This window comes from Papaver somniferum, chromosome 6 (assembly GCF_003573695.1).
Source record: "Papaver somniferum cultivar HN1 chromosome 6, ASM357369v1, whole genome shotgun sequence".
Classification (NCBI taxonomy): domain Eukaryota; kingdom Viridiplantae; phylum Streptophyta; class Magnoliopsida; order Ranunculales; family Papaveraceae; genus Papaver; species Papaver somniferum.
In genome coordinates this window covers 62,541,563-62,613,651 of record NC_039363.1, presented here as the reverse complement: position 1 = coordinate 62,613,651, position 72,089 = coordinate 62,541,563, and the positions used below count along the sequence as shown (strand labels likewise).

At 37.5% G+C, this 72,089-nt stretch overlaps 5 protein-coding genes across 5 annotated transcripts; 3 read left to right on the top strand and 2 right to left on the bottom strand.

Moving 5' to 3' along the window:
* The first annotated feature begins 22,100 nt into the window (after nucleotides 1-22,100).
* On the top strand, nucleotides 22,101-23,507 carry LOC113290855. The gene has a single exon (XM_026540443.1). The coding sequence runs from the start codon at nucleotides 22,101-22,103 to the stop codon at nucleotides 23,505-23,507; it is 1,407 nt and encodes a 468-aa protein (XP_026396228.1).
* Nucleotides 23,508-24,722: 1,215 nt separating this feature from the next.
* LOC113287760 (dynein light chain 2, cytoplasmic-like) lies at nucleotides 24,723-36,682 on the top strand. The gene is made up of 3 exons (XM_026536594.1): nucleotides 24,723-25,001; nucleotides 25,096-25,277; nucleotides 35,641-36,682. Exons 1-3 carry the CDS (start codon nucleotides 24,864-24,866, stop codon nucleotides 35,669-35,671), a joined length of 351 nt encoding a protein of 116 aa, XP_026392379.1. The 5' UTR covers nucleotides 24,723-24,863; the 3' UTR covers nucleotides 35,672-36,682.
* Nucleotides 25,417-29,407, bottom strand: LOC113287759 (protein TRANSPORT INHIBITOR RESPONSE 1-like). Its single transcript, XM_026536593.1, has 4 exons — nucleotides 28,415-29,407; nucleotides 26,638-27,130; nucleotides 25,678-26,453; nucleotides 25,417-25,486 (listed from the first exon to the last, which is right to left on the bottom strand). The coding sequence occupies exons 1-3, from the start codon at nucleotides 28,924-28,926 to the stop codon at nucleotides 25,695-25,697; spliced, it is 1,764 nt and encodes a 587-aa protein (XP_026392378.1). The 5' UTR covers nucleotides 28,927-29,407; the 3' UTR covers nucleotides 25,417-25,486; nucleotides 25,678-25,694.
* Nucleotides 36,683-37,253: 571 nt separating the features above from the next.
* Nucleotides 37,254-41,259, top strand: LOC113290854. Its single transcript, XM_026540442.1, has 7 exons — nucleotides 37,254-38,087; nucleotides 38,639-38,837; nucleotides 39,013-39,193; nucleotides 39,257-40,328; nucleotides 40,398-40,535; nucleotides 40,957-41,064; nucleotides 41,185-41,259. Exons 1-7 carry the CDS (start codon nucleotides 37,254-37,256, stop codon nucleotides 41,257-41,259), a joined length of 2,607 nt encoding a protein of 868 aa, XP_026396227.1.
* Nucleotides 41,260-69,411: 28,152 nt separating this feature from the next.
* On the bottom strand, nucleotides 69,412-70,796 carry LOC113290851. Its single transcript, XM_026540441.1, has 2 exons — nucleotides 70,072-70,796; nucleotides 69,412-69,952 (listed from the first exon to the last, which is right to left on the bottom strand). Exons 1-2 carry the CDS (start codon nucleotides 70,794-70,796, stop codon nucleotides 69,412-69,414), a joined length of 1,266 nt encoding a protein of 421 aa, XP_026396226.1.
* Nucleotides 70,797-72,089: the final 1,293 nt, after the last annotated feature.

Genomic DNA, 72,089 nt, shown 5'->3' with positions numbered 1-72,089 from the left:
TAATTTTTCTATTTATTTGCAATATTATTATTTAATTATTTGCATGAATTGAATTTGAATTATTAGTTTTTATTGAATAATTGTGAATTAACCTGATGAAGCATGCTGGGTTTTAATAACTTTTGATGTTTTATACTTTTTGATTACAATTATTACTTCAAAAACATATTTGAAGCAAATATTAGAATTGATTTTAAAGATAGAATTGCATAAAAACTATTTATAGTTTACTATTTATTTGGTCGATGTTGGAATCCTAGTCTTGGTAATTTTCTCTAAACTTGAATTATTTTATTTATTTTCCTTTTTAAATTAAATCTAAAAAAAATTGTTTTCTTCACAAGTCTGAAAAGACCCTTTTTACCATTACTACAATCACTATTTGAAATCCATCATTCACCAAATGATTGTATCACACAAACCATGTGGGATGTTACTCGGCAATTTTCATATGATCTTATTCGGACTTTCGTCACGAATGTAAGATGAATTTGGCCGAAGCGAAAGCTTGCCAACACATATTTCGAGAAATATAAGCGAGTTAAACTCAGCTCGAAATCTCAAATGTGTATAATAGAAAGCTATATCGTAACACGACTTGTATCTCAATATATGAGATAGAGTAGAAATAGACTTTCCAAGTGATAGATGAGTTTCAGTCTCCGCACACTTTTTGTCGATGAAGTTCCACAAGCTCCTCTTAGTAGTTCTTCGTCTTCAAATGATGAACGTTGTGAAGTCTAAAACTCAACTACAATCTATGTCCTAGTCCGAGATATCTAAATAGGCTAGAAATCAAGACTTATAGTTTTGATCATTAACATTGACAAACATGCTTGAGATAGCAACGCATGCGAGTTCGACCAAGCAATGCTCTAACAATCTCTCCCTCTGTCAGTTTTAGTGACAAAACTATCAACACATATGGATTACAAAATAAATAAAAAATTTGTAGCTTCTTATCCAAATGCTTGATATCCTTGGCATCTTCAACACAACTCGAAAACTTCATCACTTCCAAGTACTCCATCATTCTAAACGTGTTCAGCATCATATTTTTTGAAGATCCGTAGCGATAACAATGAGAAAACAAGTGCTCTGAATCATTGTTATAAAGCGTCATAGTATTATTACATAACATCAAAGTTCAATTGTATCACAACTTTGACGACAATACTATGGTGATATGTATCACTCCCCCTTAGTTAATAAATCATCTCAATATAAGAACCATTCCCCTTTACATGATGATCCGTAAACCATATGTATTTGTATTATGAAACTACACATTCATTCTCTCCCTTTTTGTCAATAAAAATTTGCAAATGTACGAAAACTAGTGAGATCCTCATGAAATTTCCATAGAGATTCTTCATGACCAAAAGAGAATAACATACCAACAAATTTAGATGCAATCATAAAGCCGGAGCTAAATGAATTCATCAAGGAGTTTATAAAGATGCAAGATAACCCCTATAATATTCCACAGGCGCACTCCCCACAAAGATATGGCGATTAAGCACAAGTTCAAAAATGAACTCTCCCCCAAAAAATGTCATTCCCGAGAGAACAACAAAGGCGACCTTTCTTTTACAAGAAAAGAAGGATTTATTTGGATATAGCCAAATCACATGAAAACATGAATTTGTATCCAAAAATCTCAATTGAATCAACCACCAAAAATGACCAATTCAATTGCACATGCTCGACATAAGAAAACTTACGGAGCAACACAGTAAATACACAAAGACGTGGATCTGGGAAGATCAATACTGCGGAATAAACAAGAATTCATTCTATTTTCCATCACTATTTGCACAATGACATATAATAGACATAATTCTTGTAAACAAAAGTTCATCCTTTCTTCCATCAATATTTGCATAATGACATAAAAGGCTTAACTTTTGTTTTGTCAAAAGTTCATTATATCTTTTATCAATACTTTCATACCGACATATAATAGAGATAACTTTTGAAAAAGTATGGGACAGTCAAGGTTCACGGACGTAAACAACATATCCCATAACAATTTTCAATATATAAAACCATAAAGATCAAAAATTGCAAATATCATCTTCCAGATAGCTTAGAATTTAAATATATAAATCTAAAAACATTGAAGATGAAGGTCATTGGAAATAGCTATGTGAAATCACAATAATTGTATTTCCAAACTCTAGTAATCATTCTCAAAAACAAGAATAAATTCTCATAAGAAGTTTCCTAGGCATCAAGACAAACTCGTAATGCACATATAAGATGATTTGTCCTTAGAGGGTAGAATCGATCTTTTTCGCCCGGATTTACACCAAGAATAGCCTCCAAAGGCATATAAAAATATTTTCTTGACAAATAAGAACATACAAAGTCATTAACGACCATGCACCATAGTTCACATAAAATGATTGTGAACATTCAAGAATACCATAGTAATGCATACTACTACCCTTTCTTGAAATTCCTTATTTGTTGTTCACCATAAACATTCTTTTAAAATCTACAAATGAGCTGAGAAGAATATTACTCCAAGAATCCAAGTGCCCAAGTCCAAGAAAAGTGGAACAAGTGCTACGAAACGGAGCAAAACACTCAAAAGCATGAGACAGGACAAATACTAATCTTAACTCATCCAAATTCAAGTATTCTCATCTCCATTTCTAAGAGAATTCAAAAAGGAAGATAATGCAGAAATAATGAGGTCATTCCGAGTTCGGACGAAGAAGATACGGGTAAAACAAGTTTATCGAATATCGACGTCCACAGACAAGTATGCATACGGGTTTGCAAACGAATTTTCATGATATGGGGCAGTATGCAAACGGGTATGCGTACAAAACTCCCTGGATTTTGATTCTAAATGATGGTATGCATTTTGATTCTATGATGAAGTCCAAACATCCCGAACTACTATTTTCAAGCCTAACATTTAAGAACCTTAAACACAGATCAAGTTAGGTAGAAATGAACGATAAGCAAGGTACATGGATCATTATAAGTACTCTAAGCAAATAAAAACACAAATATTTCTCAAGTTTATAGACATACCTTTTTACAATAATCCAATTGAATTCTATAGCCTTACCGAACATAATCTGTGCGCCCCAATTCTTGTGCTTCCCTCACCGTATACATAGCAGGGCATTTCTTGGTGAGGATGCACTTAAAACACACTCAAGTTGTGTTGAGTTGAAAAATTTCTTTCTCACCATAAGTGACTTTTAGATTATCATGAAAGAGATCGCTTTTAGAACCTTTCACATCCAAATCCATCTTTCCAAAGAACTTATTAAGTTCCAACATCATGGATACTGCTTTCTCCATAGTCATGGAATTTTCTGGGAGATCATTTCTTTTCACACTCAAAACATCATTGACTTTATTTGGTATCCACTTCTGAGTGCATTTAGGAACAACTGTAACCTTCTTCCTATTGCTCTTTTCTAGAATTCTTGGAAGAGAATTGGATTGACTATTCTTTTGCAAGTTAGTTTTTCTCCAATTGAGAGCATCAAATCTTGTCTTTGTCTTAACGAACTTATCCTTTTGATAACCATTACGATTGTGAAAAGGATTTGTATAACGTTTATAGGAAAATCTAGGTTTATCACAACACTGATTCCTTTGCCTAATGGTTGGACAGTTACAACCTGTAACGTTAAGGGGATTAGTCTTAACATACGATATTGGTTTCAAAATTTCTTGTGATGCCCAAACAAGAACATCATGAAGTTTCTCATTCCTTATACGGAAGCGACATCTCCTTTCCAGGTAACCTTTATTTTCGCAATAGTAGAAAACATAAGGAATGTTCTTACCTCGATCTGTGTGTGCTGACTTTGGAGGTTGATATACTTTGATATTTTGAACCTTAACTGTTGGTGAAGGTATTTCACTTTTGCCATCGGTGGAAATCTTTTGTTGAGAAGAATCACTAGCCTTGACAAATTTTACCTCTTTTCTAATACTCTGAGCATCTATTACCTTATAGCCCAATCCTCGTGTATCGCGATGATTTTTACTTGGTCCTAGCATAGTGGTTAACTTGATTGAACTAGTATTGAACTTTTTCAAGTCATCTTCCAACATCTTGATTTTATCAAGAGCAGCAGCTAAATCAGCCTCAAGAATTTTTTCTCGAGCAAAGCGTTTTCCATGTCATCAAAACTAACTTATTGAGAGTTAATCCTTGATTCAGATTCTACAAGTTTCTCTTCCAACGAAATGTACTTTTGATAAAGATTATCACATTCAAGTGACTTCATACGTAGGTTTTCCTCAGAATCCTTGAGGATAGATTCGTTAGAACGATTCGAAACATAAACACCTGCGTAACATCTTCTCAATTGCTTGTTTTTTCGACGGAGAGGAGTCAAAAGAGGTGTGACATGAAAAGTTGTCATCTTCTTATTTTCCAAAGAATTCAAAACTTTAACATACCCTGAGACTTCCTCATCAACCTCTCTATCAATATCTGAATCACCTTCATCAGAAAGTTCATCCAACTCTTCTTCTAGGAGTGTTTCCCAGTTATCAACAGTTTTTACATTAAGAGAATGTTTAGATATTGATATAGATGTGACAGTTCTCTCAGGTGAATCCAAGCTTTGAAAAATATATGGTAATTTATGACTTGGTACGTTATTAGAGATAGACTCGTCCATAATCATATCACTACAAACACAGACTTATAAGGTCTTTAATGTGTTTGCCTACTCTGATACCAATTGAAAATGCGGGGGTATAACAATTACACCCAAAAATTCGTTTGGAAATCTGAGAGGAATTACTCCAATATAATTTCTAGAGAATCAACTAGACAGTCAGACTCAATCTAGAGTAAAGTATATCAAAGAGTTGAATACCTCTAACTATTAATTCAATCTGGAATCAGCAAATAGAAATCTGCGAGCCCGATTGAATATAAGAGGAGTCACTTGAACGGTACCAAACACCAATGTTCAAGTGTCAATCAATTTAAATCAACAACCCAAGGTCGTATATTCTAATTGGTTGAAGTTAACGCACAACCTGTGATATTTCAATTATATAACAAAATATAATGCGTAAAAGAAATAACACAGACACCAGAAGTTTTATTAACGAGGAAACCGCAAATGCATAAAAACCCCGGGACCTAGTCCAGATTGAACACCACATTGATTTAAGACGCTACAGACACTAGACTACTACCAATGAACTTCGGACTGGACTGTAGTTTAAACCTAATCAATCTCACATTGATTCAAGGTACAGTTGCACTCCTTACATCTCTGTTCCCAGCATGATACTACACTTGATTCCCTTAGCTGATCTCTCCCACAACTAAGAGTTTCTACGACCCAAAGTCGAAGACTTGATAAACAAATCTGTCTCACACAGAAAAGTCTATAGGATTGAATAAATCTGTCTCCCACAGAAATACCCAAGAGTTTTTGTTCTGTCTTTTGATAAATCAAGGTGAACGTGAACCAATTGATAAACCAGACTTATATTCCCGAAGAACAACCTAGTATTATCAATCACCTCACAATAATCTAAATCGTATGATGACGAAACTAGACATTGTGGAATCACAAACGATGAGACGAAGATGTTTGTGATCAAGTTTTATCTTGCCTATCGGAGAAATTAATCTCGAGCAAATCTTAGATAAGATAGTACTCAAACGATAGAATCGGGAAAGATCAGAACACGCAACTGCAAGAGAAATAGTTGGGCCTGGCTTCACAATCCCAATGAAGTCTTTCAAGTCGTTAACCTACAGGGTCTCGATAGAAACCTAAGGTTAAAGGAGAATGACTCTAGTTTATGAAACTAGTAACACACAGGAGGTGTTGGGATTAGGTTTCCCAGTTGCTAGAGTTCTACTTTATATAGTTTTAAAATCCAGGTTTGCAATCCAAGTTACCTTGATAGCAAAGCATTCATTATTCATCGTTAGATGAAAAACCTGATTCAACCAATAATTGAGTATCCGGACTTGGGTTTGATTACGCCAGTACGTGTACGGGTGCGCATACTACTTACACTTCCAAACTCCAGCAGATTTTCACGGAGGTGAACTTTCAGCAAGTATGCGTACTGGTACGCATACTTTCCCATACATCAGCAAACGCCAGTACGCATATGGGTACGCATACTTCAGGCTCCCGATTTTGGACTAGCACACTAATGTGATTAACGCACTATGTTTATATTCAAACATGGTTACATGACTCTAAACTCTTTAATTCAATCATTGAAACTTTCTTAGAGGATGTTATATAGTTGTTATTCACAAACTATTTTTCATCAAAGCAATTTTCAAGTTATTGAAATTATCATAATGAAACATTCCAAGATTTCACCAAATGATTGTATCACATAAACCATGTGGGATGTTACTCGGAAATTTTCATGTGATCTTATTCGGACTTTTGTTACGAATGTAAGATGAATTTGGCCGAAGCGAAAGCTTTCCAACACATATTCCGAGAAATATATAAGCGAGTTAAACTCAGCTCGAAATCTCAAATGTGTATAATAGAAAACTATATCGTAACACTACTTATGTCTCAATATAGGAGATAGAGTAGAAATAGACTTTCCAAGTGATATATGAGTTTCAGTCTCCACATACCTTTTGTCGATGAAGTTCCACAAGCTCCCCTTAGTAGTTCTTCGTCTTCAAATGATGAACGTCGTGAAGTCTAAAGCTCAACTACACAATCTATGTCCTTGTCCGAGACATCTAAATAGGCTAGAAATCATGACTTATAGTTTTGATCACTAACATTGACTAACATGCTTGAGATAGCAATGCATGCGAGTCCGACCGAGCAATGCTCTAACAATTGGTATTTTGAAAATAATTCCATTTTATTATATTGTTTAACCATGACCCAATTTTGACCGTGATTTAGTTAATAGTTTCCCCTCCTCAAATCCATTATTTCCCTCATATTAACAAGAGTCTTATTTATCTTTTTTAATTCTTAAATTTGTTAAAAACTTGGAAATAAAAACCTTCAATACAGATCATGATAGATTAGTAAAAAATTTGGTTGGGTTAAAATGGATGGTGCCACATAATTTTTAAACATACAATTATAACCCTATTTATTTCTCTAACAAGACACTTTCTCTTCAAAAAAAAAAAAAATAATAATCACACTCCCCCATCGACAACATCATTAACACCATCTCCACCACCACAGACACTAGCACCACCATTGACATTATCATCTTCCTCCCAATATCTTTCCCTACCACCACAAACACCAACACCACCAGTATCATCGATAACATCATCTTCATGTACTATCTTTTTCCGCCATCACCACCATGTACAACATCATCTTCCTCTACTATATTTTCTACCATCGTCGACACCACCATCGCAGTCGATAGTGAATTTTTTCTTCTAATGCCCTAATTAAGATTTCTCAAATTCATTGAAACTAAGAGATTTAAGGTTTTATCTTCAATTAATTTCACTAAATGAGCAATGAAGAACATGGATTGACTCTTAATAACGCTAAAATCCATAAGTTTCCAAACCCTAATTATCTTTTAATTTTATTTTTAAAAGAACATGCATTGATCACTAAATTGAACATGAATTCGTCCTAGTCTAGATCTTGATGAACTTGTAACTGGATGAATTTGGTTTGGTTTCACATAAGTCTAGCGTCTGATGTAACTAGATGCAACTAGTCTACAATTAGTTGATTTTGTTTTCATGTATGTATATTCCCCGTTGTACCTTGATAATCTATTTTTTTCTTGAGCAATGAAGAACATGGACTGACTCTTAATAATCCTAAAATTCATAAGTTTACAAAGCCTAATTTTCTTTTGATTTTATTTTTAATATTACATGAATTGATCATTAAATTGGATAAGAATTCATCCTAGCTAGATCATGATGAACTTGTAACTGGATAAATTTGGTTTGGTTTCACATAAGTCCGGCATCTAATGTAACTAAATGCAACTAGTCTACAAATTGGTTGATTTTATTTTCATGTATGTATTGTACCTTGATAGTCTGTTTTTTTATTGTGCTAGTAGTTGATGTTTTAACCAATTACATCGATGAACCTAGGTTTGGTTTAGTTTACGATTTGTTGATTTTTTCGAACTAGGTTCGTGTTTTTTTAGATTTGGTTAAACATGATTTAGTTCAAGTTTAAACTAAGATAAAATTGTTTTCATCCAGTGATGTACATTGTTTAATCCAGGTTTAAACTAGGTTAAACCAGTTTCACCCAGGTTTAATTTGTGATGTATATTTTTTAGTCCAGGTTTTTTTAATGTATTTTTCTAATTTATGTATAAATTAGGATGAAACTAGTTTCATTCAGGTACAATCAATGATGTATATGGTTTCATCTAGGATTACAATACTCATTATGATTGAATTACTATTGAAGTTATTGTAGGAAACAAAAGTGGGAAGAAAATTATATTAAGTACAAAGCATAGGCATGATGTAAAGACTGTTAGTGAATTAAGAACGAAGCATATGCATGATTTGGAGCTGGATGGGAAAACGAGTGAAGAATTGGAATAAAAAAAAAGTTTGGAAATCACAATAAAACATGTAGAAAAATCAAAGAAGTTAAAATTTTGGAATTTGATTAATACGCTTAAAAAATGATAACTATGCAAGGAAGCACATAGTAGGTTAAGTACCGCCTAAAGCCTTACAATACAAAAAAAAAAAAATTATTGATCTAGTTTGTTTAAGTTTTATATTTATAAAAAAAAAATTTCATACATACATTTAATTTATGGAAAGTAAGTTGTGAATATGGATTCATTTATGAACGTGCATGTTAAGCAGGTCTCTTAATTGAAACTTAACCTAAATCGGTGCGGCTATGATATAGTCAGCCCATATACTTGAAGAGTGTGGCCTACCTTATGTTATTAACACATCTGGGTAACTATCTTTTTTTCCTCAGATTGTGGGCATGCTTCTCAGAGTTCATGAGAGAGGACTACGTTTTTAAAGAAACTAATTTTATGGTTTAAGTGAGAAAAAATAGGAAAATTTTTTACTTAGAACTAATTTATAATACATGGTGATAGGTGAATAGGGGTCACATGCTAAAAGTATATGGCTCGGCCACATCTTTGCCATGAGGAACTTAAATTAGCCTATATTTATTACCTTGCGGATAATTTCATATAATCTTATCAAAATATGCAGGATGACTAAAACCTGTTTTATTTGTAATAATATGTGGTATGGATTCAGTTTCATTCAGGCCTGATTTGTGATGTAGTATTATGTATAAAAGGTTGTTTAAATTTTTCAGAATATGCAGGATGAAAAACCACTTTATCCAGCCAAAACATGTTTTCTGTCAGAATATGCATCTTGGTTTGATTTGAGATGTGCCTGGCATCATTCAAGTTTAACTATATAAATTGAAGACCATTTACAATTGAAAAACCATAATACTACATAATTTATAAAATGCATATATTGCCCCCTACAAAATGTGGCAGTACCATACACATTACTATGTAGTTGTCTAGATTACAAAACTAAATGGAAGTCATCCTCTTCTGCTGCAAACTCTCTTTTAAGTAAACCAAAATGCCGATTATGAAAAACATAGCGGTAGTTGATACCCTATAAACACTTATTTATACATGAAGCGTCATAGTTCTCAATGAAACTCACATTATTTGCATATGAATCAAATGAAAAATTTCACACCTATCATATATTGGCATATTTTATAGATTTGATCATGATGGGAGAGAAAATGATATAACTTTTAAGATAATGGATACCATAGTCTGGTAGTGTATAAGCTCCCCTAATTATGGCGGGAATATTTTCATCTTATATATGAAAATAACTTTCTAGAATATTATCCGATTAAGACATATACTCACAATTATTTCTAGATTTTGTAATACCAGGTTGGACCGTAAATAATGACTTCAAAAACCATAAAAAGAAATTGTCCTAAAATAAATAAATGTAGTTTATTTGACATACAAATTTAACATCAACTATGGATTTTTTTGTTACAACCAACAACATATAAAGTATGCAAATAACTCTCAAAAAATAAGAAATTGTGACCTACGAGGCCAACGAGATAATGATTCAAAATGAAACTATAGACGCTTTATTTAACGAAAGAAATTTATCTCGGGATTGAAAGATTCATGCTAGAACCAAAATAAAAATTTCTCTATTTTTAGAAAGTTTCATGCTAGAACCAAAATCATCATTTTTAACCTCCAATTTTTATTTACTGCTAAAATTTTAAATTTCATGAGTCTTGATTATCTTGTTGTGTCTTATTTTTGACAATTTTTTAAGATTATTTCATGGAACTGTCAAGGGTTAAGTCCTAATCATATTAAAAAAAATATTTTGGCAAAACTTGTCACTTCCCATGGCCCTAACATTCGGTTCCTTTACGGGACAAAACAATTACAACACTTTGTTGTAAAAACTCTGAATAACCCCGTACAATAACTTTGTGTGTCAGGACCCTATAAGGAGTACTGGTGGTTTAGTTGTTGCTTGAGATAAGTCTATAAAGTTAAAGGTCCTCTATAAATATGACAACCAAATAAATTGTAGTGTATGAGATGAAATAACGAAAGCTGAGTGGAGTTTTACTTGTATATATGGAAGTCCATACAAGGATTATAAAAAAGATGACTCTTGGCATATGGTCAAGCAAATGGAAGAAACTATGAGTAAGTCTTGGTTAAATCTAGGTGGTCTTAATGTTAATAAAGATATTAATTTTTGGAACCGTCCAAGAACTCTGACGGCATAATTAAGTTCACGGACTTGTTTCCGTTTACATATTGATTGTGAGAGAAAGAGATATAAAATCTTAATATAACTCCTGATTGAGATTCATTAAGTTGTTACTCTCAGAATTGTATTTGGGTTTAGTACATATAGGTTGTCTAAGAAAAAATTGGTGGTGTATTTTGGTACCCCGTATTTTCATTGGGATGTGGCTCGATCAAGCTAATATTATTACCCCGCAGAATATGCGTAATTTAGATGGAGACTACGTAGTACTTATATATTTTAAGATAAGAATACACGTATATACACGATCAAATGTGGTTAAGATGGGGACAATATACTTATTATGTAGTTCGTACCCTAAACAAGCCAGTTAGATCGTTTGTATATCCTTTTAATTGGTATCAGGGGTTTGGCTTCTAAGAGATCAAGTGGTTATGGATGTCAAACCTCACGAGTACAAGTGCGCAAGGTGGAGTTAGTGTGTTCTCTTCCATTAAATCAGATGGATCCATATCATGACGGAAGTGGACTCATTGTGGAGTTAGTCGACCCTCTTTAACTCACATGAAACAAGCTCGAATATGACGTTCGACCCAGTTAACTCATACGGGGAACATCGGGCTCAAGGACACATAATGGACGTAACTAACTAGTTTGACACCAGCAGACGGACGATGGTGGTTGGTGAGATAGATCTAGCTCTATCCAAGGTAAATTGGCTTGACCAAGCCAACAATATTAATGACATATAAAATAAGTAGCAGTGTAGGTGTAATCTAATAAGTTGTGGAATCTTCTTACATAGTTTGGAGGCTTTTAAAAATAAAACCCTACACATGTGCCAAGAATAATTAAGGAGTGGACAACATCGATATTATGTTCTGTTACAACTAATTGGGTTAGTTAATAACCCTTGAATTTACCTTTTTGCATCTAGAAGTCAAGCAAACTAAAATATTTGTTTAATATCCAAAGATTCAAAAGATATTTTTCCAATTTCTGAATGTGGGCATATGTTACTGTAGTACAGTGGTAAAGTCATTGGGTGATGATACCAGTGACCTCTGAGATTGAAACTGGTTATCACCAAATTCTTTACCATTCAAAAAAAATCATATTTGGGTATTCTATCCAATAGTATTCAAAAAGTGTAATTTAACTGACAAATATGCCCCTAATAGAATTATATAAGTTAGTAATGGTTTCGACAGTTTTGAAACCTTAACATGAGCAATAAAAATATTAATATCAAACTGGCTTCTATTAAATTTAATCCAAACTTGAACATTTTGTCCATATCTCATATTCACGGGTATAAATTCATCACAATTTGATGTATTAACCAGCAGTCTAGGTTTTTGTTAATCCAATTTTTTTCACATCAATAACAACATAATTTTCATCGAAAACATTGAATTCAGGGTTTTTTCTTGTATCAAACTCAATAGCTAATAATGGAGATACCTTAGGGACTATGAATTTGAGAAAATCGTATTGACCAGAGATTGCATCTGTAGTGAACTTGAATTTGAGAGAACAAAAGCTAAACAAAAAAAGGATTTAATATATTTTGTGGAAGAATAGAAAATATGAAAGATACGAAAAATGATGAGGTTTGAGTATTCAGTATTGATATTAGTTCTACATCAACAACATTGGATTAACAAAAACCTAGACTGTTGGTTAATACATCAAATTGTGATGAATTTATACCTCTGGATATGAGTTTGAATTAAATTTAATGGAACCCAGTTTGATATTAATATTGTTATTGCTCAGTTTTAAAAGGATTTACAGACAGTCTAACTGGCTTTCTTAGGGTACGAACTATATAGTACCTGTACTGTCCCCATCTTAACCACATTTGGCCATGTATATACGTGGATTCTTATCTTAAAATATATCAGTACTACGTAGTCTCCATATGGATTCCGCATATTCTGCGGTCTAATAATATTGGCTTGATTGAGCCACATCCTTAATTAAAATGCATGGGTACCAAAATACACCACCAACTTTTTTATAAGGAAACCTGAATGGACTAAACTCAAATACAATTAGAATAAACGGAAACAATTCCGTGAACAATAAATCGTTCTTAACCAAAATCATCAATTTTTTAACGAATGTTCTTAAGCTTAGTCATTCATATTTCGAGAATAATTAAGAAGATAAACTTGTCTCAGAATTTCTGTTGTGCTTGTAAAAGTCCACTTAGTCATGCGACTTAGTATCATAGATAGGAATGTGAAAAATTGAGTAATAGGTTGGTTCAGTCTTCACTTACCTTTTGTCGATGAAGTTCTTTAAATGTCTTATGTTGATCTTCGCCTTCAAACGGTAGAACGCAATGACATCTGGTACTCAACTACACACTTATATCCTAATCCGAGACTTGACTAAAATGTAAACTAAAGTTTTGATCAACTAAATTCGACAACAAGCATGAGATATAAACTAGGGGTGTGCATAAAATCCGGAACCGCGGATTTCATCCGAAACCGTCCGTAAAATTGCGGATGAAAACCAATCCGCAAGAGTCTTTGGGCCGGACACGGTGAGTTTTCAAATCCGCAAGGTTTAGCGGTTTGGTTGCGATTGGTTTTGTAAATCCTCGGATTCACCCACACTGTAGGATAGTAAGGGAACTTAATAAAATTAGTAACGATAAAGCCCGGTTAAATAAAGCCCGGCAAAACAAAGCTTATGAGCCTCTAGCGGGTGCCATCACTGGTTATAAAAAGAGAAGGGATTTTTATAACTGAGAGAACTAATAAAGTAAGGCGTGGGATCTTGACTCCCAAATTAGTAACAAGTTTAAGTAGCTCGAGGATCTTTCTATTGACTGTAACCAGGCTATCAGGAGGTGATACCCTATACTCTTTGTTACTTATTTACTGAAATACACTTACTAGAACTTTTGACACTAAACTCATATGAAATGAGTACTGCATTTACACTGACTTCAGCACTTTTTGGCTTCTTCGTCATCATAACAGTGCAAATTTCTCATTTCATTATTATGCACGCAAGTTGTTTGATGAAATTTCTGGCATAGCATATCCAAAAATGCCCTCACCGGTTTTGTTTGTTTACCTTTTTTTTTCTTTGGACTAAATCTGCGATTAATCCGCATCCGATCCTTATTGTCCGTTGATCCGCGGATGTGAAATCCGCGGGTGATTGGGACGGTCACGGTTCAACTATTCAAATCCGAAACTTTGACGGTTTGGTTGCGGGTGACCCATAATCCGCAACCGTCCGTCCGTTGCACACCCCAAATATAAACACTTGTGAGTTCGACCGAGAAATTCTCTAACAGATATAGCGCTGATACGGATACGTCATCAATTTTGAAGTATATGTGCTTCATAAATCTCGCGACACCATCCTATAACATTTTGTCTAGAGTCAAATGTCTACACACAATAAACAAATCATTTATCAACACCACCATTATGAAACTATAAAATAATTACCTTATATGTAGTACAACGACGTCGATAGATTCTAGTTCCTCCACATTATATAAGTATGCGACATCTAAAACGACTTTATTCGCTTTTCCGCATCATAAATAACTCCTCCATCTAATCCAAGTTTTGAACAGTCGATTTATTTTTTGTGAAATATCTGCAATAGATTTTTTTTTCAATCAGCTCAGGTCGTTCTTTTCAGCGTGACCACGAAACACAATAGTTATCCAGAATGATCGTTTGTACAAGCTCATGTCCATCCAGTTGCGTCCTGCTTTACTTCAACATGGTTGGTTGAAACTGAAGTGCTAAGACACTACCTGGTTGTCTAGAAATAACTACCAGTACATCAGAATTAAAGAAAAATTAAAATACTAATTAAACATTTAATGTTGATCACTAACCTAAAAATATTGTTCACTAAACATGTGTTTTGGATGCATGAATGGAATCTTATTGTATTTTCAACTCATCTAACGTAGGAGTATTTTTTCCAAGATTTTCATTAATGGAATCTTCTAAAGTAGTTTATGAATTATTTTCCAGTTAATTCGTCTATGTCTCGACGAATTAAATAATAACATATAAAGGAATGTTACGTTTAGTTTGACTAATTATCGTTCAAATTATTCAACTTATTTCTCTCTCCTCTTCTAGACAACCAGTACATCAGAATTCAAGAAAAATTAAAATACTAATTAAACATTTAATGTTGATCACTAAATTAAAATTATTGTTCACTAAACATGTGTTTTGGATGCATGAATGGAATCTTGTTGTATCTTCAACTCATCTAACGTAGGAGTATTTTTTTCCAAGATTTTCATTAATGGAATCTTCTAAAGTAGTTTATGAATTATTTCCCATTAATTCGTCTATGTCTCGACGAATTAAATAATAACATATAAAGGAATGTTACATTTAGTTTGACTAATTATCATTCAAATTATTCAACTTCTTTCTCTCTCCTCTATGCGAATCGGGCGAATATGCAAGCCTAACTCAATATTTTTTCAAAACTGTTGATGTTGATTACACATTCTCATATCTAGTTTTTTTATTCTGCCTATGATCTTATAGTTAATCTTTACTAATGTCTTCTAATTAATAAGCATCTTGCATCATTTTACGTCATTTCTTTGATTACTTTCTTTTTATTTTATACCGTTCACTCGTCTTTGTTGTTTTTATTTTTATCATGTGTAACTAATTACTCACGTGCTTTCCAAGATGTGTTCACAGTTTACCGTCTTAACAATATCGTTTGCTACCTTTTATGTTGTGTTCATGGCGTTTGCCGAGTCTGTTAATCTTAATCGTTTGATTTCATGTTTATCCTGTGTTAGTATCAACTGCAATTGGTGGAGGAAGTTTCAAACCCGATTCAACTCAGTTTCCTACCCTAGTACCAAAGTCCGCCTTGATGTACGCTAAAAAAATTCAAATAAATCAGTTACCACGTCAACCGGAAATTCTGGCTAATCAGTCTTCTCTACATCCACGTTCACAGCTGCACCTTCCTTTGTAATCCTAAGTCAATACTCAATACCATTACTACGCATATTCAGGGAAAAGGAAACAATATAATCCTGAATAATTGCCAAAACGTTAAAGATTGCCATCTTAAACCCTATAAAATTCATTCTCTGAAAATCATTCAAGAAAGAACCGATACTTTGCGGCTGCTAAAAATGGAAGATCAAAACTTATCTCAAATTGGTCAATTGGTTAACAATTTCAAGTAAGCTACGTTAGATCTGAGAGATAGTAGTGAGATTGTTATAGTGCAACAAGAAGGTAACAACAAAGGGAAAGAAGTTGAAGAAGCCAACTGGGAAGCTAGCGCGATTGGAAAAGTTATCATTGAAGGAAGAATGAGTCATGATAGGTTCAAAAGTTTATTTTTCACTTGGCCTTTCATTACAGCTGAAAATCTCAAAATAGTGGAAATCGATCCGAATATTTTCATTTCCAAGTTCAGCAACTGGGATTTGCTTAACAAAGTCATAGACGAACGTCCTTGGAATATTAATAAGAAGTTGCTGGTGGATGATGACTACATACCACAGACGATCTACACTGAAAAATAATGGGGCTTTGAATTGTTCTGGATTCAGCTAAAATTCCTCTTACTGGAACACATGAATGTTTTTGTTGTTACAAAGTTTGGTGAAATCATGGGAGAAGTTGTTAAAATAGAACCATAAGATGGTATACCGGTGAATGGAGTACCGGTGAAGGTTTGTGTTAACATTGATCTTACTAGTCCTTTGAGAAGGGGTGTCGAAGCTTATCCAATGCAGGGATAACTCGATGGATTAAATTTTATTATGAACGTCAACCTCCAGGTATTTGCAATGAATGTTACATAATAAAACATTGCAATGTTTTATGCAAGGATACTTATGAATTCCTAGCTAAGGCTCATGAAAAGCCACATTTCTTTGGCAAAGTCTGCAACCTAAGGAAGACGATTTCTTCTTCAAAATCAGTTGAAGCACCAACCTCCAGAAAAAGTCAGAAGAATTTCGTTAAGAGCACTGTTTTTGTTCCACCTAAAGATGGTATTCCTGTTAACATGGACTTTCTTCTCAAGTAAAGCTCTTATGATGGTGATGAAGACACGAGATTAGGAAAACGACATCGAGCCAGCAACAACACTACCCTTTGTCTCACCAGTCCTGAAACTTCCTCTTCCAATGCTGATAATGATAAAAACATGGGAGAAAAAGCAGCTCATAGGGGCACAACTAACGAAGAAAAAACTGTTAATACATCTGAAGAAATCCAGGTAATTCTTACACTGACCATAATTCTTTGTTTTAAAATTTTTACACTTTTAATTAGGTTTCTTTACATCTCTCCAGTAGTCATTAATAATCAGGCTGAATTCTTTCTTAATCAGCATTTATTGTTTCTTCATGGATGCATAAAAACTCATAATAAGTTTTACGTACTCTTTCATCGTAAGACATATCACATAATTGTGTATACCCTCATTATTTTAATTTTCCTCTGTTGTTTTTATACCTCTCACAGTATGAAAATAATCTCCTGGAATGTTCAAGGTTTAAAAACCTCTTATACTAGAGATCATCTTAATGATTTAGTAAGATCCCATAACCCTGACATGATTTTTCTTTGTGAGACACAAATTTGTCAGAATAAAACCAAGCCTCTATTGAGAAATCTTCATTACCCAAATCAAGCTTACATTTAGTCAGTTGGTTTATCTGGAGGCCTTGTTCTGCTATGTAAAGATGGCTTCACATGTAACTTGCTAGATGTTAGTCATAATATGTTCAACCTTTCCATCCAATTTGATCCTAGTAAGACAGTTTACCACCTTACTTGTTTGTATGGTTACCCTGATTATACTAGGAAAAAAGATCAATGGGAATATCTTCTTGAAATCAGTAATAGTCATAGTAACCCTTGGATTCTCATTGGTGATCTTTATTTTCATCTCACAGGAGATAATCAAAAAGATTCCTCTTCTTCAGATGGTCTTGTTAAAAGTATGATTAACTCCTATGGTCTTGAGGATTTAGGTTTTGTTGGGAAAGACTACACTTGGACCAGGAATAATCTAAGAACAGGCTCTAGAAGATCTAGGATTGACATGGCTCTAGAAAATAGTGACTGTTGTTATTATTTTCCTTACTCTCAGTTAAGACATCTTACTCAGGTTGGAAGTGACCATAGTCCCATTATGTTTTCAACTAATATAAAAATACAAAAAAGTTGGAAGCCTTTTAAATTTTTCTAACCTGGTTAAATGATGAAAGTTGTAGTTCTATCATTAAAAATGCTTGGAAGATTGAGGTTGTAGGTTCTCCTGGTTTCCAACTTGTGAAGAGATTTCAGTCAACAAGGAAGGAATTATCCTTATGGAACAGAACTCATTTTGGAGATGTTAATACAAAGGTGGATAATCTGCAAAAGGACTTGGATTCTTTACAAGCTCAACCTCCTTTAGATGAAAATCACAACAAAATTCTTCAAATCAATGAGGAATTATCTATTTGGCATAAAAGGAAGACTGAACTGTATCAACAAAATTCTAGGTATCACCTCGTTCATGACATGGACAACAATAGCAAGTACTTACACAACAAAAAAAATAGAAGAAGAGAAAGAAACAATATAGACTCTCTACAAGATCATGGCAGCAACTGGCTTCATTCTAGAGAGGAAATTTCTCAACATATTACTTCTCATTTCAAAGATATAATTACTTCCGCAGGAGTTCACTTGGATGACAACTTATTCATGCTACTTCCTTCCATTATTTCTGAGTTAGATAATGTGCTTCTCTCTAAAGTACCATCACATCAAAATATTTTAACACATTGGAGAGTATGGAGAACTGGAGTGCACCAGGTCCTGAAGGCTTTCACGCTGGTTTCTATAAAAGCCAATGGAATATCATTGGTAAAGATGTTTTCCAAATGGTCATCAGATTTTTTGAAACCAAGAATATACTGAAGTAGATCAACAAGACCTACATTTCCTTCATTCCCAAGAAGAAGAAATCTGTTTGTGCAGCTGATTATATACCAATTGGTCTATGCAACACCTCCTATAAGATAATCTCAAAGATCATTTTTAACAGATTGAATCCATTAATGGAGAAGATAATATCCCCATATCAGGCAACATATGTTTCAGGGAGATTAATCAGTGACAGCACTGTAATGTCTCAAGAAATAATTCATTTAATAAAGAGGAAAAAAGGTCAAATTGGTTGGATGGCTCTTAAGTTAGACACGTCAAAAGCTTTTGACAGGCTAGAATGGGACTTCTTGATTAAAGTTCTAAAACACTTTGGTTTTGATAATGATTTCTGTGACCTATCAATGCATTAGCACAACAACTCTTTCAGTCATGCTTAATGGTACACCTTGTGAAGATTTTCACCCTACAAGAGGAATTACACAAGGTGATCCACTCTCACCTTATCTTTTTATTCTTGCCATGGAATTTCTCTCAAGACATCTTGTTTCGGCTCAACAAAATAACACCATTAAAGGTATTAAAGTGGCTGCCAATTCTCCAACCATTAATCATATGTTATTTGCAGATGACTGCTTGATTTTCACTCAAGCCAATGTTACTACAGTGGACAACCTACTAGAACTTCTTCATAATTTTAGTAATCAATCTGGTCAAGTTATAAACTTTGACAAATCTTCAGTGCATTTCAGCAAGTATACAAATCCAAAAGTTGCAGCTGATATTATTCAATTGTTAGGTGTTAAATCTATGAATTCTAAGGAAAGATATCTTGGCTCCACTCTATTGTTGGGGCATTCTAAACAAGAGGCTTTCAAAGCTGTTGAGGATAATTTCATTCATAAATACTCCACATGGTCTTCTACTTCTTTAACTCAAGCTGGCAGATCCACCATGATTAAACATGTACTTAATTCAATTCCTATTTATCAGATGGGAACCTTCAAGATACCAAACCAAACTATCAAGAAGCTTATTACAATTCAGAGAAGATTCTTTTGGGGTCACAGATCTAATAGAGGTAACAATCCAATTGCTTGGCAAAAAATTTGCAAGCCCAAAGATTTGGGTGGTTTAGCTTTTAGATATTTAGAAATGTTAAACTTAGGCCTCTTAACTAAGTTAGCATGGATATTGTGTACTGAATCAGGTGCATTATGAGTAGTAAATATTTCATCAATGGGGATATTCTACATCAAAATCTGAAAGCTGAGAATTGCTCATACACATGGAATGGTATCATCAAGGGTCTTCAGGTGGTTCAACAAAACTACTTTATGGAGGTGAATAATGGAAGGAAAGCAAAGATTTGTTTATATAGATGGATCCCAGGCTTAACAACTCCTCCTCTGCCCGTTAATGATCTTCACAGATTTTACCAAGAAGTTGAAGAACTGATTCTGCCAAATTCCAACAATTGGAATGTGGACTTGATCAATAAACTTTTTGATCATAATACCTCTCAAAAAATTCAGAGTATATATTTGGATACATCAAAAGAGGACATTATGGTGTGGATGCCAGCTAGAGATGGTAAGTTTACTGTCAAAAGTGCTTATAAGAAACTCACTATGAGTAACTCTGAAGTTTATATCAACTGAAGAGTAATTCAAGACAGAATCTGGAGAAGTCTTTGGAAGACTAGAACTGCACAGATAATAAAACCTTTTGTGTGGAAATGCATACATGAAGCTCATCGAACAAGATTTAAACTGAGTTTTCACAATGCCAGTATTGAAACACATTGTGCTATCTGCAATCACAGTGAAGAATCTATGGAGCAATCAGTTGCAGACATGCTTGCAAGATCTGGAGAATGTTTAATATAAACATTGAGGAAGTTCAAAGAAGGGGTATTAGTGTTTCTGAATGGATGGGAAGTTGGTTTACCAACAATAATGGTGTTATTGAGGAAAAGATGTTATACACCTTGATGACAAGTGCCTAGATTATATGGAAAGATAGATGTGATGTTGTGTTTCAAGGGGTATCTCTTAACTCTTTTACTTCCATGCATAAGATCCAATATCACTTGCAGTCTCATTTCCATGATAATAATGCATTCACTCGTAATATTAACACTAATAGAACCTCTCATTGGCAACCTCCTATGCGTGATATCTTAAAATTGAATGTAAATATTTTTTTTGGATTATGATACTAACCAAAGTGGCACTGGTATTGTTATACGTTCTCATACAGGAATATGTGAAGGAATCAAAAGAAGTTATGCATATGGAATTCTGGGCCCGGAGATAAGTGAATGCATGACAATACGTGAAGCGCTGGTGTGGGCTAAAGATAAACAGTTAGAAAGAATTCACATAAAAGCTGATGGAAAACTTATCATTCAGTCAATAACAGGCGATGGGAGAATAGAAACCTTCTTAAGGAAATCATTCATTTAAGTTCAAGTTTTTTGCAATGTTCTTTCTCTTATATTAGTAGAGATGACAATCAAGTAGCTGATGCAGTTGCTAAAACTGTTAGGAAAACAACTACTAATTTAGATCTTATTAATAATTTCCCTGAACCTCCTGGCAAGCGATACAACCTTGCCAACAATTAATTAAATTCTTTTTTTGCATAAAAAAAATAAAATAAAAAGAATGAGACAAACAAGAGTAATAATAGTCATGGTCAAATTGAACTTAAATTTTGGAGGTGGTGAATAAGAGTAAGCATATTTGAAATATCAAGCTGATTATTGTTGGCTGGTTCCTTCGAATTTACAGGAAATTAAAAGGCCAAATCAAGCACGGTTGCTAATGAGGGTGCCAGATCTAGTGGGGTGTACCAAACCAAAATAAAACTTATTTTATCTTATATAAAAACATGTTTTGTTTTATCTTAATTTTGATACACGCCCATTTAATCTGGCACCCCATTAGCAATCTTGAAATCAAGGAGATCCCAGATAATGACACCAGAGCAACACCAACTATGGTCCAATGACATCAGGTGAGCTGAGCATCCATATGTATATTTGAATATTGGAAAAAAATAGTGAACTTATTTGGACTCGGAAAATTAAGAACCTGGTGGGCTCCATCAAACAAAATCTGATCTAGCTAAGCTACGTGGATTATTGACTAATCGGAGCGTCTAAAATGGCTGTTTCCACCATCTAACAAAAAATTGAAACAATTAAACTTGTAACGTCTATATTTTCCTCCCAACGGTCGAAAAAATTAATAATACTCAAAACCGTAGAAATCCTGGATTTAGCATCATCTTCTTCAAGAAATCCTCACAGACAATACAAAAAAGCTTCAATTTTACAGATTTTCCTTCGAAGGTTTCTTCAACACAACACTAAAAAAATGGGTATTCTTCAATACCCAGAATCAATTAACACTTCAGATCTTCAGATATGGAACAATGTTGCCTTTGATGATGATGCAGAAACAGATGAATCAATCGCCATTAAAGATTCTTCTTCCTGGTATCCTCTTCAACCTATACTCATGAATCAATCTAAAACCCTAGAAGATTTTGATTCTTTAAAAGAAAACAGATCTCCTGTTTCTTTGATTTCTCCATCAGCTAAGGCAGTCGAGTCTAAAGGGAAACCATTAAAAGTTCTGTTTAAACAAGGTCTTCTTCCTCCTTCACTATATGTTTCAACGGATGATAAAAATCAAGGTAATCTTGATGGTGATAATGTTGATACAGAGATTGAAGAGATTGAATTGGAAATTAATCGGTTGTCATCTAAATTAGAAGCACTTCGACTTGAGAAATCAGAGCAAAATTTGAAAACAATTGAGAAACCAGAAAATTTTCAGAAAAAGATTGGAAAAAATTTGATATTAGCAAATCCTAATTCGACGATCCTGCGCAGGGGTGTTAGTTTAGGGCCGATAGAAATCATATCTAATGAGAAATCAAAGCGAAGACAGAAGACCATTGAGAATCCGGAGAATTTTCAGAAAAAAAATGGGGGAAATTCGATAGCAGCAAACCCTAACTCGAGGATTCAACAGCGTAGGGGCGTGAGTTTGGGGCCAACAGAAATCATGGCGAGCGTCAAATCTCGACCACCAATCAAGCCAGAAATAACCCCACAACAATCTCGTAGGAAATCTAGCGTCTTTAAGCTTCAAGAAATTAATGAAGAGAAGGTTACAACAGAAAGAGGAGGAAGAAGTTTAAGTCCGGTGTCCCGCCGTTCTGTTTCGAAACCTCAGCATCTGAAACAAGGGTTTGCTACTACTGGTGGATTAAAGAAACCAGTAAAGAAGGATGAGATGTTTATCTCAAGTATACAGCCAAAGAAGTTATTCAAAGAAGGTGAAAAATTTGTTAGTCCTAAGAAAAATGAAAGAGTTGTTGCGAGTCGGTATACTCAAATTCCTGGAACACAGTATATTGGAACTCAGAAACAGATTGAACAATGGAAGAAATTGTGGCCTGAAAGTGATAAGAAATGTGCTTCTTCTGTTGGGAAATCGCCAAAAGTTGTTGTGCCTGCTACAAGTGAAGGGCGAGTTAAAAGACGATGGGAAATTCCAAGTGTGGTCAGTCCTACATTTTCAATTTTGAAAAGGGCAGAATTACTTCCAAGGATTAACACGATTAGATGCAATGGTGTAGTTAGTCCACGGGATTCAGGAGCTGCAAAGAAAGTTGCAGATTTAGTAGGAAAGAAAACATTTTTTAGCGCAGAGTCATCAGTTGAGTTGGATAATTCAGTTTGTCAAGCTTTGGAGTTTGATGAAGTCTTATAGAGCATTAGCGGAAAAGACGTCGCATTGGTGTGAAATACAGATTGGAAGTGAGCAGCAGATGTTACTTTGTTATGTTGTTCTTTTCACTTTTCTTTGTCTTTCAAATTTAGTTTGGTTATCAATCCGCTGTTAATAAACTGGGAAAGCTTTCTCCTGCCTCCATACTGTAATTTGTTGATTTTATTTTTCAGTGGAAAATATATTACAATTCAAACTTTTGCATCATAACTTTCTACTAGTGTTTTCCTCTCAGCTTTAACTGTAGTTCCTGGCCCTTTTGAGTGGACCAAGTATCATTTGCTTGTTGGATCATAATACCATCTGTGGTTTAAAAATGTCATTTATCATTTGCACCTAATGTGTGAGTTGACGCACTTTAGGAGGAGAAATGCACCTAAACAAAAAGATTAGATTGACCTAAAACTTGGTTATAAGGTTGTAGACGTTTCGGGCATTATCATGATTCACGTATCTTTCTCGAAATCCAACTTTTGAACATTTTTACAAGGTTTTGCCACCACTTTCTAGAGGAGTTGATAGTGAGAGGAGCCAAAGTATATGTGCAAAAGAAGCCACCTCCACCGTCTCAAAATAAAAGAAAAGTTCAAAGTGTGCAGGAGCAAGAAAAAAGGAGAGTTTTATCCATCATTAGAGAAATATCAAACTTTTTTTTTTATCAGAAATAAAACAAGACCAAGAAAGTTCCTTTGTGCCGACCCCAGAGAAAGATTAACTACATGATAAATAAAACCAAGCAGAAATAGGTGTACAGTAATGAACGTTTACGTAATCCCCCACATAATACAAGTTTAATCTAATCTAAACCAATTAAGCTTAATCGACAATGAAAGCTAAGTTTACCAACAAAGACAAAATTTAGAACATTTCTCCATCCACCTTAGAACGATATGTGGCACGGTTACATCCAGAATAGAACCACAAGATAACATGTGCCCAGGATAAATCCAGGTCCCTTATTTTTGTCTTTTGTGCAGCCCTGTCTAATACTTCCAAAAGAGAAAATGTCAAGCTGTGCTGTTCCCATGGTATAGGTATTAGCCACAGTAGAGTTTACGGGTCCCATCCAGAAGGATGGGATTGCTACCTAAGACTTGTAGGCATCTGGTGCAAATTTCAGACCATGAGTTAAAGATGACCACAACGTATGGACCCCGACCACCTACACTTACGTGGGTGACCTGAACCCTTTCTTTCCAATTCAACCTCAATATAATCCTTACCAGCAGCCACCACTACAGACTCATCTCAACCAGCATCTGTTGGCTTCCTCTTTTCTTCACCACCACAACAACCAGTTAACTCAGCAGTCTAAAAGTCCATCCTCAAGCTCTCACCATGTTAGAAGGCAAGGCAGTCATCGGTGAGACGGACATGCTTCAAACCATGCAGCAGAACGCACTTAGCCTTGCTGGTAAGGCACTTGATACCTTTGATGTCACCGACTCCACTGAAATTGCTCGCTTTATCAAAAAGGTAATGCTCGATCCAGTCTTGCCTATACACAGTTCTCAATCCATCTGCTTCATGCAAAGCTTATATTGTTTCTAATTCCATGGCATCATTGCAGGAATTTGATGAATCGTATGGACCAGGGTGGCAATGCATCGTGGGGAGGGATTTTGGTTCCTTTGTAACCCATTGTCATGGTTGTTTCATCCACTTCTGTATAGGCAGCCTCGCTATCTTACTCTTCAGGGGAACAGCAGATCGTGAAATGGAAGTTAACCAGTTTGTCCCATTGGAGCCACTGTAAGGCCTGAACATTTTTTCCTGTCTCTACTTCGATTTACTTTCGGTAATATGCTTGTAAAAAGAGAAACAGCAATGCAAAGTCATTTCACGAGTTATAGTATCTCATTGCTCCGTCTTCCTGTTTTTTTCGTACTCCCTTGCAAGGGGAAGAATCTTTACTCCCGTTCAGATGTTAAAATTCATCTCATCGAGAGAACCTTTTCAGCCTGAAGAGATAAATGAAAAGTGAATAAACTAGTTAGTAACTGAGGAGACATGTGCTGCTACATGTGTTTACACTATTATGGCACATGCTTATGTATAAGGCCACTGTAAGCAACACTATCTTCATTATGCATGTCTCAATAAAGCGAGAGACAAGAGAGATAGGCATCGGGACGAATAGAAAGAGAAATACCTAGAGCAAGTTCATTTTCAGAGGGTGAGAACGAAAGATGGGGCATCTGTTCTTGGCCCAGCAACAGAACGGTAAACATAAACTTTCTCTGCTTGAAGTTCATCGCTCTCATCATGCTTAATCACCTCTACATTCAGCCTTGGCATCTTCCCGGCAAGAAGCCTACAACCATTCATTGTGACTTTGCAGGCTGACATCCAAAGGGACCTCATGGACTCACATTTCTCAAACCCTGACAGTAGTGCTTCATTCCCAAATGGACAATCTCGTATCTCTAACTTGCGCAGCTTAGGGCATCCTTCCAGAACACACTTCATACCCAAGTCACTGCTGCCTGCAAATGCAACAGAGAGAGTCTCCAAGTTCTTGGCATACTTTCCAATGTACTCGAATGTAAGATCTGTCAATAGGCCGGATATTGAAAGCCTCTGTAGCTTGGTGCAGGTCTTGACCACTGAACCAAAAGCCTCATCCATAGGTTCCCCAGTCAGGTACTCAGGCTCATGTGGAGTCATAATGCATAGGCGGAAGTGGGTGAGGCCTGGGCAATTTTGCACCACAGTAGCGACAGCAGCATTTGTCATCTGCCGGCAGAAGAAAAGGACGTAGTGGAGATTAGAGCAGCCACAGGAAACAGCAATTAAGCCCTTCTCTGTAACCCCAACGTGTTCCATATCGAAGGGATCAAGCTCAACTGGGAAGACACGGAGCTCCTCAAGTAAGGGACAACTTGAACCTACAACCTCCAGACCTTCGTCTTCAATTGAGTCTAAAACCTGTACCAATATCGGATAGAGTTAAAAGGCGCTTTCTGCTATTACATGAGTACCCAAACACAGCTACTCTACTTTTTTCTTTCGTGATATCACAGCCTATCTGGATGACTCCACTAGCGTAAATTTAAAAGCAGTTAATTCATATAGAAAAATAGAAAACATGACTCGAGAATAAGCTCCTTACCCAGAGTCGTCGAAGATTAGGGCAATTTGGGAGCAGCTTAGAGAGTTCTGTACTTTGCACACATGCCTCACTCAAATTCAAGTAAGTTAGACTGGTACAGGCAGGATACAGTGCTGGGAGGTGTAGAGAACTAACATCCCACAGACCAGAGAGCGTGTATAGTTTCTTGCAGTTGCTGAATGCAATTGCAAGTTCCTCACACCGCTGAGGAGCGAGCTCTTGCGAAAACGAGCCAGTCCCAAGCTCAGTAAGTCTAGAAGCTCGCGCAAGCAGCCTCTGTAGCTGTTCCAAGGTTACACCTCTATTAACCTTTAAGACCCTCAGTGCTTTGCACCTGACCACTAGCGCCTCCAGAGCATCAAAGTTAACTTCACTTTGGAGACTTGCAAAATTGAGTAGTTCTAGAGATGTGAAGCTTTCGGGAAAGCAGCTTAGCCACCTGCCTTCAGCATCATCAATGGCATTCTCTTGAATATCAAGCTCAGTCAAGTTTCTGAAAGTCAGAGAAATGCAATAGATGATAAATTAATCAATTAAATCTATATGTGAGACTAAATTATTTTCATGCATAAGCTGAACCGAAAATAGAAATTGAGGACTCAACTTTGCAAAAGATTAAAGCAAAAAGATAAGAGATTATCCCAGATAAATCATTAAGATTAGTTCTTTAGAAGAAATGAATCTTCTAGAAGTACAGCGAAACATAGAGCATCTAATTGGCTATAAAGCATCTATGTTTGTGCAAGAAGAACTGCGGTGTACCATAATTGCAAAAGGCAGATGGTTGAAAGAATAAATCGTACTGTTAAATCCAATATAAAACGATTATGCTTGATTCCCTGTTATAGATGGTAGCTACATTTTTTTAAACGGGATGCACCTAAAAGGCTCCAATAGCTTCCACTCACTAGATTCTCAGGCTGTAAAGGTTTCCAAAATTAAGAATAGTTCAAAAACAAAGTATACACAATAACGAGATAGAAAGCAATTTTGATAGGTTATCCTTAAACATTTTAGAATCAACCAAAAGATGATATTTATGCCGGTGTGGGCAATAACTTTCAGCTGTACTGTCGAGGTGATAAAGTTGTGCAGAATAAGTCCACCATCCCCTAATGATTGTCAGTAACTGGATCAAATGCGAAGGGAATATGCGTATTTGAATAAATAGCCCAACCAATCAACACATCAGTTTAAGTAATAAATGGTCTCAACTCTCAGCTAGTCCTAACTTTTCACAAGAGTCCCTGAGATAAGGTATTTAGAATCCCTTGACTCTTGAGGATAAGACAGAAAGATGGAACCAATGGCACCATCAAACTTTTAACAATCCAGAGAGATCATTCCACCATGGTTGCTCCTTTATAATGACTCTTTACAAGTTACCAGCATCATTCCCAATACAAAAATTGGCATCTACTCTGCATAAATCGTCACCATTACTACAACTATGTTGGGATGTAAGAATCGCCAACCATTCTGGCTATTAACAGCTACGAAACAAGGAGTATTTTGTCATCATTTCCACAAAATTTAGACTATACTGAAATGAAAAGGCAGTAAGTTACCATACCACAAGGACATGGGATCATTTGTGATGAGACATTATCAAGCAACACAAGTCCTATAATAGTTCAAACCTCACCTCCAGTGAGGACACTGAGAAGTGGACTGGACAATAAGAATTTTCATATCAAAGTAATGAACCTAATCCCACATTAGAGATGCTCACAAGATGAAAGTGATCAGTATAAACAAGAAAAATAAAGGAGCTTACTTGCAATGAGTAGCAATGGCAGCTAACCCATGAGTACTGAATCCATCACAGACTTGTAAAGAGAGGGCTTTAAAATGTAGAAATGATTGAGCTAAAAACTCCAAACTTTCATCACTTACTGTCATTCTCTTCAACTTAAGCTCTTCAAGTGAAGGATAAGCTGATGCAAAAACAAGTAACCATGAATGAATACTAGCACCCCAATCAAGTGGAACAAGACTGAAATCTGAGAATCTTGGCTTTCCTTTAATAGTCACACTTTTAATGTTGAGAAATCTTCTAATCAGTATTTCAGGTGAAACAGAATAACAATTTCCAATGAATACATGTGTTCTACTCCATCTTTCTGCACTATACCAATCTTTACAAACCAAAGAAACAGAACTTCTATCTTTGTGTGATTTCACAAATACCAGAACACGCTCTAAAATCTCATCAGGAAACGATGATACCACCCTATTATCCTCATCTTCTTCCTCTGGAGGATAATCCTTTTTTCTCTTTGAATCCATTACAAAAGCACTCAAAATCTATTCCTGGGATTTCATTTTTATATGAAATGAAGTAAAATAAAAACTGTATCTAAAAGATATTGTTTATCAAGTTAGAAAAACACATACTTGACTAAATACATCAAGAAAAGAAAAGAATCTCCAAACCGCACACAGTAGAAACAAAGATCTCTCCTTCCAGGGAAGTCACTCTCAAGGATTTTCGCTCTCTCCCTCTCAACAATAGAGACCCCTCAGAGATTTCAAAAAAGAAAAAGAAGTAGAAAAAAAGAAATTCAGAGAGATCACAGAAAGGAGTCCCTTTTCTCTGATTTTTTTTCAATGAATGGAAATGAAGAATCTCTATTTAATTAGCTCTTAATAATAATAACAATAATAATAATAAAGTAGAAACATTAAATAAACCTATTTCCTTTTCTTCTTCTAACATAATTCACCAAAAACACTCCATCAGATAAAATCACCACAAATAAAAACAAACCCATTTTTGGAAGATTCAATCGAACAAGCAACTAGAAAAGTAAATTAACCTCAAGGGAGTTGGGGAAGTTGGGTGTAGTTGTGTTTTTTCCCGTTAGTCGTGAGGGAGTTCGAGGGAATCTCTCAAAATCCCCATTAGTCGTGGGAGAGTTTTGAAGAATCTCCCAAACTCCCTAAAAAAACCCGTTAGTCGTGGGGGAGTTTGTTTTTTTTGGGAGTTTGGAATTTATAGTGTATTTTTGCCTCACTCCAAATCTCTCAAAAAAGTAGAGATTTTGGGAGAGTTTTTCAAACTCCCTACACTCAACACACCAAACTCTCTCAAACTCCCTATACTCTCTTACACTCCCTCAAAATCCCCAAGATTCAAAATACATTAAATTCCCTCCAACTCACTCGTGAACTAACCCCTGTAAATGTAGTAAAAATAAAAAAAGAAATTAAGATTTTTCAACCTCTTCTGTGTTTTCTCCAGTGGTCTTTATGACGGGCTAGAAATTTAAGCCCAATGCCAAAAGAATGGTTTATTGCTGTTAACTGTGCGTAGTGCGCACCGTGTTTAACCGACTGACACGTAATGCTTATGTGCTATATTAAATGGTCTTGAGATTTACGAGGAGGGTATGCGTACAGCAGAACAGGCGTAAAGTAAAAAGAAAGAATCTTTTCTTATTGCCAGATCATTGACGTAAATTTTTTGTTAATAGCAGTACGATATATACCTGAGGGGATTGATTTTTTTAAGACTACTTTTACTGATGTTGACACGATAGGTCTAAGGATGAAAACTGTACGATTTACAGTTTTTCACTCGTGATTATAAAAGGTTGTTACCCATTAAGTCATCTGTAAAGATGTGGATTAAAAACAAAAAACTAATAACGTTGCGGTGAAAGATCCAGTTTTGACTCAAGTGGATGGTTGGCCAATCCAGCGGCCGCTTGGTTGCATTCCTTGTATTTAAAATGGGTGGAGAAGAGTCGGTCGCATTAGCTGGTTGATTTTGTTGATCATGCAGGTACGGGTATAGAGCTGGCAACCGGGCGGGCCGGGCTGGCCCGTTACGGGTTCGGGTTAATACGGGTCGAAACCCGCGGGTGGATATTCTTCGCGGGTTAGCATTTCTTCAACCCGTACCCGTAACGGGCTGAACTTGCGGGCTCACGGGATAGCCCGCCCGTATGTCAGATCTGAATTGTCCGACAGAGTATTCACTGTTTTCTGGGCAAGACTGATGCAACCTAACATAACATTCACATAACTCATTTCATATTTAGATTCATTTCAAATTTTCAATCAACAACAGATTCACTAGTGACATTATCAAAATTTAAAAATCTAGTGAAACAAAATGATAAAATTGAAAATCTTAACAAGTAACAACTGTTTAATAGTAATACTAATACCATTATACCAGTTACACAGTCAGTCAGTCACAGTTACAATTACACAGTTCAACAAAGAAAAATACCCTTTGAGAATCGACACCGTAGTAACTAGTAATACCATTTTACCATACCATAGATCCTGCACAAAATATATATTGTGGTTAAACCAAAAACTGATAACTGTCCAAAAAAACATCTCCAATCTCTTTTCTATACAAAATTTGGAGACACTGTGATAACTGTCTGTCCAAAAAACAATTTGTCCAAAAAACATTCTCATTTTCCATGTCTATCTTTGAGTTGCTCCAACTAATCATTATTATGAATTTGTAATTCCAAGCAAAAATAAATCAAACAAAAGAAAAGAAACAAGTCAGAATTTGCATATTTACCCCGCTTTATATTGAAGAAGTATGCAACTACGCATACTAATTAGACGCATAAGAACTTACTTCGCCATCCTCCAATGCCTCATCCTCCAATACACCAAGTTCAAATCCTAATACATCTTCTCCAATAAGCCCATTTTCCTCATCCAAATCTTCTTTTCCTACATGGATAAAAACCATCGAAGTTAAATATGAAATTTAGATATTCAACTAAATGCAATATAGGCACTTACCAACTCCAAGGTCCCAATCACGAGTTGTTATCACCGGCTCAGCATTTTCAGGTAATAAGGAACTCCGAAATCGATCAATTACCCTTCCGCCAATACTAAATGCAGATTCTGAAGCGACGGTTGAAATAGGAATTGACAAGATGTCCCCAGCCATTCTTGAAAGAACTGGAAATCGTTGCTCCTGGCCTTTCCAATACATTAGGATGTCGAATGATGGATTCCGTTGACAAGGATGTTTCTCACTAAGATATAGATCTAACTCTGACAAGTCAGATTGCAGATCACCACCACCATTTTCCTGTGCTGCAGCGTATTCCTGCATAAAAAGAAAGAAGTTAGAAATGAGAGCAAAGTACTAGTTATCTTCTATGAGAACATAAAGTACAAGAACTTCACAAACACACACAGATAAAACACAAAATAATACAAGACCACATGTACGTAATAAATAAGCTTCAAAATTACCTCGTACCACTCACTTCCTTGATGGGCAGAATTCCCATCGGTTTGAGTACCCAAATTCTGAGTTCCAATTCCAGAAGCTCTTGAAAAGATGCAATACTCATTATAAAGTTTTTTCATTTCATCACGCACATCATTAACTTTTCTTTCTAGTACTCTTACATCAGGATACAACTTGGAGTAAGCAAAGTTCAGATAATGAAGTTTATATCTAGGATCTAACACAAGTGCAATAGCCAATATAGGACTCAAGTTCGTCCAATAACTGTTAAATTTTTCTTGCATCTCTTTTACCATCTCCCTAATGTAATCAATATCATTTGTACTTTCTTTTTTGAGTAACACCTGAACTCGACAAACTCCTTCAAAATAAAGATTGGAAGTAGGATACTTACTACCAGAAAATAAAGTCGTGAGATCATAAAATGTCTTGAGAAACTTTGTGACAACTTCAATTTTCTCCCATTCTTCATCAGTTGGACAGTCTTCATAGTCTGGATCCACCTCCTTTAAATGAGCAAAAACAACTCTATAAACAAGACAGCTGTCCAACATGAGATAAGTTGAATTCCACCTGTATAAAACAACACCAAGTGAGTATATAAACATTAATACAATCTCTAACTGTATAAGTATAACAAAATAACAGTAGAAACCCACCTTGTGCTCACGTCTTGACGAATACCCCTTCTTGTTCCAGACATTCCTAAAGCATCAACAATGTCCAAGAATTTTTGTTTTCTTACTTGAGACTTTTTAAGGGACTTCACAGACTTTCTTATCTTAAGCACAGCTGGATCAATCTTCATAAGTCTATCTTTTACGATAAGAGCTAAGATGTGAGCACAACAACGCACATGAAAGTATTTTCCCTTGTTAAACAAGATCTTCTTCGCAACAAGTCTGCTTTGCATAATTCTAGCACAAGCTCCGTTATTTGCAGCGTTATCCAAGGTGATGTTGGATACTTTATCTTCAATTCCCCAATCTTCTATCATCGCAAATAGCATGGCAGAAAGATTTTCACCTATCAAAGAGTGGAATGGGTAAAAGTTAAAACTCTCAATTAAGTAATTCACTTGTATGAGGTGGTGGAAAATCTCAAGACTAAAGCAGATAAGCAATATATAAATATCACATGATAAAATAAAAGATGTCATGAATTAAGTGCTTAACCTGTATGAGGTGGTGGAAGTTCACAAAAATTCAGAAGATACTTCTTTAACTCCCAATTTTGATCAAGATAGTGCACAGTTAAGCTTATATACCCTGTAGTCGTAACAGAAGTCCACATGTCAGATGTTAGACACATCCTACCTGCAAGGATAAGTCAAATACATCAGCAAATATTATGATAATCAATCACTCATACATACAAAAGTAAGAAACAAAACATGTCACCGAAATTTGAAATTCTGGACTGCAACATACCTGGAGCAAGTTTCAACATGTTTCGAATACCTTCTTTTCGTGTTTTATGTCTTTTGATAACATCAGCTTTCCCAGTATTCCTTGATATTGGTTTAGCATCCTCATTTAGATAAGCACATATATCCCTAAATTCTTTCCATTCCACCAACGAAAATGGGACGTTTCTTGCAATGAGTAATGTTGAAAGAAGATCCCGGAACTTCATTTGATCAAATTTGCGTACGCGGGTAGACAGCTGGCCGTTCTTTGCAGATAACATCATCTGCCCTATGTCCTTAGACTGACGCTGAGGACACACATGCCTTCTCATAGATGAGGTTCCGCCTTTGCTGCTTTCATATTTATATCCAAATTTACAAGCCTTACACACTCCCTTCTCTGTTCCATCTTTCTCTTTAACGCGGTCAAAAAAGTCCCAAACATCAGATCTAAGTCGAGATTTCTTTGAATTGTTTCCTTTCTTTCCAATTGAAATAGTTGTAGGTGCACAACCAACAGTTGCAGGGACATTCTCAGAATCTACCATTTCAACATCGTCATCCTCACTACTCATAACATCGTTATACTGTTCTTGTACACTTGACATCCTAGAATAATGGAGCCACAAAGAATAGGTCAGAGTTCTAAACAATCAAACAACAAGAGTACTCCGATAGATGAATAAAGAAACCTATCTCAAAAGTGAACTAAGAAGTGAGATGATTTATCCAAGTACAGATAATTTGTACAAAATACAAGTCATTAAGCATAACCTAACTAGTAGTCACTACCCATATCCTTAGATTCTCAATCAGGTGAATTCTCCCTGAAACTTTGTCAGCTTCTCCTTAAGCTAATCAAACATAGACACATAAAGCCAAAACCCAATTTTCCTGCGGGATCCTAGAAACCCCCTGGACCCAATTATCAAAATTCCCATATGGGTTTTACTTCCATTTCAATCAAACAATGCTCTTCTGTAGTGTATAATTGAACCTATTCAAATAAGTATCCTTATAGAATTAGGGAAAAAATAATGATCAATCAAATCCAACACACATAATTCATAGAAAATCATTAAAAAAAAGTTCAACAACAGTACTTAATCAGTATTCAATATTTCAATAAGATCCATCTATGATTCTATAGAATCTATACTAACACAAACCCTCACACATTCAAAAATCGAAATCACTGAGAACTAGAATCATATACTGATATACATATAGTCAAAAACTCAAAATCAGATTAATAAGACCACAAAGGTAGACTGACTGCAAATAGTTAGATTAATAAGACCACAAAATCAGAAAAGTTTTTATATTAACAATCCAAAAAGAAAATAGACTGCAAATTAAAGTAATAATACCTTTTGAGTTTTGATGATTGAGATTCTTTTGTTATCCACAAATCAAAAGAACAAATTCCGCTTGTAGGCTAACATGAACTGAATCCGATTGATTTATGTTTAATCTCAAGAGTCACGGACTCACGAATCACGATTGATTTAGGTTGCTAAGAAGAAGAAGATGAGAACATTGAGAAGTGACAGAGTTCTTCAGACTCTGAGAATTAGAGATTCACAGTTCTTCAGAGTTCACTTCTCAGAGAATTAGAGAAACGAACGAAAGGGAATTATCTAGGTTTTTCTTTTTCTTATACCACGCGTAGAGAAGTTAGAACACGTATAGAGTATAGAAGTTGGGGAGACAGACACGTATATAGGACTCATGGGAGGGGCGACGCCACGTGTCTTCACAAGTTACCCAGGGCGGGTTGACGGTCTGAACCCGCGGTTTTGGCGGGCCGGGTTAACCCGTTTGTGCACGAGCCTGCAATTTACCAACCCTAACCCGGCTTGTTTAGAAACCAGCCGAGCCGGGTTAGGGTTTTTACGGGCCAGGCCGGGTGAACCCGCGGGTTTTTGGCTTGTTTGCCAGCTCTATACGGGTACCAAGGCAGTATTGGGTTGCTGGTGGTGATGAAATGCGTGAGGTGTCGCCGAATTAGTTTCATAACAAAGTTCAGCCGGCTGATATGACGTTGTTTCATAACAAAGTTAAGCCCAAATACATCCCATATAAGGCTCTTCTACTGGACCAAACTCGCCTTGAGTTTGAGGAAAACTAGAAAAAGAATTATAATCTTATGATTTCAGTCTAAAAATCCTTTCTACTTTGATCTTATGATTTTAAAATGATTCTCTTCCTTACTATCATGATTATCATAGAACAAAAATTCATGAATCTATGGAATCATTTTTAGATTTTATTATACTTATATTTGTCTTTTTTTAATATTTACAAAATCTTGTTTCTAATTTTCTAAATGCATGTATGTGAATCTCTGCAGGTCTCAAGATATCATTCAATGGGGAAACTAGTGGTGGAATTCAGCTTGTATTATGGTACAGCTGAACGAATAGCAGTGGTGTTTTCAACAGTGGTGCAAATCATCCTCTTCTTGATGATGGTTCATATTAGCAGATCAATAATTCTTCAAAATATCTCGAATCACAGTAAACCAGAAACACAAATAGATACTCATCTATACCAGCATTTCTGTCAAATTCAAAAATCCTTCATTCTTGTTCATGATGATCTTCATACAAGAGAAAATCAATATAAAAAGTTTCAAAAAAATTTGGCTCCTAAACTCCAGTCAATCAATACCAGAATTAATTGCATGAATTTAGGTTGCATGCAGTATTCTGTTTTACTTCCTTTTTCAACAAGTTACCCCGGATATTCTCAATTCGTTCGAAAAATAAGCCTCAAAAAAGGAAAGATGAATATTTTTGAACTAGAGCGGCATTCCAAAATTTATTTTATATCTTCTCAAAGAAATTTAAAAGATATTATACTTGATTCTAGGGATCTCAGTACGAGTCTAAAGGAAAGTCCTTTAAGGATAAATACTACATATACCTATTGTTATATTATTCTATTCTCATCTTTGAATACTAGATTTAGAATCTGCTGGTCCCGAAATCAAAAGAATCATATGATGTCTTCTTCACGAAGCAATAGCATCAATCTTCTTTCAGGGCAACTGAGAAGAGCCAACATTGAGATTCCAGGCAACCGACGAACAGTGGGTTCTACCCAAGCAATCACTTCAGCTGCAGGAGAATGGAGTTTTGGTATCCTAGGAAAACTTGTGGAAAATAAAAAGATGCAGATGAAAATTATAAGAGAAGAAATCAACTCATTATGGAGGAAATATCGCAACAAAGATATTAGAATTATGAGTCATAATCTTATGCTGGTCAAGCTAAATAATGAAGAAGAAAGAGACGAGGTCATTTCAGTTATCCATGGCCGATAGATGTTGTTTTATATGTGCTACAGAAATATTATTCTAATATCCCATTGAAAGATTATATTTTTACTCATCAGAAGTTCATGCTACAATTCAAATATCTCAAGTTGGAGCATATGAATGTTGTTATCATTGATGAGGCTATAGGTTTCATGGGTGGAAAGCTTGAAACAAAACCGGCAAACTGCAGGACAAAATATGGAAACATTGTAAAACAATTGTGGGGATTGATCTAAAGAAATCCCTTCATCGTGGAGTCTGGTGGAAAACCATTGATGGTGAAGCTGCCTGGGTGCAATATCATTGAAATCTTCAACCAAAGAATATTTGCCCTAAATGTTATGTGATTGATCATATGGAGAAAACTTGTGAGCACACAACCTATCTTCTTTATCTGGATAGCTTGTCTTTTGCTGAATATGAAGCGCTTCTTAGAGAAGAAGTTGTTGCTGCGGAAGGTAACGAGGAAATTAGTATGGACAACTCTATGGAAGTAGAACAAACAGGAAATGAAGACAATGATGGCCCTAGAAATGTTAAAATACTGAGAAACTCTTCTCTTAACCAGGAGCCCTCGATGAACCCTCATAATATCCATGTTCAATGATGAAGCTACTAATATGAACCAGCATCAAAGTTCAATAATGGATTCGGATAATTCAGATGTACCTATCCTAGAAGAACCCATAAATGATTATCAAGAAGGACCATCTCAAGTATACACTAAATCCAATTTTGCCTTTTACTTAATAAGTTACTTAGATAATCCTTTTAATTATCATTTGTTACTCGAATTTTCTCTCTCTTACATAGATAGTGAGCTAGTTATGAAGATTCTTGTATGGAATGTGCATGGGCTTGCCCAAAAAATCACTAAGGACCAGTTGTGTTTTCTTATCAAAACTCAGTCACCTGATTTCTTGTTTCTTTCTGAAACTAAGATAAATTCAAGTAGAATGCTAAGTCTATCCAGGTCTCCTAAGTATTGTAATCATATTTGCATTGATAGGGTTGGTCTTGCAGGTGGTCTCATATTAATGTGGAAAGATGGTATTGCTTGTGAGGTTCAAGAAGCCAATAATAACATTATACATGTAGTTGCTACTCTTCATCCTTATAAGCCCGATGTTCTTATCTCCTTTATGTATGGCTCTACTTACTTTGATGTCAAGAAAGAGCAATGCGAATTAATGAAAAGAATAGGTGGAAATATTAGTCAACCTTGGTTAGTGATAGGTGATCTTAATGTTCATCTTCATGATGAAACTAACTTGTTTAATGTTACTATGGAAGATAAATATATGCAATCTCAGATTAATACTTGCGGTCTTATGGATCTAGGTTTATCTGGTAGAGAATATACTTGGTCTAGCAATAATATGGGTACTGGAGAAAGAAAATCTAGAATAGATTTAGCTCTAGGAAACCATGACTGGAACATACACTTTCCTCGTGCTAAGTTAGTACATCTAGTGCAAGTTGGTTCTGACTACTGTCCCATTCTTCTTCATACTGAAAACATTATTAAAAATCTGTGGAGACCTTTTAAATTTTTTGTTATGTGGATGAAGCATATTTCTTTTAAATCTAAGTTGGGTATAGCTTGGAAAGATGATGTTGATGGTTCTCCTGCTTTTAATTTATCCATGAAGCACCAAAGAACTAGGAAAAGACTTTCTCATTGGAATAGAGTTGAATTTGGAGACATTGATAGAAATATCAGTAATCTTCAAAACCAAATATTGCAAATCCAAAATGAAAAATCTTTTACTAATCAGAATAATAGACTCATGAATATCACTAGTCAACTTGAAAATTGGTTTTCCATCCAGGGAGAGTTTTATAAGCAAAAATCTGGAGACAAGTTTATTACTGAGATGGACAATAACACTAAGTATTTTCACACTCTTGCCAATAGAAGGATATTTAGGAAAAATATAGACAGTTTGTATAATAATGATGGTGTTTGGTTTGATAAAAAAAGAGAGGATATTGCTGATTTGCTTGTTAATCATCTCAATGTTGTCAGTACACTTCTAATATTGTCTTATCTGAGGATATTTTTAACATTATACCTATTGTTTTAAATGATGAGGATAATAACAGGTTGACAGATATTCCTTCAGCTGAGGAAATTCATAAAACAGTTAAGGATATGGCATCTCAAAGCTCTCCAGGGCCTGATGGCTTTCAAGCTGGTTTTTACCAAGCTAATTGGGATATTGTAGGTAATTATGTGGTTTGTGTTGTGCAAAAAAAATTTTGAAACTGGTTTCATGTCTAGAGAATTTAACAAAACCTACTTATCCTTAATACCCAAAACTGAGGTTGCTAAAAATCATGTTGATTTTAGACCTATAGGCCTTTGTAATACTATTTATAAGATCAACTCTAATATCTTAGCTAATAGAATGAAGCCTTTCTTAAAGCATATTGTCTCACATTTTCAATATGATTTTGTGCCAAGTAGAGCTATTCATGATAACATAGTTATGGCTCATGAGATGATACACACTATGAAATATAAAGAAGGAAACAGCGGTACTATGGCTCTAAAACCTGATCTTTCTAAAGTCTTTGACAGGCTTGAATGACCTTTTCTTTTGGGTATGCTTAAGCAAATAGGTTTTAATGAAAATTTTTGCAGATATATTGAGCAGCGTATTTCTACTACCAAAATCTCTATCCTTCTAAATGGTACTCCTATGCATGAGTATAGTCCTACTAGAGGAATAAGACAAGGAGACCCTCTATCCCGTTATCTGTTCATTATAGTTGTGGAATATCTTTCCAGACTTTTATTAGTTGCTACTAATAATCATCTTAACTCAGGTGTGAAAGCTGCTAGAAATGCTTCTGCCATCACTCACTTATTATTTGCAGATGACATTCTCTTATTTACTAAGGCAGACATGCATAATATCTCAGGTATTTTGAAAGTTATTAGTGATTTTGGTAAGTACTCAGGAAAAATGCTTAACTTTAATAAATCTAGTGTTTATTTTAGTAAAAACTTAAGTCCAAATACTAAAAAAGTTCTTTCTAGAGCTTTAAATATGTCTGAAATGCAAGATTCTGACATCTATCTTGGTGTTACCTTGTTATTAGGAAGAGATAAGAGTAAAGGCTTTAAACCCATTATACATTCCTTTGGTTCTAGATTAAAAAACTGGAAAGGAAAAACCATGAATCAGTCTGCTAGATCTACTATGGTGAAACATGTTCTAAATGCTTTGCCTACTCACCATATGGGAAGTTTCAAACTTCCCAACAATCCTTTATCTCAACTATACTCTATTCAAAGACATTTTTGGTGGGGAGATAAAAACAATAGAGGCTATAATCCTATAAGATGGAACAAATTTAGCATTCCTAAAGCTCTAGGAGGTCTAGGATTCCGAAATCCTGAAAACTTTAATATTGCTTTACTTGCCAAACAAGATTGGAAAGCTTGTAGTGGTGAAGATTCTCTCTGTGTTCAAATTCTTAGAGCAAAGTATGCTAAAAATGGTAGCTTCCTGCATATTAATAAGCTAAAAGATGACTGCTCTTGGTTGTGGAGAAGTTTCTATACTGGTCTTGAAGTGATTCAAAAATATTATGTTTGGGTTGTTAGATATGGCACAAAAATTAAGATTTGGATAGATTGTTGGGTTATTGGTTTAGATAGCCCGCCTGTTCCAGTTACTGGAGCATCTATCTATGAGACTTATAATCTTGTTTGTGACTTATTTTTACCTGGAACTAGGATTTAGAATGATGATATTATCAACATTCTCTTCAACCAGGATTGTGATGCTATGATACTTAACATGAATATACCATATAGTGGTGAGGATTGCCTCATATGGAAACTTGATAGGAATGGGAAATTTACTGTGAAGAATGCTTATAATACAATATGCAGTGATTATGTTAATACTCAGGTTGCTTGTGACCTTGTTCCCACAGAGATATGGATACATTTATGGAAAACTAGAGTTCCACATAGGGTTCAGCTATTTATCTGGAAGTGCATTAAAAACATTGTTCCTGTTAGGAATTTTCGTTCTAGATATAATCATAATATTGATACTCATTGTGCTTTTTGTAATAACAATGTTGAAACTCTTAATCATCTTTTCTTTGAGTGCAACTATTCTAGAAACATTTGGTTGGGCATGAATATTAATATATCAGCCATCTCTGAACAATTTCCAAGTTTGATCAACTGGATCATAAGTTGGTATTTTTCTGCAAATCAAAACATCCCTCCTCTCTATATGATGGATGAATGAGAAAAATCTTCACAGATTCATGTGCACTTTATGGTATATCTGGAAAGATAGATATTCTCTTATTTTTCAGAACACTAGACCTCGTCATCAAGGAACTATTGCTAGAATTAACCATCTTCTGCAACAATGCAGTAAAACTTTAGCTAGAGATCTTAATAGGAATGTTAATAGTTTGCAGGTGAAAGAATGGTTGTCTCCAGATAAGGATCATATTAAAATCAATATTGATGGATCTTATATTCCAAATAAAAAAAAAGCCTAAGACTAATCATCCGTAATTGTGCTGGTCAATGTATAGGTGCAAGAGGCATACAAATGGGAGAGGAAGTTGCAGAGGAGTATGGAGCTGAGTATTTTGAATGTAAAGCTCTAGAAAAAACAGTGGAATGGATGGAGGAACTCAACATTATTTATGCAATCTTTGAAGTTGGTTGTGAATATGTGTCTAGATCAATAAATTAAGAAGAGTCGCAGGTCCATTGGTTCAATCAAGGGATTCTCTACAAGTTAGAAATAAATTTGAAACTAAACAGTTATGGTTTTGTAAGTTTGTACACAGACTAAGTAATCAAGTAGCTCACTTACTAGCTAAAAAAATTAGAGATGAAAACTCTAATTTCCGGTTTGAAGGAAATCTACCATCTGATATCGCTATGGCAGTAGAGAAGGATAATTGTAATGTTTTCTTCTAATTAATAAATTTTCTTTAGTATCAAAAAAAAAAAACTCGCCTTGAGTTTACGTTGAAAATGACGAGTTAAAGAAGGAATTTTGGCACTACCACTAGCGGCACAACTTGATATTGAATTATGCATTGGAATTGCTAACCAAGCATAACATAACTTTTGTTTCAAAGTTCTGTGCACAAATATGCACTAACTAGGTATTCGGTCTCGCTTCATGCTACTGTCACCGTAAAGAAACTCTGATAATATTTACACGAAAAATCTTGATAGACTTCGAGGGAAGTAGGTATAAGACTTAGCAAAAGGATCTTCGTATGAGCTTTTGGGAACGACCACTGTATCCATTTGGGAGAATTAATATTATGCAACCGACTGTCTTCAGTCACTTGGTTAGTAAAAGCATCATCACTTGTATTTCATTCAACTTCACCATGGTTGTCTTCAAATTCATCCAAACACGCTGCACGAAGTGTACTTTCAAAAGCCACTTCTTTTGATTCTCCTGATGGTCGTTTTACCCGACATTAGCTTGGCTTTGGTTGTTCCACGCATGAACTCATAAATGTTGTCGTGAACATTAAACAACCAAGGCATTCCTAACACAACATCACAAACATCTATATCAACTACTTTACAAAAGATTGTGTCGAAGTAACAATTACCTATTGATATTGAAATTTTGTAAACACCCATACAAGTATTAACCCATTGTATATTGGAATTTTATAAATACCCATACAAGTATTAACCCATTGTTGTTGTTGACCCATTTAATTTGGTCTGGTATAGGGTACCTGTCCATCTCATAACCCAGTGTTTTCACCATTTTAATCGAAATCGGATTTTGTTCACAACCACCATCAATAATAAAGTCACCGATTGTGTTTTCCACTTTGTATCGTCTTCGAGAAAAACTGATTATGTCCCTGCATTATTCATACATATAAACAAAGTTTCTCGGCTAGGTACTGATTGGTTTTGGGAAGGTTTGAAATCTAAGTGGAACTTTAATTGGATCACACGTTATAATGAGTAGGTGGGTTTCAAGAGATTTTATAAATTAATGTGTTGGGCTTATATCAGTCCAAGTTTGATTTGAACTCGAGAGTCCGAGATAACCGAACTCTTATGGAACACGAATCAAAAATTGTAGTTTTCTTTCAGAATAAAAATTGAAAACTATGGTATTGGAACGATGCACAAATCCAATAGTAAGAGAGTATTTCTGAAACATCAATATAGTAATAGTAAACATTTACCATCCCGATGATAAAAGTGTTTGACGAAGCAATATACCCAAACTGGAATACGCAACTTGATGATGAAACGATTTTTTTTTGTATGTTTTTTTCTTTTCTTTTTGATAGAAACCAAGAGATCAGAGAAATATTCGAATGATTCTTTTAGGCGGCCTAACAGACGAGCAACGCGGGAAAACCTGCTCTGATACCACCTGATATGGCACAAGCGGAAGCGATCGAAACACAAAATAGAAACATGGAGAGTCCACTCCAAAACAGTAAAGAACACTCCAATCCAGGAGTAACACAATCAAGAACGACTATAATCCAAGAGTTAATCAAAAAATCAAATGGTTAAACCAAACATACTTTTCATTAATCAAGATGAGCTAAACCAAGTTGAATTGAAATGACAATAGAAATGACTATTTATAAACTACAAAGATAAACCTAGGAAACCCTAATATTCTTAAACTAGCCTAAGAGAATATATTATTCTCATGACAAGATAAATCAAAGAATGCAACCAATTATCCTAATAAATAAAATATTAAAATTAATAAATTTCCAATATTTAGCCAAATCTTTAGGAATCCTAGCCTAAATATGTCTTGTATCAGTAGTGGTCCGAACGGAAGTGTTCGGGTTCGCAGTTGGTAGAACGTATGCTAAATGAGGTGGTGGCACCATGTTAACCTATATGAATTCCGGTTGAAAATATTGGGCTAATTGTATAAAGTATGTCGGGTGTTGAGGTTTTCAATAATATATGAGTTCATTTCTATACAACCAGGGTAACCAGAAGAGGAAACAAAATTCAGTGGTGATGTAGGTAGGCAATCTTGTATTGAGAAGTTAGAGAATTATAGTTGGTTTCTTAAACATATATATAGGCATATGATTGATAAAATATGGTCTGCGAATGACAAGTGCGCGAAAAAACGGTTCCAAGCCACCACGAAAACCTGGCATTGTAGGAGATGATACTCATCAATTTTTGATGCCAACTTACAATTTGGACACATGTTAGTATTAGTGAGAGGAAATCTATAAAAGGCGGTGAAGGTTGGTAATCCTTCATCTAATATTTTTCACGATAAAATCCGTATTTGGTGGTGGGCAAAGTGTTCTTCGTAGATAGCAGGTAAGGGGTATAAGGTTTTAGGGGTTGTGGTTTGAGATTTTGGTTGCGCTAGATATGGTGGATTGTTACCCTAGTTTGGTACGGGGCTATACAAAGTTTGTTTAGTGGTGTGTCTGGAGGTAGGTGAATGTTAGTGATTTTGGTTATAGTCAAAAAAAGGTGAATTGAGATAGCTTGTCATTAACCCATGTATAAAAAATTAGGTAAATAAGTCACTATACCAGAGTCAGGTTTTAGCAACCCAAATTAGCAACAGAGATAATGTCGTTGCTAATTAGCAATACAAAAAATCTATTGCTAAATTTTCGCAACGGCCGATTTCTGTTGCTAATTTCTCAACCACGTTGTCTCTGTTGTGAATATCAATGACAAGGTTTTCATGTGTGTGATGCATTCATGTGATCGTTAACATTATGGATTATTTATACGCTCAAGTCAAAGAAATGATCAACAAGGGCCAGTTTTTTTCCACCCTTCAGAAAAGTGGGACTTGTCCCTCCTTATTTTATTATTCTTATCGTTCTCTCAAGCACAAGTTTAGTTGGCCACAAGTATTCTTCTCTCTCAATCTAAATATAGCTTGAAAAACTCTTTCTTTACTGAAATCCAACCAGGTAAAGTGGATTAATAATAGTTGTTGAAATCATTTAATCATGTTATTTCTTTGCGTATTTTGGATTAATAATAGTTATAGAAGAGTTCTTGGATGATCTCAAAGTCAATATCCAAGATAAATATAGTATGTATCCTAATTGTACAACCTATGAATTCCAACAACACGATCTCAATCAATAAGGGGACGAAGACTATCTATATTGATTACGTACCATTTGTGATATTCCTATTATAAAGTTAAATAATATAATGTGAAAAAAATAATACAACATACCTGAATTTTATTAAAGAGGAAAATTGCACTGGAAAAAAAACTCAAGGACCTAGTCCAGTTTTGAACATCGCGCTATATTAAACTGATATAAACACTATCCTACTATCAGACTTCTGACTGGACTGTAGTTGAGATCGAGTTGACGCTCCAAAAAGTTTAGCTTTATGAACCCAATGTGGTTTTACGCACTTGATTCCCTTGGATGATGTCCTTTACAAACTAAGAGTTTCTTATGCGTCAGTAAAGACTTTCGGTACTTACCTGCCTCTAACGAAAATCCTACTTATTTCCCTTTCAATATGTTTTAGTCAAGGCTTGGAAATCTATTTGCAGTATACAAGTCTATCAAACCTCATGGTTCTAGAATAATCCAAACAAATAAAAAAAAACGATTTTGTATATCTATCTTGTAGAATCACAAAGTCTGAGATGAGGAGAATCAACTTTGTGATTTTCATTTATTTTGTTCCCGATCTAAAGTCCATGAACTTCAATAACCAGTTAAATAAGACATGAATACAAGAACTATCAAGTAAAAGATAGTTTGACCGGGTTTCACGAACCCCTAACCGAAGTCTTTAAAGTCATAACCTAATACAGTTTCGTAAATAAACATAAGTTATATAGGACAAATTTAACTTTGCAACTAGGACACAAAAGTGAAAGGAATTAAGAAATCTAGCTGCAAGAGTCTCTTTATTTATACATTTTTAACGCTACAGGTAGCTTTAAATTCAAGCTAAGGTTGCTTAGAATCCAGTTAAACACTTTCCCAGTTTTAACGAAATTCCAATTTAGGAATTCATGTAAGTATATTAAAAGATATCCTTGAAACTATATCAAAGAATATTGATAGAGTATTGCTCGGTTGAACCCACCAAGTGTTGGTATGTGAAGTTTGGTTGTCCTATTTTAGCTCCAGAACTCAAACCTTCTTGACTAGGTTACTGAAGTCAAATTCATTAGGTTAGACTAAGAAATCTAGAAATGTTGAAGCAAGCTCGTGTTACTCTGAAGAACCAGAAGATGTATCAACGTTAACGAACATATCATCCTTCTATTCGAGGTTACTAGTACAGACTTGACTTGTTTCCATTTTTATATACGTTTATTTCAAGTCTTTTATATTGAAAACATTACATATGAAGTTATATATATATGCATACCTAGCATTAGTGACTTGATCATTATATTACAGTGAAAGTGTCAAGGAATAATATACAAGTTTTCATACGACTTTGGTATATTGCAATATGAAGTATAATGTTTATCTTTTAACTTTGTATATGCGATATAACATTATCTTTGTAATTCGTTGCTAGTTAGTATGTTGAATTTTGGGTTGATTCTATGCCTAGAAAAATATTTTTAACCACATGAGGTAGGAAGTAAACTTGTGAAACTTGTTTCATAATCGAAAGGAATCCAAGGATTTATTCTAGGACCTATCCCTTAAACAAGGATCTTTACTAGGACCGATCCTTTGGGAAAAAATCTCTACTAGGACCAGTCCCAGGGATCTATAGAAGGATTGATCCCTTAATAAGGATCTCTTGCAGGACCGATCTCTTGTATTTTCGAGTTCTGGTTTACACCGGGGTTTGCATAGATTTCGGAATATGAGTTGCTAAATTAGGAAAGTTCACAATGTCGATATTATGTTTTTTTGAACATGTGCTAAAATCTTATATATTTATTGTTTAAATATATTCCTTGATATTCAAGGTGAGATCCCAACCGAAATACTCCATAATATCTTTTGATATTCGAAATTTATATGTCTTTTAATTTTCCAGTAATTAAAGTATATCTCTAGATTATATGTATCAGTAAAGTATACTTGTATGCTAGCTAATATTGAGTTGTCATCCATGAGAGATTTCGATATATTAGTTGGAATTTAGTGAAAACCGAAAATTGGTATTAATTGCATTTTTTTTATATTTTCGATTTTGGAAATTACTTGGTGTCCAATATACCTTGGTTTATAATTACTGAAGTTTTTTCTTCTTACAAACTTATCCTATAACACACATGAAAAGACGAGGGTACCCAAATATACCTCAATCTAAAACTTTTCCTACCTATAAGTCCTTTCTCCGAAAGTGATTGTCTATGGACTGAGTCGAGACAATACAACTAATCGGTTCACACTTCGTGTGATCGTCCATGGATACGAGATCGAGACAATAAAACAACGAAGTATGTTTACTTGATAAAAAGGTTCGGACTTAACCAAACACAATAGGATTCACTTATCAAGTAAATAGGAATCAACGTTTGTGTGATTTACTTTAATTATAATAAAACAATTATAATACGGAAAATAAAAGTAAATGACACAACAAGATTTTTTTAACGAGGAAACTGCAAATGCAGAAAAACCCCGGGACCTTGTCCAGAATTGAATACTCTCAGGATTAAGCCGCTACACAAAATTACACAAACTTCGTATAGTTGAGACCAAGCAACTAAACCTTTAGTTCACCTAGTTCCTTCTGTATTCCCACGCCTCCAACTTATAAATAAGTCACGTACTTGGATCAATTCCTTTGGTTCGTATTCCAAACAGTAAAGGAAAAAAAAATCTGTTTGGTATCAACTCTCTTCAACCAAGTGATATGAGTCGGACAAAAGCTCTTCTGTTTATCTTAACATAAACTCCTTCGTCAGGTCCTTAGATCTATCTTATGTTCAATTACCAAAGTAATCGTTAAGATTTTGCGATCAACATTCTTAATCCAAATAATTGTGTTGATGCCGATCTACTCAATTAATCAATCCAATTCTATCACAAGGATATAACCGATTATTAATTGGATCCTCTTTTTACTGAAACAAGTATTGTGCACACCAAAGATTATGAACTCACAAATCAGAAATCTTCAATATCTTCTTCGTCTTCAAATCTTCTTAGATCTTCAATAAACACCTGCACACAATCACTTGAATCTCTTGTGATCAATCACGCAGAGAACATAGTCTGTTAACAATGAATTATCACAAGATCGTCTTTAGAACTAACAACAGTCTAAAGATCCCTGTCGAAACTCTGAACTAGTTTGAGTGAATATTATATCATAAGAGAAGATTCTCAAGCATAAACAAACTAGGTGCAATCAAAGTTCAACCACCGTTAGTCAATCAAATCAATGAAAACAAAAGATAACCGCAATTATATAGTTTCCCACCAACAGTACTGACTAGAGCTTCTCAATCCCAAAGAAGACTTTAAACCGAGCGACCATAAGAGATTTCGTCTAATTAGGTTACTCTCCTCTCCGAATAGGCGGCTTCACCAGTAGCAGCACAACAAGAGGTAGTTTGTTGTTATGAAGGATTAGTTTGCTAGAAATGCAAACTTCAGTATTTATAGACTAGGAAGTTTTTACACCAAGGAATTTCCAAAACCGAATATATTCTCAAGATATTAATTACAGCAAAAATTCGGTTTCCATAATTCCTGGAAAAGCTCTGTCCAAAAATGATGATCGAAATCTCTCAGAAAATCTTTAATTAGTAAACGCACATTACTAATTCTTATTTTCCTAAAAATAAAATTAATAACCTTAATTAAAAGATTCTTAACTTATTTATGTTTCAATCCTGGGATTATCTTCCCTTACATATTAAGGAATAACTTTGAACAATTAAATAATAAACATTCACAGCACGTGTTCAAAATATGTCGACCTCCTAACTTTGTAAGTTCTCTTTATACTTACAACCTTGAAACCGATTTGCCACACTTCCAAACAAGTTTAGAATTGGTCCATCTGACTTTCAAGAACTATGTGATTGATCAAATAACATTCAATCACAAATCATGGGTGTAACGGTTCTACCAAAACAAGTTTCGGTTCTACCTCCATGTGAGTACTGTGCATAGTCACACTAGCTTTCCAAAATTCGGTTGACTAGGTACTAGGATCGGTTCCCCACATATATATGGTATCTAACTTGAATGTGTTGCACATGTCCATATGATCGGTTCCCCTTTGCCTAAAAACGTGTTGCACATGTCCATAGGATCGGTTCCCCTTTCTGCTATAAACCTGTTGCACCTCATACAAGGAACGGTTCCCCTTTGTGATGTACTGCACCTCTTACTAGGATCGGTTTTGGTCAGTCATAAAATCACAAACCCGATCATACCATCTCAGGTGATTACTTAAGATCGGTTTCACTAATAAAAGTAATATCAATACATAAATCATGCCTTTGTGAATAGTTTTAACAAGAACACAAACAAGTCATGAACGGTTCTACTAAATCACACATATTGGATGTTCACAAGATATGCAATGAATAACAATCCCAATAACGCCTGGCGATTTCCTTTTCGATTCAAAAACAAGTTTATGAACTTTAATTCCTTAGAACACATGTAAACATTGTTCCCTAGGATGAAATCCTCACCTCATACCCGTACATAATCACAAATGTCTTATCTAGAAAGTTTAATGGTTAAGCAATAAACCTTGTATTGTATTCCTTAATACTATGTCTATCTAGAGTTCAAATATGCTTCATATTTTTGTTTTCATTATGCACGTACGACTTGAAAGAAACGTTATGGAATGAAATAGTTCAAGTCAAATATCACTGACCTCAAGTGGAAGGATGATTGTTGTCGTTGTAGATCCTTGCTTCTTCACATCTTCAAGTCTTCGCAATACTTGTAATGTCTCATATCCTAATACTGTCAAGCTAACTTATACGAAGTTGACTCTAGTACATAATCAAGCGAATCTTAACATGAGTTTTGATTCACTAAAATATGACAATCAAACTTGACATACCAACGCTTGGTGGGTTCAACCGAGCTATGCTCTAACAACATACACTTAATTTCGAAGTTAGTTTGGGAAACCGACTAGCAGTATTACTTGTAATACTCACTTGGAGAGGAGGGTATCCTAATTAGCTGAAATCTCTCACGTTCGCTTCATTTAAAGACTTTCGTGGGGGATCAAGAAGCGTCTAAAAATATTGTTGGTGGGAAACTAGAATCGTAGTGTTATTTTAGTTTTGGATTATTGATTTCATTGACTAACGATAGTTGCACCTTAATAATCGCTAATTTGTTCATTCGATGATCCTTCTCTTCTGATAAAATTTCACTCAAACTAGATCAATGATCGACAAAGTTGATATGAAGATAGGCTTGTGACCATCTGTTGTTAACAGACTCCGTTCCGTGCGTGATCGATCATAATGTGTAGGTACATTGAAGACCAGAAATTTGAATACAAGAAAATGTTCCGATTGATATTCAGGTTTTTGTGATTATACTTCGTAAATACTTAATTAACTGGGATCCAACAAGTTTTTTTTTATCTTTGATAGACTTTTATAACTTGTTGTGTAGATCGATGATCTATCTTTTTGTGGTTCTCTTCAGGATCCGAATCTGATAGGTTTTGAACAAAGATTTTATTAACTGGATAATACAGATCTTAGATGATCTAAACCGATATAAAGGAGTTTATATTATTTAGACGGAAGAGCCTTTGTACAACTCAACAAATATATCTGATTTAGTTGTTGAGGTTGATGGAGCGACTACCGAATACAGATTAGTCCTTTATTTTCTCGGTATACGATCCAAAGGAGTTGAGTGCTAGAAGTCTTTACAGCAGTGAAGCAACTTAAGATGGTGGACCATATCTTATGATTTGCGTGCTTTGATCAGATTGGTGGTAAGCGCAGAGACACTGAAGGAACTCGGTAACTTGGAGTTAGTTTACTTGGTCTCAACTGTAAAAGTTGGTATTAGTATTTGTATAGTAGCTTAATTCTGAGAGTATTCAAAACTGGACTAGGTCCCGGGGTTTTTCTGCATTTGCGGTTTTCTCATTAACAAAATCTTGTGTCGTGTTATTTACGTCACTTCCGCATTATTTAGTTTGTTTTTATAGTTAAAGTAAATACACTTGTACATTAATTAACACTTGGTTTGATCCCATAGTTAGTTCAGTTCCGGACTCTGACTATATAGCAATTATACATCTTATGTTTGTTATCTTCTTAAATTTTTTTGTTTATAATAGATCATGCAAGGTGTGTGTTATACAGGTTGATATGAAAAGATTGTAGTGTACTTGGTATCCTATTCATTTAAAATATGCACTATGGTATGGACCGTAATGTAACCGTGCAAAAGGACTAAGCAAGTTCGTGGACGTCTAAGAAATAGTGGTGTTTAGGGAAACTCAAGTTAAGACGCTACAGACACTAGCCTACTACAAAGCTAACTTCGGTCTAGAATGTAGTTGAACCCTAATCAATCTCACACTGATCAAGGTACAGTCGCGTTCCTTATGTCTCTGATCCCAGCAGGATACGACGTGTTAGAGCATTGCACGATCGAACTCGCAAGCGTTGCTATCTCAAGATTTTTTGTCAAATTTAGTTGTTAAAACTATATGTCTTGATTTCTAGTCTACTTATAGCTAAAGTCTCGGACTAGGATAGTTAAGTTCAATTGAGCTTCAGACTCCACTGCGATCATCATATGAAGACGAAGAACCACTCAAGGAACCAGTGGACCTTCATCGACTAAAAGGTATGTGGATACTTGAACTTATTTATCACTCAAAAGTGTATCTACTCTATCTCCTACTCTTGATACAAAAGTCGTATAAGTATATAGATTTCAATGATACACATTTGCTATTTCGAGCCGCGTTTAACTCGTCTATCTATTTCTCGAAATATGTGTTGGCAAGCTTTCGCTTTATCCAAGTTCATCTTTACTCGTGACGAAAGTCATGTTGACATTTAAATATCTTGAAAATCGCTTTGAAATAGTTTGTGAATAACAACTATATAACATCTTCTAAGAATGTTTCAATGATTGAAGTGTAGAGTTGAGATTATGTAACCATCTTTGGATTTAAGCATATGTGTTCGCACATTAGTGTATAAATCTATGAACCGGGAACCAAGTGTATGCATATGTGTGTGTACGAAATTGGTGAAGGAGACAAGTTAAGTATGCGTACCCGTACGCATACTGGCGGAAGTTCATGTCCGTGAATATCTGTTGAGTTTGGGAATTGACAAGCTCTTAACCAGTCACCTTAAGTATGCGTACCCGTACGCATACTGACAGAATTTTTCTACCCGAGAATTTCTGCTGAGGTTGGAAACAAAAAACAAGTAAAATCTGGTTGCTTAGGTACTCATACCCGTACGCATACTTAAGCTGGTTACTTTATCAAATCGGTCAGTTCATGAACTTAAACATTTAAATTATAAGGAATGCAATCTTTGCAAATCGTGGCTATAATGTTCATGAATCGATTCAAGTGAATCAAACCGATTTTGTTTCAATTGTGTCTTCAAAATATCTAAGCAATTGAAAAACTCTTTAAACTAGTTCATTTGAGTCATTTGAACTAGTTGTGGTAAAGAAGAATATGGTTGATATGAAAGTGCTCATATGGCTAACCATTTGGTTAACTGTTGTGAACCAACTAAGTGTGCACGTTTAGGTACGGTTACTCAAACCTAAATGAAATACATTTCATTTGTGTATAACAAGCTAAGATTCGATCTAACAGTTGAAAGATATTAGCTTGAATCTAATAAGGTTTTCATCTAACGGTGGATATTGGATGCTTTGTTACTAAACTAACATTGATTGTAAACCCTGATTTGAAAACTATATAAAGGAGAACTCTAGCAACTGGGAAAACTAGTCCCCACACCTCCTGTGTGATACTAGTTGTGTTAGCTAGAGTTGACTCACCTTTAACCTTAGGTTTCTTCTCGAGACCCTATAGGTTAACGACTGAAAGATTTCATTGGGATTGTGAAGCCAGACCAGACTACTTTTCTTGTAGTTGTGTAATATGATCTTGTTGTATCTATCGTACGATTACAATCGTAAGATTGGCTTGGGATTTATATCTCCGATATGCAAGATAGAAAAGAAGTCACAAAAATCTTCATCTCATCGTTTGTGATTCCGCAATATCTTGTTTCGCTAGTCGATTAAGATTATTGTGAGGTGATCGATAATTCTAGGCTGTTCTTCGGGAATATAAGTCCGGGTTATCGATTGTTTCCTGTTCACCTTGATTTATCAAAAGACAGAACAAAACTCGTAGGTATTTCTGTGGGAGACAAATTTATCTATTATCGTAGACTTTTTCGTGTGATTCAGATTGGTTTATTAAAGTCTTCGAATTTGGTTCGTAGCAACTCTTAGTTGTGGGTGAGATCATCTAAGGGAATCAATTGCGTAATATCCTGCTGGGATCAGAGACGTAAGGAGCGCAACTGTACCTTGGATCAGTGTGAGATTGATTGGGATTCAACTACATTCCAGACCGAAGTTAGTTTGTAATAAGCTAGTGTCTATAGCGGCTTAATACAGTGTGTGTTCAATCTGGACTAGGTCTCGGGGTTTTTCTTCATTTGCGGTTTCCTCGTCAACAAAACTTCTAGTGTCTATGTTATTTCTTTTCCGCATTATATTTTTTTATATAATAGAAATATCACAGGTTGTGCGTTGTATCGATCAATTGTGAAATCCAACCTTTGGTTGTTTATTGAAATTTATTGATCCTTGGATATTGGTCTTTGGTACCATCCAAGTTATTTCTCTTATATTCAATTAGATTCGCAGATTTCTGTTTGCTTGAGCAAGGATTGAATCGAGAAATTGAGATATTAACTCTTTGATATATTTTTCTTAAGATTGAGTCTAACTGTCTAGTTAATTCTCTTGAAAGTATACTGTATTTAGTCCATACAGATTGCTAATCTAAATATTGGGTGAGGTTGTTATAACCCCGCCTTTTCAATTGGTATCAGAGAAGGCAAACATGTTAAAGACCTTATAAGTCTGTGTTTGTAGAGATCTGACTTTATGGATATGAGTGTTATCTCTATAAACGTACCACCAGTCCTCGATGGCTCAAATTACTTGTGGAGGAAAATTGCTATGCGTGCCTTTCTTCAAGCGCGTGATTTTCAATCATGGGTATATGTTTTTAATGGCTATGATGCTCCCATTGTGGCAATAAGAAATGCGACTGTTCCTAAAGATATTGGTGCATATGACGTTGTTGAGATACTTGCTGCAAAGCAAACCTCCGACGGTTTGAATGCCATCATACATGCCATTACCCCATATCTTAAGCACAATGTGACTACGTGCACTCAGTCTAAATATGCTTGGGATATCTTAGAATCCGTATTTGAATGAAATACTAGTGAAAAGGAAGCTAGGCTTCAAAACCTAAATGCCGATTGGGAAAACCTTTGTATGGCAGATGAAGATTCATTTGATGAGTTTAATCACAAAGTGTCTGAAATTATTAATGCATCTTTTGCATTGGGTAAGATTATTCCTGAAAAGGACATTGTGATGAAAATTCTCAGATCGCTGCCATCTATATACGATTCTAAGAAGCATGCCATCGTTGAGGGAAGTAACCTTGATGCTCTCTCCAAAAATACATTGGTTGGAAAGACAAAGATCTTTGATCATGAGCATACATCCAAAATTGGAAAGGATGTTGCTTTCAAAGCACATAAAAACACTAAAATACTTGATAAAAGTAAAAGTGTTTGCATCTCTGAAGATGATCTTTCTGAGACTGATTCATCAGATGAAGATCTTGACAAGTCAGTCTCGTGATCACAAGACAGTTTAGGGACCTTCTTTTGAAGAGAAATAAAAATTTCTCCAGAGTTAAATCCAGGTCATCAGATAAACCCCATAATCGTGTTCCTCCTAAAAATAGGGATAATGACGAGACTGATGACGAGGATATGCCTCAGTGCTTTAAGTGTAAAGGTTTTGGACATTTTGCAAATGAGTGTCCAAATCGGAAGAAATACACTGGTGTCGATGGTGGTTTCTAGCTTAGGGTTAAAACCGGAAAACCTTGCATCTGACGTCACTCTGCAAGGAAACGGTGCCGTGAGTGCTAACATCTCCACCATCATATTTATTGAGCCATTCAATATATTTACATGAAATTTATCCAGACTGGTGAGTGTAGCAACCATCCCAAACGCTTTGTAAATTTCGGCACCTAGCCAATACAAGACTCACTGAGTACTTTCCTGTTCTATGTTCCCTGGAAGAACCCTTAATATCGATATGGCATGACGTATTTGTGTCCACTCGCAGCGGAGTAGCATGAACCTCCAAGTACCGAAGTTAAGGCCATCGCACGAAATGCTCAGACAGAAAGCAAACTGCATTCTGTAGATAAGGATTTTTGTAGCAGCACCCAAAATCCAGCCAATTATTATGATAACTCACAAAAAGCTCATAAACCTGACTAATTTGGAAAATTAGGGTTTCGCGCCCCACGCAGTACATTAGACCCCATTGGTCGAAAAACTATGCTTAGACAAACTAAGCGATTAAATCCGCCACAGCGCACTAGAAGTGTGGCCATGCCCTAACTTGCCGGACCCATTTCCATCGACCATTCAGGTTGATTTAAATCCGCCACACTCACACAGAAGTGTAGCCACGCCCATGCCTGGTCGGCCCTCTTACATTAACCAATCAGGTTACTTTAAACTCGCCATAGTGTTGAAAAGAAGGAAATCGCGCCAGATGGCCGCAAAGCCAATTGGATTCCCAAAAACGCACCAGCATGCCAAACATGCCAAACGCACATACCAGGCACACATGCCAGATTCACATGCCAAACGCGTCAAACATGGCCACTCACCCCATGCGACGTGCCGTATAGGCTAATTAGGGTTTCGACAAACCAAACCCTAATTTAGGCAAGACTTCCACACCAACGTGCCAAAATTTCAGTGGCTATGGCTACGCGCGCAACCGTGTTAAAGAAATGCACGAGCCATGCCATTCATGCCCCAATACCGCTAGCACAAGTTAAAGGCACCACTGCCAATTAAAGGTAGCGACGACTACCTTTCCTCCTGAGATGCAATCTCAGCCATCCAAGTTCGCCACCAAACTAACAGTCTTGTGGAAAATTTTGAGGGACCATGCCGCCAAAACCTTTGGCCACGACATCAAATCCCAGTCTGGCCACGACGCCTAATTTCGACCACAGTGCCAAACCCTGTCCTTGGCCACGGTGCCAAGCCCTAACCTTGGCCATGCCGCCAAGCCTTAACTTTAGTCACGGAGACAAATCTTAACCTTGGCCATGCTACAACACTACAGACATAGCCATGCCACTGACATGTTTCTATGCCACGCCACTGGCATGCCACCATGCCACAGCTAATAGCATGCCGCTATGCCACGGCCACTGGCATGCCACCATGCCACAACTACTAGCATGCCGCCATGCCACGACTACTAGCATGTCGTTATGCCATGGCCACTGGCATGCCACCATGCCACGTCTACTATCATGTCGCTATGCCACGGCCACTGGCATGCCACCATGCCACGGCTACTAGAATGTCGTTATGCCACGGCCACTGGCATGCCACCATGCTACTGCTACTAGCATGTCGCTATGCCACGGCCACTGGAATGCAACCATGCTACGGCTACTAGCATGTCGCTATGCCACGGACACTGGCATGCCACCATGCCACAGCTACTAGCATGCCGCTATGCCACGACTACTAGCATGTAGATATGCCACGGCCACTGGCATGACACCATGCCACAGCTATTAGCATTCCCCTATGCCGCGAATACTATCATGTCGCTATGCCACGGCCACTGGCATGCCTCCATGCCACAACCACTAGCATGCCGTTATGCCATGGCTCCACCATGCGCTACTATTCCAATGGCGCCACTTTGCTATACAATAAGATGCGGCCATAATCAATGGCCACTCTTCCTCATGAGATGTAATCTCAGCCATCAAAATTCGCCACCGAGTCGTTCAGCTCGTGATAAGTTTTAGGCGACTAGCCAAAACGAGCCTAACATCACATATGATATTTACCTACGGAAATCCTCTCATTTTTAACTTGCTACATGTAGCAAAGTGCTACATGTTTTCCACGAAAACCCTCGAGACATCAAAACATGTCACAAACTGGGGGATACTCATCAGGGTATTGGTCTGGCGGTTTACAGCATGCGGCGTGCAATACCCTCGTTACAGAAAGTGTCATCAAGCGGGGAGGTTAGTGATGACAAGAAGTAATGGTGTAAACGTATCTTTCATTATGGAAACATAAAATCCAGGCGTTACCCGTTACTCCCTTCTTCCACCACTCAGTCGTTTCCACTTCCCACGAGACCAGGGTACGTTTTGTTGCGACTTGTATAAATAGGTCTCACCTATTTTCCACCAAAAAAACAAGTTTTGGTCAGGAGAAGAATACAACATCCAGAAATCATCTGATAGCTTTTCATTCAGCTAGCCAGTTCAATTTTCTGATACAAGTCACGAAACACCCATACTTCCAAAATCAACTATTCTGGTCTCAATACTTTCTTCGCTTCCGTCCCTAAGACCAACCCTTCTCCTTCACTTTGTGACCGAAGCAAGCCTGGAACGGCCATTTCTTGGTTTAGACCAGGATTGTACAGATTAATCTCTCGAATCAAAAGTACTCCCGTGCAATACATTGTTTAGGGTTTAGACTCGTTTCTCATCCACACGCGAAATTACCAAAAACAACAGAAACCGTTATTACCCACAAATAATTGGCGACCACAGTGGGAGATTAATCTCTCAGTTACAATATCAATTTCTCAATTCCCGATTCTATCTTTCAACCCCAATCTCAAGATGGTAGAACTCAGGTCCGGATCAGCAACAAACCCTGAGAACACTGGCACTGAAATGATTCCCGGTGTTAATGTTCCTTCCAGTGGTGTTAATACGCCACCTATCAACACCAGCAACATGGATAATGTTCCTTCAGGCATTACGCCTTCGATTACCTGAACCAGAGCCTCTGCCGCAGAAAATGCTCCTTCAGGTGTTACACCTCCAATCACCAGAGCTGCTGCCGCCGCTCCAAATGTTTCGTTAAGTATGACACCTCCAACCGTCACCAGAGCCGCAGCTACTCCGCCGTCAGGATGAGAAACTGTAGGAGCCAGAGGAAGCCGATCCTATATTACTATTGCTGATTTGATGGAAAGACAGGAGGTTCTCGCTAGAGCCCAAACGGACATGGCCTCAATCCAGAAGGAGGTACTTGTTTTTCTCAAGACACTAACAAAACGGCTACCAAAAGAATCACGCCATCCAGAGCCAATTAGGAATACCTCCAATACCCCTGGCGCCAGCACCTCAACAGGGCACACCTTTGTAGATGAAGAGACTCGCCCAGGAACTCCATCGGAGAGAAATAAACCGTCTAATTTTGTCATGCGAGAAGATTTGGAATGACTTCTCCGAAACCGGGACAAAAGCGATTCCATGGACATGCATCAGCATCAACCCCCGTATCCTCCGGAAGTACAAAGAATCCATCTTCCAAGGGGGTCTCCTCCCCTCAATTCTCTCTGTATGACGGCACCGGTAATGCGCGTGAACATGTTTCCCGATTCTTGGAGTCCCTGAGAGAGCACGAATACAATCACGTTCTCTGTTTGAGGGAATTTTCGAAATCACTTACTGGAAGAGCATACACATGGTACAACAAAATTACGCCAGGCAGCATCTCCAACTAGTCTGATATGGTTATGGCTTTCTACAAGAAGTACTTCTTTGTGTCTCAGCAAATTACCTTCTCAGATCTAGGAACGATGTTCCAACGAAATAACGAACATTCGAATGATTTTGTCAAAAGATTCAGAATTCAAGCATTGGATTGTCATGACCCAAACGTGACCGAACAACGATTGGTGGATTTTTGCATCAATGGCATGATTCCCATCTACCGCGCCTTACTAGAGAATCTGCGATTCCAGACATTCTCTAAACTTCATGAGGCTGCAAAGTGGTCGGCCACAACATCACTAGCGTTGTTGGAAAGAACCAGGCTAACCAGAGGCGAGGACACATGCGAAACTCGAGGAAATATATGCCTCTTAAATAATCAATACAACACTGGTCCCTCCTCTGTGAGCGTGGTATACGAAGGAGGAAAAAGGAAGGATTCAGCGGCAGAATAACAATCCAAGCGCGCAACTCCAGCACGACAGGCAGTTCCACCACAGAGACCACCGCTAAAGCTCCCATGCGACATCAAGAAGCTGGAGAAAACGTCTTGGATTTCCCGTTCCCAATCGAGGAAGTGATTGAACTGTTGGAAGCGTGGATCCAAGACTATGCCATCAGGCTACCTCCTACCAGGCGCCCACCAACCGGAGCGGAAATGGCAAACCCCAAATATTGCCGCTACCACAGATTTGTCCACCACCCGACCAGTGACTGCAATAAGCTAAAGCATATCTTCAAAGAAAATATAGAAGTAGGGGATCTTCGACTGGACAATAAAAGTGTTCACAAAGATCCACTTCCAGTCAGGAGTTGCATGGTCTCTTGGGACTGTGTACAAGAAACTGTGCAATCCATGATGCAGCATGTGTGCGAAATTCTCTATCTCTCCGAGACACAGCGTCATGATATCTTCACATCCCTTAATCGTGTTGTATCGGGAAAGCGACTCTTTCCTACTGAAGAAACCACGCAAAAACCCAAAACTCTCCCGGGAAGCGGTGATGGAAAATACAACTGGGGACTGCTGATCACGGTTTATCTGAGGGACGCCGAGCTCGACAACACATTAATCGACGCGGCCTCTGACTTCAACATCGTTACCATCAAAACTCTGAGAGCTGCGGGAGTTTCGAAGAAGGAGGCTACCCGTTCCCCAACCGTGGTAAAAAAACTTGGAAGGAGAGGCGATGGATGCATATGGCTACATCAACCTTGAAATCAAGGTGGGAGACACTCTAACACATGGAAAATTCCACATTGTCAAAGAACTCTCAAATTACGACATGATTCTGGGGCGCGCATGGGTACACAGTAACAAAGCAAAGTTAAGAGTATCCTCTCTGCCGATGTCAATACCCGAAAGAATTTACAACAAGCCTTCCAACTTTGAAGATTACATGTTTCCGTATCAATAACTTACCAATGTATCTAAATTTCCTGGAGAAATCCCGTCGACGTTCATCCACAGATTCCGAACGCAAGTAAGTCTGGTTAAACAACCCTTTCTGCACCCACTCATCTCTCCTCTCGGCCAGGCATGGGGACTCGGTTCGGTTATCAACCCAGGCATTATTATGAGATGTGAATGGGCCGTTGGGCCTTTCAAGTGCTTTTTCAAAAATTTGGAAGCTGTCACAGTCAAAGATGACGAGTTCAAAAATCAAGTGGTTGCGCAACACTCAAACCCGTTTCAAGTTGGAGATGTAGTAGTCAAGACGACCTCGTTTCAAGTTAGAAACATAACAGTGAAGATAGCCACTCGACCTGGTCCGCCTAAAGAAAAGGAAGATGAGCCATATCTGGTGGAAGATGTTATCTTGGGTGGTTACTGCAAGCTCATCAATGCCAACAAATTGGAAGGTGTGACGATTCACTCGCGATGGCTCAAACCCTTCGATACCTAAAACGCTGTGCTACCTTCACCTCCAGCGTTCCCCTTTCAGCATTTCCTTCGGCATTTCCCCTTTTCATGCAATACTTGTAACTTATCTAAAATGATTGCACTGCTTGCATTCATGAGTAGAGTTTTTGATTTCAATTAAAGAACATCTTTCCTTAAAAAGTTTTCCCAAACCATCTTAAAGGAAAAATACCAAGTAAACCCAAACTCTCACAGAGTCATTACCTGTCTATTGAAAACCAGAGAAACCAAATCAAAAAAAAAAAGATATCTATTCAAAAATACTGAAGAAGGGAATATGCAAGTAAGATGATCATCAGGCGGCAGAACAAATATCTTCTTCAAAAATATCCGGCTTCAAATCTCACCTAACACTCCTCTAGTTTTCGGGATGTGTGACAACAATGCTGCTACAAGGAAAAGTCAAGAAACAGGTCTGTCGAACCTTTAACCATTGTTGCTATTTCCCCTATTTTGAGTTACTATGGGTGATGTCGGCGTTTGGAGGCATTGGCTACGAAAACAGCAGGTCGGCTAGTACCTGTGGAAAATTCCATCCACACTATTTGTGTACGACGTCTATCCGTCTGCTGGATGACCAGGAGGGTCGAGCGACTTATTTTCTCATAAAGGGTTTTTATATCTTTTCATTATGAAGGTTTTATTAATTCATTCAGAGATGTGAAACCATAAGAGCTGAATAACAGAATGTTACTTGGCGAAGACCTAACTCCGCCATGAAAACAAGAAAGTGAAAGTAAATCTTTGAAATATCAGAAGCGTCTACACGCCGAGAAGAAATAGCAAAAGTGAAAAAGAAAAACAATTCGTCAATGGCAGACGCCTGGATCAATAACGCCTCCACCAGAGCTATTTCAAGCACTTTCCCCAGTACCCTCTCTGGCAGCAAACGTTCCATCCAAACGCCGCCTCGACAGAAGTAACTTCAGCATCCTATCCAGAAGTCGCCTCAGCAGCAACAACTTCATCATCCCATCCAGAAGCCGCCTCAACAGCAGCAACTTCAGCATCCCATCCAGAAGCCGCTTCGACAGCAGCAGTTTCCACATCATGTCCGGCGTTTGTTTCAACAGCAGTCCCAACGTATGTTTCCATGACTTCTCCAATGGCTCCAACATATGCTGCCTCTGCCTCCTCGTCCGCCTCGAAGACATCCTCAACAGTCGCTTCAACGTCCCTGACAGCAGTTTCGGCGTCTACTCCAGAAGCTGCTCCAGTTTCGCAAACCGTGTCGACATCTTCCTTAGGAGATTTTCCAGCAGCTTCTTGAGGATGTCCCGGTTCGTCCGCATCAAATTCAAGGATTACGATGCCATCATTAAATTGGCTCTCACCTAAAAGTTTCATGGACTCAGTCTTCCGCCGTTTTAACCGAGAGGCGAATCGTCCAGCTCTAGCACTGGGTTATAGAGAAACTTTATTATTCTGAGATCTCTCGACACGCTGAGATGCTTCATCATGTCTCCACTTTTCCTCCATATCCATCGAAGCCATGAGAGTCTGAACACACGTCCACACTCTCCATAGATGGGCGAGAGACATGCCTTATATAATCTCGTCAGCCTCACGGAACAGAGAATTAATTCTGTCTAATGCCTCCTCATGAGAAGAAAACTGGGTTTTGTTGACTTCAAAATTTCTCTCCGAAGAGTCAAAGGAACGATCGTCACTGGAAGATCCCAGTATATGCTACAAAAATTTTTTTTACCATGTCTGCACCGGCAACCTACATGATGAAGAAAACAAAATGGGAACTAGGAGAAGAAACACAAGATAGTACCTGTGAAGAGGGTGGATGCGATTTTTCGATGATCTGTATGAACGAAGGGTTCAAGATCACCTCTTATATTCAGAAGATTGATGAAGCCTGAGAAGGAAAACCCTTTTACCAACCGCGAATTAAGGCTTCAAACGCGTGATACCAGCTGGATCAGATATTTTCTTATACGGGATAATTAGGGTTTGGCATCCAAGTCAGCAGTCGTCCCTACCATTCTATGACTTAGCCCGCGCCATCCTTCCATCCCAAGCGCGCGTCCTGAGCAATGGCAACATCTTCACGCCCAAGCTAAGCTAGCAGCACCAACGGCTTCACGGCCAAGCCAAGCCAAGCCAGCAACGCCAACAGCTCCACGCCCTAGCCAGCACCAACAGCTTGCATCCTGCTCAACGCCAACGTTTCCGCTCCTGACAAGTGCCATCCGCAGCCCAAGACAACTCCAACCGCATCCTAACCAATTCCCTAGCCAGCAGTGCCATGAACCATTCCTTAACCAGTATCCAAAGACGCCGTATTGATGCCAACATCCCACGGCTAAGATGAATTTATGCAAAAGCTGCCAACACAAGGATCACGGATTCCTCATGCCTTCCACCAATGGTTAGTTGAATTTCCTTGGGAATCTCTTCACATATTTCTCTTTAGATTTTACTCTTGTCTGTTATCATCTCATGATTACCCCGCAACAATGCCACTTTTATGTGCTAAGCAGGGGACTTAATGTTGATGGTGGTTTCTAGCTTACGTTTAAAATCGTAAAACCTTGCATCTGACGTCACTCTGCAAGGAAACGGTACCGTGGGTGCTAACCTCTCCACCAGCATATTTATTGAGTCATTCAATATATTTACATGAAATTTATCCATATTGGCGAATGTATCAACCATCCCAAACGCTCTGTAAATTTCGGCACCTCGCCAATAAAAGACTCACTGAGTACTTTCCTGTGCTATGTTCCCCTCCAGAACCTTTAATATCGGTATGGCATGACGGATTTGTGTTCACCCGCAGCGGAGTAGCATGAACCTCCAAGTACCAGAGTTGAGGCCATCGCACGAAATGCTCATACGGAAAGCACACTGCATTCTGTAGATAAATATTTTTGTGGAAGCACCCAAAATCCAGCCAATTATTGTGATAACTCACAAAAAACTCATAAACTCGATGAATTTGCAAAATTAGGGTTTCGCGTCCCGCGCAATACACTAGACCCCGTTGGTCGAAAAACTATGTTTAGCCAAACTAAGCGATTAAATCGGCCACAGCGTACTGGAAGTGTGGCCACGCCCTAGCTTGCCGGCCCCACTTCCCATCGACCAATCAGGTCGCTTTAAATCCGCCACACTCACACAGAAGTGTAGCCACGCCCATGCCTGGCCGGTCCTCTTACATTAACCAATCAGGTTACTTTAAACTCGCCGCAGTGTTGAAAAGAAGGAAATCGCGCCAGATGGCCGCAAAGCCAATTGGCTTCCCAAAAACGCACCAGCATGCCAAGCAGCATGACAAACATGCCCAACGCACATACCAGGCACACATGCCAGATGCACATGCCAAAGATGGCCACTCACCCCATGCGACGTGCCATATAGGCTAATTAGGGTTTCGACAAACCAAACCCTAATTTAGGCAATACTTCCACACCAACGTGCCAAAATTTCAGTGGCTAGGTTTACGCGCGCAACCGTGTTAAAGGCATGCACGATCCATGCCAGCCATGCCGCAATACCGCTAGCACAAGTTAAAGGAGCCACCACCAATTAAAGGTAGCCATGATCGACGACTACCTTTCCTCCTGAGATGCAATCTCACCCATCCAAGTTCGCCACCAAACTAATAGGCTTGGGGAAACATTTGAGCGACCATGCCGCCAAACCCTTTGGCCACTGCATCAAATCCCAGTCTGGCCACGGCGCCTAATTTCGGCCACAGTGTCAAACCCTAGCATTGGCCACGACGCCAATCCCTAACCTTGGCCATGCCGCCAAGCCTTAACTTTAGTCACCGATCCAAATCTTAACCTTGGCCATGCTACAACACTACAGACGTGGCCATGCCACTGACATGCTGCTATGCCACCATGCCTCAGCAACTAGCATGCCACCATGCCACAGCCACTGACATGTCGCTATGCCACGACTACCATCATGCCGCCATGCCACAGCTACTAGCATGTCGCGATGCCACGGCCACTGGCATGCCACCATGCCACGGCTACTAGCATGTCGCTATGCCACGGCCATGGACATTCCACCATGCCATGGCTACTAGAATGTCGTTATGCCATGTCCACTGGCATGCCACCATGCCACGGCTACTAGCATGTCGCTATGCTACGACCACTGGCATGCCACCATGCTGCAGCTACTAGCATGCCGCTATGTCGCGACTACTAGCATGTCGCTATGCCACGGCCACTGGCATGCCGCCATGCCATAGCCACTAACATTCCGTTATGCCATGGATCTACCAGGCGCTACTATGCCAATGGTGCCACTTCGCTATACAACAAGATGCAGCCATAATCAATGGCCACTCTTCGTCATGAGGTGTAATATCAACTATCAAAATTCGCCACCGGGTCGTTCAACTCGTGACAAGTTTTAGGCGACTAGCCAAAACGAGCCTAACATCACATATGCTATTTACCTACGACAAGCCTCTCATTTTTAACTTGCCACACGTAGCAAAGTTCTACATGTTTTCCACGAAAACACTCGAGACATTAAAACATGTCACAAACTGGGGGATACTCATCAGGGTATTGGTCTGGCGGTTTACAGCGTGCGGCGTGCAATACGCCCGTTACAGAAAGTGTCATCAAGCGGGGCGGTTAGTAATGGCAAGAAGTAATGGTGTAAACGTATCTTTTGTTATAGAAACATAAATTCCAGGTGTTACCCGTTACTCCCTTCTTCCACCACTCAATCGTTTCCACTTCCTACGAGACCAAGGTACGTTTTGTTGCGACTTGTATAAATAGGTCTCACCTATTTTCCACCAAAAAAACAAGTTTTGGTCAGGAGAAGAATACAACATCCATAAATCTTCTGATAGCTTTTCATTCAGCTAGCCAGTTCAATTTTATGATACAAGTCACGAAACACCCATACTTCCAAAATCAATTATTCTGGTCTCAACACTTTCTTCGCTTCCCTCCCTAAGACAACCCCTTCTCCTTCACTTTGTGACCGAAGCAAGCCTGGAACGACCATTTCTTGGTTTAGGCCAGGATTGTACATATTGATCTCTCAAATCAACAGTACTCCCGTGCATTACATTTTTAGGGTTTAGACTCGTTTCTCATCCACACACGAAATTACCAAAAACAGCAGAAACCGTTTTCACCCACAAACAACTGGGAACAAAAGTCTTGCTACAACTCTTGATGAAATGTCTGACAACGATGATTCTAATGAAGACGAAAAATCAAGTGTTGCACTTCTTTGTGAAAATATTAATTTTGATAATTGTAGCAATACTTACATCAATCTTGATATTCTTTCATAAGAAAACTCAACCAATAATTGACCTGTATGTTGGAAACTCTCTGTTTGATTTTTCAGGATCAACTATGTGCCTAGCTGTTTGCACATCACAAGCGCCTGAATCATCTTATGCCTTGACATGCTCTTACTGTTCACTCAAGGGTCATAAACTTTCAAAGTGTTTCAAGTACAAACACAAGATGAGATATGTCAATAAGCTTCAACGAAGAGCATATCGTCTAGGAAACAAGCTTAAACTTGCTCAGAAAACCGCTGAGGTATGAAAGATTTTATCTTCTTCAAAGAAGATAGTTTCCAAAGATAATTCTAGACCACTAGAAAAGAAAGTATAGTCTAAACATTAAAAAAGACATGGGTTTTATGGATTCCATCCAAAGAGGTTATGGTGGACAGATTGTTGTTCACTGCAACACAACTTGATTGTGTTGATTAGTGCATCTTTTCTCATAAGCCTGATCAAAAGAGACAAGATCGTGCACACCTCAGGATTTAAGAAAAATTTGTTTTTTCTTTCTTAGCATTGTGTTTTTGGAATTCCTTCATGTCTAATTAATATTGGAAAGGACTTACCTAGTCGGTCAATAAAAGTGGGTTATTCTCGACAATTCTACTCTTCATAGGGTTGTGAGTTGTGCGTGTAAGAACCTGTTTAAAGGCTTCAAAACCCTACATTCCTTTTTCCTTCTCTGATATTCTTTATATCTTAAGACTGCTTGTTGAGTTTAAATTGTGAATTTCTCTCAAAAACCGTTTGCATATGGATACTCCAAGCAGCATGTCTTCTGATGGAAAAGATGTCAATATGATTGTTTAGCCATCAATCACTAAGGAAAACAAAAGATCTCTGTTACCTCCAACTTTGAAAAGAAAAATAAGGAATGTGAGGAAGCCAAGAGATGTTCCTTCAAACTCTTAGAAGTTTTCTGATGTTCTTGAAGAGTTGAAGGACAAAAGGAAGAAGATTCAACAAAAAAAGGCTTCTGTGTTAGGATCACTGGAAATTCAGAAGGTCCTGGTTCGACATCATCATCCAAAAAGGTTTATTGGTATTGACTCCTTTCTCCATGAACCATATGTTCCAATGGCTGTTGAATACAAGGAGTTCGGGGACGACAAAGAATTCTTCCAAGGTCTTAATGTCTAGGAAATCTTCTTATGAGAATTTTATTCTTGTGTTTTTAGGAAAAATAACTAGAGTTTGGAATAACCATTATCGTGATTACACATAGCTATGTCCAACGTTTTTCATCTTCAATGATTTTAGATTTATTTGTTTAAATTCTAAAGTTTGTTTGGAAGATGATTTTTGCAGTATTAATCTTTATGGTTTTATATATTGCAATTTGCTATGGGATATATGTTTGCGTCAGTGAACTTTGATCCCATACTTTGTCAAAAGTTATCTCGTTCATATGTCGATATGCAAGTATCGATAAAAGATTGAATAAACTTTTGACTTACAAAAGTTAAGCCTTCATATTTGTTTGTAAGGTAAAACATTTTCACCTCCAAACACGAATCTGATGGTGATGATGGTATTGATCGACTGCTGCTTTTTTCTCTACGTAAACAGTGTTGGGGGGTACCTGCAAAAAACCCTCTGATGCATATGTTAGCTAGAGTTTTTCACAGGGGTTGTGTAGAGAAGATTTCTTACCTCTTAGGGTTGTGACCCCTTGTATTTATATGTACGAATTAGGGTCTTACTCTAACTTCGAGGTAAGAATAAATTGTCTTAATTCCCCTGCATGCCTTCTTGTATTAATTCCCCTGCATGCCTCCCTGCATTAACCTGCCCTACATGACTTGGTCAACAGTTCTTCCAGATATTTCCAAAAGCTTCCTCTAGGGTTATGGAATTATCCAAGTAAAATTGGTACAAGAGGCAAAACCCAAATAATAAATGAATTGGGCATAAATCCAAGCAGTGGGGTGGAAAAATCCCGAAGAGCAACTGATCCCGGCAGATACATCCTAGCCTAATGAATCATCTGGCTTATGACTCGGCTCGGCTCGGCTAGCTGGGGCGTAATAATCTTTCAGTTTAAATGATCGGGGCGTAAACATCTGAGATGCACGAAATCATCATACTCCGCGAAGTACTGGATAACTCTACTATCGCCGGACGGAGGTCATCGTACGGGGGTTACCGGCCGCCGTGGTAGCCTGCCGGCTAAGGCCGTCATCGTCGTTGGAGAAGAAGACTGTGCGGAGGAGATGATCGGTTGATGACGTCAGGCTTGCATCACTATGCTGGCGTCATCGATGACATCGTGCAGACCTCCTGACGGTGTAGATAACGGCTTTATGACGTTGTCACCTATGGGTGGTGTAATTGGTTGATGCTCTAACGGCGTCATGACGGCTTTGACGACGTTAAGTATGCTGACGGTACGCTGACATCACTGCCCAGCTGACTGTTCCTATCCCGCTGACGTGGCAAGTTGCGGACGTGGCAGTAGCTGATTGGAAATGCCTGCTGACGAGGCATTGTTGACGTGGCAGATTGCTGACATGGCGGTAGCTGATTGGAAATGCCTGCTGACGTTGCAGTGGCTGATGTGGCACTCTTGACTTGTCGACGTGGCATGATGACGTGTCGATGAAGATGTGGCTGCTCCTTAGCCTAATTTGGATCTATGCACATGGGCCTCTATGTATTGTGCTAGTGAGGCCTTGTTAACCATACTTGACTAATAAGAGGAGAATATTAGGCCCAAGTAAGCCCATTTCTAGTCTAAACTAATAGGGTACAAACATCGCCCCCTCTTAATCCATAACTTGTTATGGGTTAAGAAGTTCGGGTTTCCCAATTCTGTTTGCGACTAAACTTCGCATTGTTCTGGAGTGTTACATAACTCGCCCCCACGTGCGTTATGGAGTGTTATGAAACTCGCCCCCATGTATTGTTTTGTTTGTGAAGTAAGGTGTTTTATATCTACCCCCAAGTAACTGAGGTGATATAAAACTCGCCCCCAGTATGTAACTGTGTCATGCTGCTAAATGCTCGCGCAAAGATGCACTTCCTTACTGCATTTTGCTCGCGCATGGAATGAGAGTTTACGTTTTTCTACTATCTTGAGTTCGCGCATGGGGCCAATGCTACTACTCAAGATGCGCGCAGAGTTGAGATGTGTACACCTTCCCATGCCTGGCCATGAGTAAGTGTTCGCCACATTTACTGACGTCCCATACGATGGGTGCGTTTGGAATAGGGTAAAAAATGCTCGAAATGTGCATTCTCCCTATCTGCAAGGTGCGGGAGATGTTGTTGAAAACAGTCTCGAACTGCACTGCTTTGCCATTTGGGACTGACTATGGACCGAACCATCCGCGGTAGCTTATAATTAAACACGAACAAATTTTGATAGAAAGTGGAATACTCAAATAATATTAAATTAAATATCCGAATATGAATAACAAGATAAGTACCTATTGTCCAACAACAGCTGCCTCATTAAAACCTTTGCGTGGAAAACCCAGTGGGATAAAACCATCATAAAGGAAAAAGAGTGCAGCACAACAAGATTTGAACGAAGCTACTCCTATGCGAATTTAGCTAATGATAAAATTTCTTCAAGTGGAACGAATTCCATGGCTTCCATGGTTTTGAATCTTGAGTATCATCTAGGTTCCTTAGGTAGTAGGAGCCACGAGATGCCGACCTGTCCACTATATATGGACCTTCCCAGTTTGCTCCGAGCTTTCCACAGTTTGGTTCCATTGTGGCTGCTCGGGTTTTCTTCAAGACAAATTATCCTGGTTTGAATGACCGTTCTCTGACTTTATGATCATAGATCAGCTTGATTTCCTGCTGGTATCGAACCAACTGCTGTAAGGCTGTTTCTTTTTGCTCTTCCAGCTGCTCTTTATCCAAAGCCATTATGTTGTCGTTGCTTCCAGATGTGACAACACGAGTCGTGGTAGTCTTAAGATGTACCTCGGTGGGTATGACGACCTCTGTTCCATAAGCCAGTGTGAATGTGGAGAATCCAGTGGATCTTTTCGGGGTCGTTCGGTAAGACCATAAGACTCCAGGGAACTCCTCTGTCCACTTTCCCTTCGCCTTTTCTAGCCTTTTCTTGAGATTGTCCATAATAACACGATTTGTTACTTCTGCCTGCCCATTGATTTGAGCATAATATGGAGTAGAAAATTTATGGTGAATGTTCAGGTTCTCATAGAATTCTTTGATCACTCCGGAATCGAACTGCTTTCCATTGTCTAACACCAGCTCGTGTGGTATTCCAAATCTGCAAACGATATTCTCCCATATAAACCTTTTTACGTCGTATCTGGTAACATGTACCAATACCACTGCCTCAACCCATTTTGTAAAATAATCAGTTGCAGCCAATACGTATTTCACTCCTCCAGGAGCTCGGGGAGTGGTCCGACGATGTCTAGTCCCCACTTATCGAATGGCCAGGGACTAAAAACTGGATGCAATTCGTTGGCGGGCCTTTTAGAAATTAGAGCGTGCTCTTGGTATGGTACATATTTCTGCGCGTATTCTTTAGCATCTTTCTGCATGTATGGCCAGAAGTACCCCTGGGTAAGTATCCTGTGGGCGAGACTGCGCCCCCCAGAATGGTTGCCACATATTCCTTCATGATCCTCCGCCAATATCCGTTGTCCTTCTTCGGCTGATACGCATCGCAAAAATGACTCCAAAGCTACAGGTTTGCGGTATAACTGTCCCTCGATCATTGAATATCTCCACGCATTCTTTTTCACCTTTGAAGCGAGTTTCTCATCTTCTGGGAGTTCACTGGTTATCAAATACCGTATATAAGGTTGACGCCAGTCTGAAACGTTTTCAACAGGATTGCCTGAATCGTCTATCACTAGACTGTCAACATCCATATTGCTGTCAGTGTTTTCGCTACCTTCCTGTGCTGATGTAGTTACCCTATCGCCCCCACTAGCGTGTTCGAGAGCCAGAACAAAGTGGTTGTCGGGGATGCTAGGTAACTTTTGGAAATCTACTGCAACAAAACGGGTGGTATCAGTATCGACTGCAGAAGACAGATATGCTAAAGCGTTTGCGTGCCTGTTCTCCAACCGTGGTCGCTGCACGATAGAGAACTGGTCGAATTCGTTTACCAGCTTTCTCATACGATCCAAATATAAGGCCATCCTCTCTTCCTTTGCTGTGTAGGTGCCTAGAAACTGATTAACTACTAGCATTGGAATCTGTGATCAGCTTCACGTTCTTTGCCTTCAAATGTTTGATAGCCTTTAACTCGATAATCGCTGCTTTATACACAACTTCATTATTGGATTCACGTAAACCCAATCTAGTTGCTTTCTCGATCCTTCGGGAGTAAGGATGCCACATCCAACTCCAACTCCACCAACATTTGATGACCCATCAGTAAATACAATCCACAATGGCTCAGGCATATCAATTTCCATTGCGGACTCTCCCCCAGTCTGGTTAGCGGTTGATTCTATGGGTTTGTACAACAACTCTTCTTCTTCGGTAACTGTTTCTATGTCGTCCACGGGGAAATATTCAAACAGTGCAGACAGAGCGTGTCCTTTCTCTGTAGTTCTGGTTTCGTACCTGATTTTATACGCCCCCAGAAAATTTGACCATATGGCTAGTCGGCTGGAATCATCAACACGTTCCAGGATTCTCTTCATCGGATATTAAGAGTAGACTACGATCTGTCTTCCTTAGAAATATGGTTTGAGGCGACGAGATGCATGCAACAGTGCAAGTGCTATCTTTTCAATTTTGTGTACCGTGTTTTCGCCCCCGTTAAAGATTCACTGACGAAGTAAACAGGTTTTTTATGTGGATCAGTAACAAACAACACTGCGCTTACAGCGTTCTCGGTTGCAGCCAGATAAACTCGGACAGGTTGCCCAGTTTTCGGACTCACCAGTACTGGGGGAGTTGACAAATATTGTTTGATTTCATCGAAGGCTTTTTCACACTCATACGTCCAACCAAAATGCACTGCTTTCTTAAAAACGTCAAATAATGGTTTGAATCGATCCGACGAGCGTGAAATGAAACGATTTAAAGCTGCTAATCGCCCCGCTAGCTTCTAGACCTCCTTCTTTGTTCTAGGGGACGACATCTCTCTGATGGCTCTGATTTGTTCCGGATTCGCCTAGATTCCTCTGTGCGTCATCAAGTATCCAAGTAACTTTCCCGAGGATAGACCGAATGAACATTTTGCTGGGTTGAGCTTCATACGATATCGCCTCAAGATATCGAACGTCTTCTGAAGATCGATAAAATGCGACTCCTTTTGCTCAAATTTTACTACCATATCGTCGATATATACTTCCATCGTCTTCCCAATCAAATCCTTAAACATATGGTCTACTAAATGATGGTAGGTCGCCCCTGTGTTCTTTAGCCCAAACGGGATTACAGTATACAAGTATACTCCTCTGTCAGTCACAAAGGCAGTA

Coding starts and splice junctions, on each gene's coding strand:
- LOC113287760 (XM_026536594.1), top strand. CDS start 24,864: ATGTTAGAAGGCAAGGCAGTCATCGGTGAGACGGACATGCTTCAAACC. Junction 25,002..25,095: donor TTGCTCGCTTTATCAAAAAG/GTAATGCTCGAT, acceptor GCATCATTGCAG/GAATTTGATGAATCGTATGG. Junction 25,278..35,640: donor TTTGTCCCATTGGAGCCACT/GTAAGGCCTGAA, acceptor GAATCTCTGCAG/GTCTCAAGATATCATTCAAT.
- LOC113287759 (XM_026536593.1), bottom strand. CDS start 28,926: ATGGATTCAAAGAGAAAAAAGGATTATCCTCCAGAGGAAGAAGATGAG. Junction 27,131..28,414: donor GCCATTGCTACTCATTGCAA/GTAAGCTCCTTT, acceptor TCTGACTTTCAG/AAACTTGACTGAGCTTGATA. Junction 26,454..26,637: donor CTAATCTTCGACGACTCTGG/GTAAGGAGCTTA, acceptor ATATTGGTACAG/GTTTTAGACTCAATTGAAGA.
- LOC113290855 (XM_026540443.1), top strand. CDS start 22,101: ATGGGTATTCTTCAATACCCAGAATCAATTAACACTTCAGATCTTCAG.
- LOC113290854 (XM_026540442.1), top strand. CDS start 37,254: ATGGATTCGGATAATTCAGATGTACCTATCCTAGAAGAACCCATAAAT. Junction 38,088..38,638: donor AGTTAGTACATCTAGTGCAA/GTTGGTTCTGAC, acceptor CAATGTTGTCAG/TACACTTCTAATATTGTCTT. Junction 39,194..39,256: donor CTTTCTAAAGTCTTTGACAG/GCTTGAATGACC, acceptor AAATTTTTGCAG/ATATATTGAGCAGCGTATTT.
- LOC113290851 (XM_026540441.1), bottom strand. CDS start 70,796: ATGGCCTTATATTTGGATCGTATGAGAAAGCTGGTAAACGAATTCGAC. Junction 69,953..70,071: donor AGTCCCTGGCCATTCGATAA/GTGGGGACTAGA, acceptor ACATGTTACCAG/ATACGACGTAAAAAGGTTTA.